Here is a 72,089-nt window from a genome sequence, read left to right on the forward strand (position 1 = left end):
CTATCAAGTTCCATTTGTGTGCTTTGATCCAAAGTTAAGACCAATGATAAACCTATCCAATATACTGGTTACTAAAGCAGACTTCTATATCCCAAAACATCTCAATATTAGGTGATAAAATTGCCAATTATCATTTGTGAGACTAATATTTGCATTCCAAATGTCAAATTACAGCCCTATAGTGACAATGTTGTCCGTTAAGAACATGCAACATAGGCAGCAGATCAACACAGAGGACTCTATACCTTAGTAGTTCAGCATGCACCTGCCCCAAATAGAGCATTCCTTGTTTTTCTTGCACTCCCTGTGGGATCAAGGAGCAGTGGCACCCCTTGCAAGTTTGAAGAGCAGAAGCTCTTGCAAGTTCAAAGAGTAGTGCCTCACACTCCCTATACTCTTGCAAAGCAGAGTTGAATGGCAGTACCTCCATGGGGTTCAAGGCAGCACTCCAGAAGGGAAAAGAGTCAAGAGGCAAAAGAGGCATTGCATTCAGCTTTATCAGTGGCATTTCTACTTTGCATGACATCCACCTCGAATGCCAACACCATGTCCGGATGGTGCAAACTGTCATGGCCTCAACTCAGACCACTACCCTAAATGTGGTTCTGACTTTTTTATTACCACCGGAAGATGCATTGTTTCAGCTTCCAGTGATGTCTATTAGGTCTCTACTCCACTCAGTTAGTAATATTCAATATTAATGTATTATATGTATGAAGAAGACAGATTTGTACAGTTTTACATCTCTTCTCAGAGATTTGCCCAGTTGTACAGAACATTCATACGGATAAAATTCCAGTTCTGTTGTTATCACCAATTTTATTCTTTAGGTATGTATGAATGGTCCCATTGTTCATTTCTTGCACTCTGATTGCTATCTATTCATAACAGCATGGATTAGCTTCTGCTTATAACACATCAATTCACAGATTAAACGGTTTAATCTTCAAATGACTTTTAGATTCTAAATGAATATTGCACCAAACCATATTAGGTTAATATACTGCTGACATAAAAAAAACTACATTAGAATTCCACCAAAACCACAGTAAGTTGATAAGTGTGGGACCATCTATCAGGCACTAAGAAAGCAACTTTTATCTTCACCTTATTAAAAGTAAAAGCATTTCAAGAGAGGTTTCCACTGTATGAGAGTTCAATACAGAGCTAAGTTAGTGCACATAGTAGAACCCAAAGATGAGTTATCTCCTTTTTACTACTGATCTTTGCCCAGCATATGATCACTGATACTAAGAAATTGGCCACAAAATATGAAGCCAGCAAATTAGATTAATTTCAATCAAAGATGTCATTAATTGACCCTAGAAAATTCATTATCTCAATTTCTTAATCAACAGTAATCATTACATTGATAAAAAAAGTTGGCACTGGAAACAAGAGTAAGTTCCAACAGTCATTACCAGTATCTTAATTAAAAATATGCCTAGCGTGCACATTTTCAAATGCGTGTCTATACCATTTTTGGAATAGAACTTGAAGTTGCTCTTTCAAATTTATCCTGTATATTCTTTCACAGTAATGTAATTGAAATATATGAATATCCAGCACTCGCCACAGCCACAAGTACATTCCACTACCTCTGAAATTACTCCTCCGTAATGCAACCTGCATATTTTAGTCCCCAGAGTCTTATAAAGCCACAACTTTGACATTCTTTTCCTTTCTCTTCTTCAACTTTTTCTTGTTACTAGACTAAAAGTATCTCTTTAGTGCTGTTAGATGATTGGTATTCATTGATTTCAGATACTCGGAGAATGTTATTTCCTCTTAGCAGAGTTTGATTGAATATTTGAACTTTTGTTCGGGACTAACCCCAAAGCAACACGTATATGACATTTGCCTTCAAGTGCATCCTCTTGGAGCCCTTGTTACCCTTTTTTTTGTGTCATCTTGATACTTTTCAGTCTTCACTGTGAATAATGGGAACTATCTCTCTTAGTTACTCCAAATTCAAATCTAGGAAACTGTCATAAATTGCTCAAAACTGCTTACAAAGCCCCTGCAATGCTCCAAAACCTCAGAATGTGTCCCCTATCCATATTGTTGAGCTACAGAAACTCGACTAATAGGTCAACCATCTGTCTCAAGCTCATCAGGCTCGGGGTCAAAATGCTAACTCACATTTATGAGGATGTGTTAGTGGAAAACTCAGCCGTCAACAGATAGTTAAAAAGGGCCTATACACCACTTGCTCAAGGAAAGGAAACCCAATTATCTAATGACTACACCATATCAGAGGAGGAATTAACCCAGGCATGCAAACAGTAAAAGCTCAACAGGATCTCCCAGCCTCCTCTCCACAAAGTGGGCGCTGACTTCATCTTGCATAGTTCTTGATAGAGAAAACAATATTGTTTCCATGTCAAACAATATTTCCTATGATGACTGGCCACAAATGTGGAACAAGAACCTTTTTCTATAAAAAAATTCTCAGGAACTCTCTTAATAGTTAATATATATTTGCGGAACCTTGAATTCTCTTCAGCTATTTCCTCTTGTCAGAATGCAAGTTGTCTAGCCTAACAACTATTCACTACTGCTCCTTACAACAAAGTAATGATTGTCCACTTGCACGCTAGTTTTCTGACTTGATCTTTTTAAGATGAATCACTCTAAACCTGCCTAAAATTTACGCTTCCTTCTTTGCCTGAAGCATCCACTAAATCAATTAATCAAATATGAAGGGTTTCAGAAGGCATCCATTCCCTAATCTATCTAAAAGCATGTCAATTAACCCATTCTGAAAGTTCAAGTTCGGTATAAACTGGCAGGCAAATATCGTAGTCAGATTTAGGGCCGTTTAAGAAACTATATCATATTTCATAAATCAAAATCTTACAATAACATTTCTCAAGTTTTCTAAAAAAGTTACAAACCACCCCATCTGAACGAGCCACCGAGGGTTTTTTAATACATCAAAGATAGTGTTGTACCGTCAAACTGGATCTTACGGAAAGCAGAGGTGATACCATAATTTGGAAAAAAATTCCTTGCACACAAAATGTTTGAGAGAGATATTTTCAGGTTACAAGTCAATCAGTGCACAAATCACATAAGTTAGATAATTGACAGAAAAAATACCTGCAAACTTGCTTAAAATTAATTGTGCCTTCCTCTTTACGAATGGATGAACAACCCCACATCTAAGAATAAAACCTCAAATAATGTCAATAATCTCGTCTTGTGTTAAAAAACAAATAAGTCGAGGGGAAACATTGGAAACATCGTTAGAGTGCGATCCTATGGAGGGAGCTTCCTAAAAGGGCGCTGCTGAGATCTCTTAGAATTTTTTATAGTGAGAGTGGCCTATGAATTTTGAATTTTGTAGAGGGTTCAAATCTAAAAGTTTAAGTTTTGCAGTCTTATGATTTTGCAAGTATACAAATATAAAATGATAAAATAATTAAATTTAATTATTTTGTATATTTAAAGTGAGAGTGGCCTATGAATTTTGAATTTTGTAGAGGGTTCAAGTCTTAAAGTTTAAGTTTTGCGGTCTTATGATTTTTTTTGATTTTGCAAGTATACAAATATAAAATGATAAATATTTAATTTAATAGAGTATTTAAATATTAAATGATAAAAAGTTAAATAAGAAGAATTTAAAAAATTCAAATAATAAGTGGTAAAAATATTTACTTTAGAGAAAGAAATTCCTCCCTTAAAATTACAAACTAAAAAATAGAGATTTATATTTATTAGTAAATGATTCTAATTAATCTTGTAGCATTTTTCTCTTCTCATAAGACTTTTTGCTCCACAAAAATAGTTCTTAAAACCTCTCTATAAGACCACACCCTAGTATATGTTGGTTAGCCCCATCTCATCTCTCTTGATGTTGAACTTTTTTTAGAAGGTGGTCATGTTCTTCTATGTTTTACTTGTCTATGCACTTTCTTCGTTGATGATGATGAAAATATGTAATTGATGTCGGAGTAGGTGTTCAAGGATGTGGGTATTGTGATGAGAAAGAAATTGACTATAAAGATGGAGAGAAGAGAAGTAGAGTGGTAAGAAGTATTAGGCAAATAAGTGTGAGGTATATTATGTGTTGATTATAAAGATGGAGAGAAGGAAGCAAAGTGGTAAGAAGTATTGGCAAGTGTGGGGTATATGTGTTGATAGTTTTATTAATTTATGTTATGAAAGAAGAAATTTTAAATTATTTTTTAAATAAAATTTCTTTAGTATATTTTGTTGGTGTTTAAATTAATTTGGAAGAGACAAAACAAATCTAATAAATTGAAAGAAGAATCAAAACATAGGCGTAATTATTCTTTCTACTACGTCACTAGTTAATTAGCATTCAAAGCTTCAATAATGAAGGTCTTTAAAAGGTTTCCCATAATTAAAGTGTTCTTCTCTTTATAACATTTAATATCTTAATTGTCCTATTTGTACATCTTTTTGTTCAATTTAATTTTTAACAAACATACAAATATATGATTTAAATGATATAATTGACTTTTAGTAAATTGCTTCATAATGGGCTTACACATTTTCTCAATTCTTCACTAATCGGAAACTAAAATTGTCAGCTATAAAAGTGACAATATTGTGTAAAGTTCTTGTTGCTTTCTATATAAGCTAGAGCTTATTTTGTTGAAAATGTGGAGGATACAATTGGTAGAATTGTCTAATCATGTCATACATTTGTACTTGGAAATAAGGTGTCAAGTTTGTTTGGGTTGTAATCCTTGAGAGAAGACACCATAACAAATAATTGGTGAGGTGGTAGGCAAGCACTCCTTCATGTACTTGACAATGAAGTATTTTTTGCTTTGAGATCTATGATGTCAACTAAATGGTAGAAGGCTAAACTATGAGGTACGCAATTTCGTCGTTTAACCATTACCTGTTAGAATCACACCATGTCTTCCTTTGTTGATTGCTTTTCCAAGGGCCAAATTGTCCAAATCCCCATTGTTAAATGACCCATGCATGCCTTTTAATCCACTCAAATAAACGAACACTTGACGTCAATCCACATCATAAAGGAACTTATACAACTATGCATCACAGTCTGAATCATAAAAGAACTTATACAATTGTAATATGCATGTACAATTGTATAAGTTTCTTGATAACATAGATCACAAAGTATCATCATAAATGTCAAATTTGAAGGAAAAAACTAATATATTTTTTTACTAAAAGTTCATATAGAATAAATTATGAAAATTTAATATATCTAAAAGCAATTTTGTATTGATACTTTAATAGAACTTTTATCAATTATCAATGAATAAGAATGCGAATGAATCCCAATAATTTAATATAGCCATGCCTTTCCTTCCTTCCTCTTACATAGAAGCATTAGAAACTTCAAGTCTTATTCAGAGAACAAGCACTAGAAAGCAATAAGAAATTTCAAAATTTTATTCACACAATATAAGCTTCAAAAGAGAACTAATCACTCAAAAAGAGTTTGTGCATAAAATCTTCTTTATCTAACTTTACACAAAAGTTTGTGTGAATATTATAGTGATAGGAAGTAGCCTTTTCAATTACAAGATCTGATATCCATGTTAAGTATACTTTGATGGGCATCCATACCCTCTTCCCAAGAATCGATTTGAGCATAGGCAAGTGCCATGTTTGTTTTCTTTTTAGACTCTTTGTGGGAGCGGTCAAGTGGGCTTTACCTTTCTTTTGTTGTACATGACTTAACAAGAAATATTTTGAATGCAGCCTCAAAGCATTTCCCTATTACTGTGATCTTTAATCAGATCTAACAAACCCCATCAAAGCCTCAGAAGCACAAATCTTCTATTTCAGCATAAGTCTCCATAAAGAAAGTATTTCTTCAGACAGAAGAAATTCATAACAATTAAATAAATATGGATTCAGATTACAGCTACGAAAGATAAGCACATGAAGAATAATTTGAAGATAAATTTTTAAGGAATGTAGTGAAATCATAAAGAGGATCACAGAAGCTCACACAATCCACCTACTGAAACAAAAATAAAATTAACGATTCAAAGCTGCAAAACAGAAGCCATTATTGACATAAATTTCAATTGTAGATTACTTTTGCGCAATATTGGAAAACACTTCCTTGGACTTAAACCAGAGATGCATCTGCCATCAAATATTTCCTCCGATTTAGCCATTGGGGAAATACACAGTTTCAAATGTTGTGGAAATTCTCCTCCTCTTCAAGCATTAACAAGTACCTTAAAGAAGAATATGGGATCAAAACTTATGGAGACTGTGCTGAAACAGAAGGCTTGCGCTTCTGAAGCTTTCATGGGGTTGTTAGATATGATTAATACCAGAATATTAGGAAATTCTTAAGGCTGCATTCAAAATGTTTCTTTGTTACAGATGTGCAGCGTAGTAAACACTACAGATAAGTCCACTTTCCCGCTCTTACCTATGGGCTAAATTCCATGGCTGTCTGGACTAGCATTTTTGCCCTAATAAAATTGTATCCCATGAAATGAGAGGGAAGTTTTTTGGCAGACTCAAATGTTCTGAAGTATTTTGGTTAGAAGTTAGGAAGGCCTATCGTGATCTCTACTTTAATTGGGGTATAGCTCCATGGCTAAACTCAGCTATTATTGTTCCAACAACGCAAAATGTTAATGGGGCAGACATTTTTTTAGTTTAGATAGATATTCTTTCTTTTCAAAGATGGCATACCTTAGGATTCAAATGACTAGTTTGAGTCATAACTTTGATAAAATTTTTATTAATCTTCAAATTTAACTCCATAAACTCCTATTCAATAAGTACAAAACATTGGATATTGTAGTTTATAGATTTTTCAAAGTTTTGATAAATGAGATATAAGTATTTTAAAATCTTTTGGAATTTATTTTTATCAAATTTCTTTTTATGGTTATAATTGTATAATTAAAGCTTTTGAAAATGTTTTAAGCAAATTTTAAATTCATACAAGGAAATTTTTTATTTTATTTTTGAAAAAGTTTAGGAACAATCTCAAACATTACAACTATTCCCTAAACATCAAATATGAGTATGCTGCATCCTAAACACCAAATATGAGTATACTTCATCCAAGAACTACTTGCATAGCCATATCTAAATGAGATAGAAGTCGCATGTAGTTCTTCTCACAATAATCTCTTAAGAAACATACATATGAATTCCTATACCTATAGTTTCATAACAAAAATTACTAATACTACTAGAATCAAATCCATACATGGAAATTATGCATAACATTCAAGATATATTCCCAAGGCAATAACTATGTAAAGCCTCAATATGGCTACAAGTGATATCATGCCATCATAAAATTCAATGATATCAAGTATTGCAATCATATTATGCTATAAAATATCTTTCAAATAATAATACTTGTCAATCTATAGGGAGACTTGAGTAGTCTATAATTTAGATTTGTAATGCTTTCATGACAAATCCTTAAGACCAAACACATCAGTAAACTCATAACAAGTCAATGAGATTATGAATACTTCATGTCAAACAACAAATTCAACCACAACTAGATACAATGGTTCTAAGTATTCATAATAATAAATATACAAGAATTAATAAATCGCATACATAATAATTGTCATTCAAAAAATTCAAATAACATTTTTCACAATAATATATTAGAAAAGCTATAGTTGATCCATCAACAACTAACTATCCACTAATACCATGCATTCTTATGAAGGTAGTGATCTAAGAGCTTTCATATAGTCAAAATGTGGGTACATCATACCATTGCTAACATTGGGCTTTATTCAGGTTTAGAACATCAAATCTTATAATCTAAAAGGTACAAATTACATACAAATCGATAACGATGAATAATCTCATAGTAAGGACAAGTCAATTGAAAAAACTTAAGCAAGGCCTAAACTATAAATATAAACACATTCTCAAATTCTCGTAAAGCATTAAATTCAATGTAACTTAGGCAGAAGATTCAATAATCCAAAATAAAACATGAAAAAATCATCTAGTTGTCCAATAAGGTGTTGAAAACTCTATTGTATTTACTATTACTACTCTTAGCTCATCATAATTAACAATGTTACAACCATTGATTGTAACCCTGTGGGGTCCCTTCCATTGATCTCTCTTTTGATGGACCTAATGATAGCATCGCCTGGACTATTGATGCTCGCAAGTGAAAGGGGAAGTCTTCTCCCCTACCCCAAACCCCCCCTCGTTGGGGTTTGGGTGTCTCTCCCTACCCTTGATTGGGGTCTTCTTTGTTCTCTGGTTGGATAGGATTCCTTTGCCCGTTTAACTGTGTTTGTTTCTATCTGCCTTTGGGTTGTTGTTCTTGTTGAAAACATCATTTTCTTGATGTTGCTTGTTTTATGTTGATAGTTTTTTAGTATGTTAAGGGTCAACGCCCTAGTTCAACGCTGCTTTACTAATAAAAAATAATGTTACAAGAGAATTCAACATTGATGACATTATGATAGTCTATTATAATAGGTGCAATAGTATGGTTTTCAACAACCTTGTCAAGCGAGAGAACCATTACCATATTTCCACCAAGAACTATTATGTTTGGAAAAATTATATTCTATTTAATCATTAAAAGCCCTTATATTAATAGGACACTAAGGTTTAGTTTCCCAAACATATTCTAGACTAGTTTATAGCAATCCTAGTAAAGACATTACTTGAATATATTCCAATCTTTATTTATTATTATATCATAGTTGTGGTAAAATTATATCAATTATGCAATTGAACTAACACTTTAGAAGAACAATCACATATACTTAGAAATTAAACTCCAACTTGGTATGTACACACCATGTATATGGATAAAACAAGACTCTACATGTGAGAAATAGAAGGTAATTTTATAACCTTGCTTGAATAGAAATTTTTGAAATCCCTTAAAAATTATACCTTATTTATAACTTTTGTGATGACAAGTGCACACATTGATAATAAGGTCTAACATGTAGGTTATTAGTTTTATTTTCCATCATACTCCATGTGTAATAGATGCTTAAATCTCAAACATAGACATTATAGAATGTAGGCATATAAGTATACCTAGAAAAAGTAAAAGCAAACTATAAAGTGAAAAATTGGACCCTAGTGACTCCCCACTTAGGAGAAAAAGAAAGTCACTAGGATGATTTTCACTTGGAGGAACTTTACATTCAAAAGAGGGGCTTGAATCCACTAGATCCAAATCCAAGGGAAACAAGGATGTGAATTCCAAGTGGATTGCAGGGGTTGAAGTGTGATTTACCCTCTTTTGTAAATGAGAAAGTTGACTTGTTGACTATGTGGAACAAAGAGAGAGATTGAGTGAAATGATGAGCTACCAATTCAGGATCGCATGTAACTTTGGATATGAGCTAACTAGACTGATACGGATCTGCCCTGCAAATTTGGAGAAAAGTCGTTGGGACCATGGCGACAATGTATATGATCCTCCACAAAATCCTCGAAATGAAAAGGGTTCTTTTGTCTTTGCAAATGAAGCCCAAATCTGCAATTACAGTTGCACACCTGCAACCTACACACATAAAAGAGAGGGAGAATAGTTGTGGATAGGGGTTTGCCTCAGTCAAACCCCGGTTGCCCCGATTGAGGAATCAACCTTGAAAGAAAGTATTTGCAAATGCTTGAATGTAAACAATGGAAATGTATACCTTGTAGATCTGCAACTTGTTGATGATGATTGCTTTGCTTCTTGAATGTAATCAGAAGTGTTGCATGAAATGAAATGTAACATGACAAAACCTTAACACACACACATGCTTGCAAATGAACGTTGTAATATTGCTCCCATGGATGAATGAAGAAGACTTGAATGCTTGAATGCTTGATGATGTATATTTCCACCTATACTTTCTTATCATCCCTTCGCTTGAAATTTGCCTCCCACAAATGAGAAAACCAACTCCCTTTTATACATGCCTTTGAAGATTAATTCATCTCACCAAAGGCCGACTCGATCACGAACTCCATAATCGCTATATACGAGCATCCGCCCCGAGGAACTTATCGGGGAGATTTGGGATCTCGAAGTGTAGATAGGGTCGGGGGGACCTATCTTGGGGCCACCCTAAGAAGGTGGGACAGGGGCACCACGCCCCTTTCCTGCCCTATCTTGGGGCCTGAACAAGGTCCTGAGGCTATCTCAGGGCTCAAACAGGAAGGGGTCAATAGGGTGAACATGCAGAAAGAGGTCCTGGTAAAAAAGGAGGGTGTCTTCGCCAAAGTGAGGACTTCAAATGTGGTTAAAATTGTAGAAGGCACAATTTTATGACACTACATTTAGCCCCTACGCCATTACTACCGGTAAAGTAGAAGAAATAGAGATGAAGATGAGATATGTGGAGAAATACCACAAGGAGTATAAGACGTCACTAATCTTGAGGAAAAAAAGCCCCCAATCCTAGGATCTTAACTCACTCAAACATATGCAAGAGCACACAAAATAAATAGGAACAAGACAAACAAAACAAAAACAAAGTGCAAAAGACACACAACAGACACAAGACACAAGACGACAAACCAACTAACCGAAGAGACCTCGATACTCAGATGTCTAAACAACTAATCAGGACATAAAGACCAATTCCATCACATAAACACTAGCGATCACATAAAAGAGCAAAGCTGACATCATCCATGAACCATCAATAGTAAAACTATGAGTTCATGAGAGGAAGAAGAGAGAGAACATGAATACACACTTTGGTGATCCATGAGAAGAAAGGCAAACAAGAGAGAAACCATGGACATCTCGCCCCTAAAACTAGGTGATCCATGGAGAGAAGGACATGGAATTATAGCCCCCAGAGCCTGTCTGGGTGATCCATGTAAGGGAGGAGAGTGGGAACACCGTTAGTTCAACCCAATCGCAAGCACGTGTGTGCAAGTGAGGTTTGAAACGTCTCATAGGAGTATATGCCCGAGTACGCTACAACCTGTATAGAATGTATAGTACAAGTGTCAAGAAAGGCGTGATATCTCGCTCTAAGAGTCTATGCTCTGGTTCCGAGAATAATCACCCTGCATAGGAGAAAATGTGACATCATCTCGCTCTAAGAGTTTGTGCTCTGGTTCCAAGAATGACCCACTGCACAAGAGAAAAGTGACAACATCTTTCTCTAAGAGGCTTCCCTCTGGTTCCAAGAATGTCTCACTGTACAAAAAAGTGATGACACCTTCCTCTAAGAGTCTGCCCTCTGGTTCCAAGAATGTCCCATTGTAGAACACATGAGAGAAGTATAATATAAAGGAGTGGTGTGGGTGACCCCCCCCTTAAGATGTCAACATAGGTTGATGTTGATATCTTAAGGAAACTAGAACAAGGATACCTACCTTCATCACAAAGAAGATAACCGCTATGCAACATGCCATAAATCCAAGTAAGAGAGTGAATACTTTTCAAACCGAGATGAGATAATTGAAAAGAGATAACTTGTTGTAAGTGTAAAGGTGATCCTTGGAGGCGAAGATATCTTTTTTCAAAAGACATCTATCCCCAAGAGGAGTTGTCTTAGACAAATATAACATCTTCTAGAACAAAGAAAAGGAGAGAACAAGAATGCAATCCTTCCTCCTATTCCTAGGTGAAAGGGATTCTTGATGAGGTATGACTCACTTTTAGCCCCCAGAGGAATGGGTGAATTTATCATAGATGTACATTACCAAGTGCAAAAGAGGTCATAGTCAAGGACTAACACTTCTTGTATAAGAGAGAATCCTTGAGCCAATAACCAACAACTGTGCACAAGGAATGACATCAAGTAATATAACTCACACCATCCACTTAATAGGGCAAAGTGGATCCCTAGAGAAAGAGAGAGAGAGGGAGCATTGCCCCCCAAGCTAAGGGACAATGAGAAGAGCTTACACAATCTTCCAGATAGAGATTAAACATAAGCAAATGTACAATGAACCTACATGAACACATGCAAGAAAAGACATTAGTAAATGTAAAATACATGTCTCAAGCAGTGGTAATCTTCAAAAGGAAGAGAGAAAAAACATCATGTATATTCCCCAAGGGGGATTAATCATAAAAGAATACCATTGTAAGAAATGATAATCACATATGAAAAATGCAGCCCCTAAAGGAAATAATGATAAATGAGAAACAAAGAAAGCGAACGAAGTGAAAATCCTTGCCCCCCAAGTGAGGAGAACAAGGAGAAACATTGCACATTTTTTGATGGTAATTAGTTTTAAGTGATATGTCGTCCTAGTGGAACAAATACTTTCAAGGAAGGGATATATACTTCTCAAGAGGTCATTCCCTGCTAAGGGGTATATCATACTTGCAAATAATTGAAACCATAGAAGAGGTAAGATTTCCAAGAGAATGAAGGAAAGAGAAGAAGTGCAGTACTCATTAAAGATGCCCCTCTCCAAGCAAAGAGGGAAACCAAAGAACAATTATATGCTCACATAAGAATAACCCTATGCAAGAAAAGAGATCTAATAATGAATAATGCACAAAGATAGAGATCAATGTATAGAAAAAGAAGAAAAATGAACTTCATGTTGCTGCCCCAAAGTATGTTAAAGTGAAACAATACCACCACTAATGATAAAGAGCCCCCGTTAAATTAGGTAATTATGACATAGGGTGAAGAGAAACATGAAGGGAAAAGAACTGCTAAGGCACTATATTTTTACCAAGAAATATAGCTAGATCTGTCGTGAGACAAATTTGTGCAAGATCATATTGCAATTGAACAAACTTCTTAAATGCATAACATTTTCCAAGAGAATGTGAATATGAATCATGAAAAATGCAATATTCAATACCTTTCACTTTCTTAAGATTTTTGTTTTTATTTTGAGGAGGAAAGGAAATGATCTTCTCATATTTCAATCTCCAATAGATTCTTGCAGCTAATCTGTTAGGATGGTAAATATCGTCTTGACATAAATGAGAGGGTTTGTTAGGAGAGGAAGGTTGATTACCCATAATCCTAATTTTGCCACTGTATATGCCATCTTGAATAGATTTTTGAAAGTCAGGGCAATCGTCAGCATTATGGTCATGGGTTTGATGAAATGAACAAAAATGACGTTTTGAAGAAGAAGCATTATTGCGGTCTCTCTTGATTTGTTGTCTTTGAAGGTAATCTTTAAAGTTTTGAAGCCTAAGGAATTCGTCCATAGAAAGAGGGGTACTACTTCCTAGGCATCTTTTAGTAGTTTGTGTAGGAGGATTTATAGGGACATGAATTCCATGCTCAAATTTCCCAATTCCTTGTCCTTTAAAACCTTGTTTTGTAATTATATGAAAGCCATGACTATAAGAATGTTTCAATTGACTTGATGGAGGAATAGGATCATGAATTTCTGTAAAATTTGATGTGTAAGGAGGAAGAAAAGAATGTGTAGCTAAAGAAGGAGTATCATATGAATTGACAATCTCCTTTCCTTTATCAAGCTTATCCTTTTTGGAAGATTGGAAAGAAACATCTTCATCATCTAAAAGCCCATTTTTAGTAATTTCTATGTGAGGGGAAAGGTCATGAATAAAATGCATGACATCATCCTCCCTACATATATTTTGATGTTGAAGAGAGGTCTTAGGAGAATAAGGAGGATCTAAATATGTAAGAATGTTGACGTGTTGATTTTGCCCCCCTTGGCCAAGGGTATGTGTATGTGAAGAAGATGGATTCATGTTACTTTCCAATGCTTGTTGGTTAAAGCATTAGGTCTCATCTCATCCACACAAGATACCCTAGGAGAGGTACAAAGGTTAGGATCTCTAGGTTTAGTATCTACAAAAGCTTTAAGGTGATTAACATAGGAAATGCACTTTGTTAACAACATCACCATAATGCAACATAAATTATACATGAAAGCTTTGAGATCTAATTGAAAAGGAAATAATTTGGAAATCATGACAACACAATATGACCAAGTGCTATGAATAAAGAGAAGCAACATGAAATGAAAGAAACTCTTATCCGACACATGATTGTAGTAAATATATGCAAAAAGCAATGTAATCATATGCTAAAGAGCAAGTAAATCCAATTTATTAATTGCCATTGAAAATCGCTTAATTAAAATCTCAATTTGTCAGAAAAGCAGATCTAAAATTAGGACCAGTTTATGAAAATTAATTTTAAGATTTGAATTTGATGAACTTTGAATTTGTGTTTGACCTTAGAGAGTGTTAAAATTGATAAAGTGCACTGATTTTTTGGATCTAAGCAGAAAAGTACAATCAATTCCATCTCCTGAAATTTCAGGAAAAAAGCCGAGGACCGTGGCGAAAGTGCACATGGTCTGACCAACTTTTTTTGAAATTTTCAAGGATGATAGAATTATGATTTTAATGAGTAATCCAAAAAAATAGTCGATTTGGAGATGTCTAGATCGATCAAACTTGCAGTCAAAGGTCAAAAATAGAAGAATCTTAAAAATTAGGGTTTTAGGATTTAACCACTGAATTTTCAGAGTAAAGAGACAGATGTGAACTACAATTTTAAAATAGAAATCAGATTTGAAACAAGTAATTAAAATTTTGCACTTCACAAGCTTAATTTTCTCAAAATGAAAAATTAGGGTTTTTATGCCATTAACCTTTAAAATTTGCAAATAGATCAAACTTGGAAATGAAAATTGCAATTAATCAGATCTAATAATGAGAAATCAGAATTAATGTGTAAGACGTCGGGTTCACCAAAATGTAAAGTGGAAAATTGGACCCTAGTGACTCCCCACCTAGGAGAGAGAAAGGAAGTCACTGGGATGATTTCACTTGGAGGAACTTTACATTCAAAAGAGGGGCTTGAATCCACTAGATCCAAATCCAAGGGAAACAAGGATGCGAATTCCAAGTGGATTGCAAGGGTTGAAGTGTGATTTACCCTCTTTTGTAAATGAGAAAGTTGACTTGTTGACTATGTGGAACAAAGAGAGAGATTGAGTGAAATGATGAGCTACTAGTTCGGGATCGCACTGTAACTTCAGATCTGAGCTAACTAGACTGATACGGATTTGCCCTGCAAATTTGGAGAAAAATCATCGGGACCATGGCGACAATGTACATGGTCCTCCACAAAATCCGCGAAATGAAAAGGGTTCTTCCGTCTCTGCAAATGAAGCCCAAACCTGCAATTACAGCTACACACCTACAACCTACACACAAAAAAGAGAGGGAGAATGGTTGTGGATAGGGGTTTGCCTCAATAAAACCTCGGTTGAGGAATCAACCTTGAAAGAAAGTAATTGCAAATGCTTGAATGTAAAAAATGGAAATGTATACCTTGTAGATCTGCAACTTGTTGATGATGATTGCTTTTCTTCTTGAATGCAATCACAAGTGTTGCATGAAATGGCTTGTAGCATGGCAAAACCCTAACACACAGATGCTTGCAAATGAATGTTGTAATATTGCTCCCATGGATGAATGAAGAAGACGTGAATGCTTGATGATGTGTATTTCCACCTATGCTTGCTTATCATCCCTTTGCTTGAAATTTGCCTCCCACAAATGAGAAAACCAACTCCCTTTTATACATTCCTCTGAAGATTAATTCATCTCACCAAAGGCCGACATCGGGGAGATTTTGGAACCTGAAGTGCATATAGGGCCGAGGGGACCTATCTTGGGACCACCCTAAGAGGGTGGGACAGGGGTGCCATGCCCTATCCTGCCCTATCTTGGGGCCCAGACAGGGTCCTGAGGCTATCTCAGGGCTCAAACAGGAAGGGGTCAATGGGGTGAACATGCAGAAAGAGGTCCTAGTAAAAAAGGAGGGTGTCATCGCCAAAGTGAGGACTTCGAATGTGGTTAAAATTGCAGGAGGCACAATTTAATGACACTACACAAACGTTGAAAACAACAGGTGAAAAGGATAACACACTTTCTTAAGAATCCAAAATCATGTGCTAATCTCTAAAGTAATTAATGATGCCTTGGTAACTTACTTGTCCTTTTCTACAATGAAGTATTTTTGGCCAAAACTATGTTAGATTTCTATATTAATGTTTTGGATCACACTTTGCGATACATTATTGAGAAGAGGATAAATCTTTGTTCCTAGTCAAAGATTATCCTTTTTCTTGACAATAAATCATAGAATGTGATATGAAATTATCCATTTAAAAGAACTAACATATTTTTGCTAGAATCTCTAAGTGTATACACAATAGATTGGGGAAATTCAATGTCTCTAAATGTATTTTTGTATTCAGATTTCAATAATTTTTTTATCACCGTCCAATGAACATGAATATGAATGGATCTTAATAAGTTAGTAAAGCCACACCTCCTCCTAACATGAAGCATTGAGAAGCTACATGGAACTTCAAATCTTATTCACACAATACAAGCTTCAAAGAGAATTAAACACAATTTGAAATCACTCAAGAGAGAGTTTATACATAAATTCTTCGTTAGTGAATTTTGCACAAAAATTCATGTGAAGACTATGGTGATGGGAAGTGGCCTTTATAATTACAAAATTTAGTAGAAATACATTTTCAAGTATTCTTTGATGGGAATCCATACCATCTTCCCAAGCTCCAATTTGAGCATAGGAGAGCATAATGTTTGCTTGCATTTAATTAAAAATTTCTAAGGCCTTTCCAACAAACCCCTTTTGAACATATCCTACCACCATGTCATTTCCTAAGGTCACATTTCTTTGAGGCATTTTGCCAAACAACTCACATGCTTGGGCACCCATATTTTACATGCATGCTTACCATGTGTGAGTGTGAGTTTGGAGAGAGAGAGAGAGAGAGAGAGAGAGAGAGAGAGAGAGAGAGAGAGAGAGAGAGAGAGAGAGAGAGAGAGAGAGAGAGAGAGAGAGAGAGAGAGAGATTATGAGAACATTCACCCAATATTTGTATTACCTGGAATATAAAACTGATAAATGTTGGGGATGAGGTTGAAAGTCTAAACATTTTTTTTATAATTTTCATTAGCCATCTTAGGTGTACATATCTTTCCTAAATTAGAAACATGGAATGTCCTATAACTATAGAAAAATGTAAACAATATAAATACCATTTCCTTATGAGTAATATTAGGAGAATCAAATTTCACCTATTTAGAGAGTTGATCCTTCTCTTAGAGTGGGTTATAGGCAAGCTCAGAGGACCAGGTACAAGCAACTTTTGTGGAAGCTTATCAGATGGGTCAATGGCACCCTCCTCCTCAAGGGGTTTTGAAGATAAATACTGATGGTTCTTCTAGGGGGAACCCTAATCATGTTGGTATTAGTAGTGTAGGGCGTGATAACTTTGATCTTGCCAACTTTATCTTCTCAATTTATATATGTTTGTACACAAATAATTACATGGAGGTTCTAAAATTTTGTATGCCATGGAGAGGGGTTGTGTTCTTGACTGGAAAAGGATTATTTGTGAATTGGATTCACAAGTGACACTTAGCCCTAGTGATTAGACAAATTTTAAGGTTGTATAGTTATTTGGATTCTATTACTTAAATACTCACAATCCTATAGAGTGGAATGGAGTAGCGAACTACCTAACCAAATAGGCTTTTGATTGAATGGAAGGCTGGAATATTGTGGATAGGGGACAATTATCTTTGGAATTGCCTCACATGTTGGAGGAGTTACTTGACAAAGATAGAGTTGTTTAATGCTTTGTTCTTTGTTGGGCTTTTGACCCTTCTTGCTCTACAATTCTCCTTATGTTAAATAAATTTTTTACCCCTTTTTTAATTTAATATATGTTAACAAAAAAATAGTTTCAAATGATAAGCTCCCTCAATCATCCTTTCTCCCTTAAAAAGTTGTCCTCTCTTAGATATTATGTATATATAATAAATCACAATAACTAATCATAATTGTACAAATCATTATTATTACAATTCATACGTAATTAATAATGACACCCATATAAATGATAAGGAAATGTACCATCTCAACTCTTGAACAGCTGTCATTATTCAAAATGGCAACCATAGAACATCTATTTACCAAAATAATATTTGTAGTGTAAATTTGAAATGTGCTAGAAACATCTGAGAAGCCCTAGTTTAACATTTATGATTATAATTTTTTTTTTTCTTTTTTAAAGTTTCAAAAGATTTTGAAATACTTATATACCCATTTGCCAAAGCCTCGAGAAATCTATTAACTAAAATATTTAGTAATGCTTTGTATTTGTCGAGTGGGAGTTATCAGAGCTAAATTTAAAGGTTAATGATTTTCAGGCAAGAAATTTTTTCATGAAAGTTATGATTCAAAGTTGTCATTCAAATCTGAATAAACATCTATCTGAACTGAAAATACTTCAAAATATTTGAATCTACCTGGAAATTTATACACTTTTAGGCCAAAATTGCATAAATATGTCCATACAGCTATGGAATCAGCCGGTCTAATCAGATCTAAAAACCCTATCAAAGCGTCAGAAGCACAAAGCTTCTGTTTCAGCATAGTCCATAAGTTCTGATCCAATATTCTTCCGAAGCTATTGTTAATGCCCGAATAGGAGCAGCATTTGGGGCAGCATTTCTCCACAACTGTACTTCTAAACAAAGGAAAACTCGGGAATTTGAACACCAATTGCTAAATCAGAGGAAATGTCCGAAGACAACTGCATCTCCGATTGAAGTCCGAGGAAGTGATTTCCATTATTTCATGAATGCTATTTTCAAAGTTCAAAAAACAATTTGTAGCAAAAGGGAAACGTCTAGAGCTTCCTGTAAGAGGATCGAAATCATTATTCAGACATCAGAGTTGCAGAATTTATAGTGCTAGTATGTTATCTTCTTTAATTGGTGCAGGGCAAACAACTGGATTTTGGTAACACTGTTGAAATGGAATGGGGCGAAATGATTTGGAGGTGGAAAGAAGAGGAGGTAAAATGATTATTACAGATGTGAGCATGGCTGTAGGGACATATTTATCCCACATGTAAGCAAGCGAAGAGAAGGGGAAGAGAGGGCGGAAAGAAATAGGTAAGAGAAGGAAATTAAAATTCATACCTTTCTCGGCCTTTTGGCTAAGATCAAGTGTAGTATCTGTTCTTATCAGTTTAATATCTGATACGTGGTTCAATGAACCACACGATATTAAATTAATTTCTTCAGGGGTAAAGTCCAAAAGATAGCTTGCTATCAGGTATCAGGGCCTTTGCGCGTCGCTTCTGTCTTGCACTACTGCAGAAGCCTGGCGCACCCCACACCCAAAGCAATTGACAAATTTAATTAATTCTTTGATAAGCAAAATTGATCTGTAATTGAAATTTATGTCGTTTATTGACAAAATATGTATATTAAATCTTCAGCTTTAGCTTTTAAATTGATTATGTCGCTTCTGTAAGTAGATTATTGAAGTGCTTATTTTTCGTCCGATTCCATATAATTGTTATGAATTTCTTCAGACAGAGATTCCGAAGAAAGATATTCTTATGGAGACTGCTGAAACAGAAGATTTGTGATTTAAGACCACAATATTAGAGAAATGCTTCGATGCTGCATTCAAAAATGTTTATTCGTTAAAATATATACAACGAAAGAAATATTACAGGTAAGCCCACTTAGCCGCTCCCAGGTAGGGTCTAAATTCCATGGCTGTATGGATGTATTTAAGCATTCTTAGCCTAAAAGTGTACCTGATGAAAAGGGAAATTATCAGGCAGACTATATTTTGAGGTATTTTCAGTTTAGTAGGTGTTTATTTAAACATCTCATGCCTTACGATTTGAATGACAGCTTTAAATATACTTCTACCCAAAAGAGGTCCTCTCATGGGATACATTTTTAGGGAAAATATTTCAGAGTATTTGAATCTCCCTGAAAATTTTCCTTCCATTTCATGTGATACAGTTGCAAATATGCATAAATATGTCCATAAGAGCGGGGAACCGGGCTTATTTGTAGTCTTTACTATGCAGCTTATTTCATCTGATACCCAGTAAGGAGCAAAGTCACTGAGACTGTGAATGTCCATGCCAATATCAACCTTTTGAGTGATATGAGATCGAATGGCATGGAGGATGCTACTAAAAGGAAGCGTAGTAATCAGAATTGGAAACCGCCTCCTTTAGGTTGGGTCAAATTCAAAAGCGAAGGGGCAGCTAAGGGCAATCTTCAATCCTGGAAGAGCAGGGTTGTAGAGATCATGAGGGGAAGGTGTTGTTTTGGGAAACAGGTGGTAGCTAATCTGGTTCTAAAAATGTCATGATGATTTTCACCAGGGATTTCGGTTGTGCTCAGATGATTTTCACCAGGGAGGCTTTATCAATCAAATCTGTGTTATAAATCACCAGAGACTAATGTTTGTTCTTATCAATCACCTAGACTGGTTTAATATCTAGAACATTGAGAAGCCATACCTCAAACAAGACATAACATTGGAATCACACATTCCTTTTGATACACAAATGCCACTACTAAACTCCTAAGATGGGTATATCATGACATTTATTTCGTAGATGCTAATGGATAATTCATGTCTAACCTTTGAAATTGGGATGCTATTGGTGAAAGCTAAATTATGATTTGGTTGAAATATGCTTTTGGTAGAGAATTCTTCTTGATTTTGGTCATGATAAGCAATGCAAACTTATTTATGACTGGGTCATAAATTCTACAATTTCAGTTATTATTTCTCTTTCTTAGGGCTAATTATAATGTCAAATAAGTAAAAACCATGTATAAATCCTAGTTAAAAATATAAATCTTAGTTAAATTTTTAACATTTATAAGGTAGAAGAGCATTGCTGCAATATGTATTATCTTTATTTTAAAGGGTTTACACCTTAGACTTGTCAATCTAGTTATATTATACATAAAGTTATTCATGAGTGTATACACACTATTCTTTCTTAATTTATTTATTTTAATTAAACATATATACATAAAGAAGCACGTACTCATAAAGTAAGGAATCTTAAAACCATCCACTTTATTCACATGCTCATAATTTAATAAGAAAAGTAACTCAAAAAAGGAAAGTGGAGCACTACAATAGTCAAAATATTGTGGCTATCGATTTGTATTATTGATATAACTAGGAAGACTATATGGTTTTAATTCATGCCTCGATAGATCATTCGAGCTATTTCAAACCTTGCGTTATCATATATTCACATTAAAGACAAACCACAATGATAATGACTAAAATTTTATCTAAGATTCGAGTAGATCTAGGAATCCAAACATAGTAAACCTTAGAGTACATATAAGCTTGATGATTGTGGAATTCCTTTTATTGACTCAAACTTATATAATATGAACATATTCAATTAGAAAATTGGGTTGACAACCGTTTGATACAAATTTCATCCTCAAGTTGAAGCATACTGAAGAGGGATGGCTCGTCATGTTTAGGAACAAACCCAAGCATTAGAGCTATTGCCTAAACACATCACATGGACATCCTTTCCGCAAGAACTATCTACATAGCCACATTCAAATGAGAAAAAATTCACATGTAATTCTTCTCACAATAATGTCATAAGGACATACATATAGGTTCCTATACCTAGAGTTTCATACTAACAATACTAATATTGCTAGAACCAAATCAATACATAACATTATAATAACTATAAAATAAATCTAATCATTTCAAATCATAGAGAAACAAAATTCAAAACATCTTCACAAGGCAATAATTATGTAAAGGCACATATGCCTCCAAGTCACGTTTACTATACTACGATTCAATGATATCAAGTATTATAATCATATTATGTTACAAAATATCCTTCAAATAAAAATACTTGTCAATAAGTAGGTAGACCCAACTAATTTAATTATTTAGAATTGTAATGCTTTCTTGATGAATCCCTAAGACCAAACATATCAATAAATTCATAACAAGTCAATGAGAATATAAATAACCAATGTCAAACAAAAAATTCAACCAGAACTATACATAATAGTTCCAAGCATTCATAATAATAAGTATACAAGAATTAATATATCTTGTAAACCCATTCAAAGAAGTCAAACAATATTTCCTCACAATAATATGTTATAATAGCTATACCTAACCCATCAACAAATAACCATCCACTAATTCTATGCATTCTTATGAAGGTAATGATATAATGGCTTTCATACAATCAAGATGTGGGTAAATCATATCATTGCTAGCATAGTGATTTAATTACGCTAAGATGTGGGTAAATCATATCATTGCTAGCATAGTGATTTATTTACGCTAAGAACACACAACTGTAAATTTAAAAGGTACAAATTACACACAAAGTAATAACAATGAATAATCTCAAAGTATTAACAAGCCATTTGATGGGATTTTACTCAAGGCCTAGATTATAAATATAAACATGTTCTCAAATCTGTGAATTAGGTAGAAGACTCAACAATCAAAAAAACATGAACAATTCATGTTATAGTTCAATAAGGTGTCAAACTCTATCATATCTATTAATACTACTCTTAATTCAACATAATTAACAACATTACAAGAGAATCAAATCTTGATGGCATTATGATAGGCTATGATAATAGGTGCAATACTATGGGCTCTCAATAGTTGTGCTAAACTAGAGAACTATCACAATATTTCCATGAAGAACTACGATATTGAAAAAAGTTCTATTTCATTTGATCATTATATGTCCTTCTATTAATAGGATACTAATGTTTAGTTTCTCAAGCATATTTGAAAAAAATTCTATTTCATCTGATCATTATATGTCCTTCTATTAATAGGATACTAATGTTTAGTTTCCAAAGCATATTCTAGACTAGTTTGTAACAATCCTAGTAAAGGCATAGCCTGAGTATATTCCATTCTTTGTTTATACTCTATCATAATTGAGATGGAGTTATTTATATTGAACCAACACTTTAGAAGAACAATCACATAGACCCACACATTCAACTCAAAATTTGTACACACCATAGTTGCTTAAAAAAGGATTCTAGTGTTGTAAATAGGTGGTGATATTTTAAGCCTTGCTTGAATAGCAAATTTTGACATTCCTTAGAAATTATGTGCCTTGTTTAGAATTTGGGATGACAATTGCATGCATTGATAATAGGATCTAACACATGGGTTATTATTTTTCCTTTCCATCATCTCCATGGATAATAGATGCTTAAATCTCAAGCATGTATCAAACATGGACATGGCAAGATGGCATATAAGTATACTTAGAAAAAGTTAAACGATATTCTAAAAACAACAATTCAACAATTGAAAAGGTGAGCTTGCCTTCTTGAGAATCTAGCATCGCGTGTTAAGAAGTAATTAATGTTGTCATAATAACTTACATGTACTTTTGTACAATGAAGTAATTTGGCAAAAACTATGTTACTGTTTTGAATCAACGTTTCAAATTATACTTTCTGATTGTTCATCGTGAAGAGGATTAATCTTTGTTCTTTGTCAAAGATTATTCCTTTTCTTCACAACATAAATCAAACTGTCATCAAAAGTGTCAAATTATGAAAAAGATAAAATAAAAAATAAAATAAAAATTGCTAAAAGTCTATATAAAACAAATTATGAAAATTTAATGTCTCTAAAAATATTTTTATATTGATATTTTAAGAGAAGTTTTATCAATGGTCAATGAATATGAATGTGAATCGATTGTAATAAGTTAGTAGAGTCACAAATTATGAAAATTTAATGTCTCTAAAAATATTTTTATATTGATATTTTAAGAGAAGTTTTATCAATGGTCAATGAATATGAATGTGAATCGATTGTAATAAGTTAGTAGAGTCATACCTTCCTCCTTACATGAAGCAGCAGAAACTATAAGGAACTTCAAGTCTTATTCACATGATATAAGCTTCAAAGAGAATTAATCACAATTTGAAATTATCGAGGAGAGAGTTTGGGCATAAATTCTTCTTTTTATCAAATTTTGCACATTTTTTTTTGTGAATATCATAGTGATAGGAAGTGGTCTTTTCAATTACAAGATTTGATATCCATTTTAAGTAAAGGAAAGGGTCTTTTATAGTCCACGATGCCAACCATCTATGTATGGGTCACATATGCGTTACAACAATATGAGACTACCTCGTACTCCTTGAGGGAGGTACCTAACTGCACTACAAACGAGGTGTACATACCTTACCTCCCTGTGAAATTTGAACATGTGACCTCTCTTTCAAGAACACAAATATACTTTGATGGGCATCCATACCCTCTTCCCAAGATTCGATTTGAGTATAGGCAAGTGTGATATTTGTTTACATTTGCATCCTTTATGGGAGCATTGAAGTGGGCTTACCTTTCTTTTGTTGTACATCTTCTTACAAATAAACATTTTGAATGCAGCCTCAAAGCATTCCCTATTATTGTGAACTTTTAATCGGATCTAACAAACCCCATCAAATCCTCAGAAGCACAAACCTTCTATTTCAACATAGTCTCCATGATAATGTATATTTCAGCATAGTCTCCATGATAATGTATTTCCTCAGACAGAAGAAAATCATAACAATTAAATATGGATTCGGATTACAGTTACGAAGATAAGCCATGAAGAATAACTTGAAGATAAATTTAAAGAATTTAGTGAAATCACAATGTAAAGAAGCTCACACCATTCATCTACTTAAGCAAAGATAAAATTGATTATTCAATGCAAAACATAAGCAACATAATTTAATTAGAAGTTTAAGCCATGAATTACATAAATTTCAATTGTAGATTAGTTTTGTGCTTGAAAGCACTTTTAAATTCATTCAATTTGTTGATTTCTTTGGGTGTGGGTTGCATCAGGCTTCTGTTGTAGTGCAATACAGAAGCGATGCTTGAAGGCCCTGATAGCAAGCTACCTTTTGGACCTTCGCCCTAAAGAAATTAATTTAATATTGTGCGGTTCATTAAACCACGTATCAGATATTAAACTGATAAGAACAGATGCTACACTTGATCTTAGCCAAAAGGCCAAGAAAGGTATGAATTCTGATTACCATCTCCTACCTATTTCTTTCAGCCCTCTCTTCCCCATATCCTACCTTGCTTACATGTGGGATAAATATGTCTGTACAGCCATGCTCCACATTTGTAATTATCTAATTCCATATATTTAAAATATGGGTGCACCATATAGTTAATGATCTAATTCCATATAGTTAAAATGTGGGTGCACCATACCATTGCTAGCATCAAGCTTTATTTAGGTTTAGAACATGAAATCATACAACCTAAAAGGTAAAAATTACATACAAATCAATAGTGACAAAAAATTTCATAGTAATAACAAGTCAGTTGGAAAAATCTTAAGCAGGACCTAAATTATAATTATAAACATATTCTCAAATCCTCATAAAACATCAAATTCAATGTAACTTGAGCAAAAGTCCCGACTATCCAAAACAAAACATGAACAATTCATCCAATTGTCCAATAAGATGTTGAAAACTCTATTGTATTTACTATTACTACTCTCAATTCGTCATAATTAACAATATTACAAGAGAATCCAACATTGATGTCATTATGATAGTCTATTATAATGGGTATGATAGTATGGTTTCTCAACAACCCTTGCTAAGTAAGAGAACCATTACCACATTTTCGTTAAGAACTACTATGTTAGGAAAAAGTATATTCCATTTAATCATCACATGCTCTTATATTAATATAATACTAACATATTCTATACTAGTTTATTAAAAACCTAGTAAAGGCATGACTTGAATATTTTCCAATCTCTATTTATATTGTATCATAGTTGTGGTTGAGTTATATCAATTATGCAATTGAACTAGCACTTTAAAAGAACAATCACATATATTCTATTATTAGGTTCCAAATTAGTACACACCATATATGGATAAAAAAGAACTTCATGTGAGAAATAGAAGGTAGTTTTTTAACCTTGCTTGAGTAGCAAATTTTGAAATCTCTTAGAAATTATTTACCTTATCGATGACAATTGCATACATTGATAATAAGGTCTAACATGTGGGTTATTAGTTTTACTTTCCATCATACTCCATGTGTAATAGATGCTTAAATCTCAAACAAGGACATGGTAGGATTAGGCATGTAAGTATACCTAGAAACAACAAGTGAAAATGATAGCACGCTTCCTTAAGAATCCAACATCATGTGCTAATCTAAGTAATTAATGTTGCCTTAGTAACTTACTTGTCCTTTTATTCAATGAAGTTTTTTGGCAAAAATATGTTTGCTTTCTTATATTAATGTTTTGGATCACACTCTATGATCCATCATTGAGAAGAGGATAAATTTTTATTCCTAGTTAAAGATTATTCTTTTTCTTGACAATGGATCATAGAAGGCGACCTAAAATTATCAATTGAAAAAAAATGAACATAATTTTTATTAGAATCTCTAAGTGTATACGTGATAGATTGTGAAAATTTAATGTCTCTAAAGGTATTTTGCATTCACATTTCAATAGAAATTTTTTCAATGTTCAATGAACATGAATATGAACACATCTTAATTAGTAAAGCCACACCATCCTCCTAACATGATGCATTAAGAAGCTACAAGGATCTTCAAATCTTATTCACATAGTACAAACTTGAAAGAGAATCAATCATAATTTGAAATCACTCAAGAGAGAGTTTATACATAAATTCTTCTTTATTGAATTTTGCACAAAGTTCATGTGAAGGCTATGGTGATTCTAGTAGAAATCCAATTTTGAGGTTTGATATTTGCTTGCATTTAATTAAAAGTTTCAAAGGCTTTTTCAACAAACCCTTTTTGAACATATCCTATCACTATGACATTCCCTAATTTCACATTACTTTGAGGTATTTTGTCAAACAACTCACATGCTTAGGTATCCACATTTCACGTGCATGCTTACCGTGTGTGTGTGTAGAGAGAGAGAGAGAGAGTAGGTATCCACATTTCACGTGCATGCTTACCGTGTGTGTGTGTAGAGAGAGAGAGAGAGAGAGAGAGAGAGAGAGAGAGAGAGAGAGAGAGAGAGAGAGAGAGCCCCAATATTTGTACTACTTGCAGAAAACCGGTAAATGTTGGGGGCTTTTTTTTAAATTTCATTAGCCATTTTAGGTGTACATGTTGTCTAATTAGAAACATGAAATGCCTTACAACTACAAATAAATATAAACAATTAGGAGAATTAAATTTCACTTACTTATGTAGTTGAAAAAAATTAGTTTTTGATAGAATAAACAATATATATTAACATTAAAAAAATAGTTTCAAGTGATAAACTCCCTTCATCACCATTCTTCCCTTAAAAGTTGCCCGATCTTAGGTATGACAATATATGGTAAATCACAATAACTAATTATAATTATGTAAACCATTTTGATAAAGAAAATATTTGATTACAATTCGTAGGTAGTCAATTTTGTTTAAGAATGATTCCATATAAATGATAGAAAAATGTACCATCACAATTCTTGACCTGCTGTTTATAATTGAAAATGGCAACCATACAACATCTATTTACCAAAATAATTTTTTCCTTTCCTTGTTTAAGTTTGAAATTTGTTCAAGGCATCTTGAGAAGCCTTAATTTTATATTTATAATTATAAAAAAAATTTAAAAAGATTTTGAAATACTTATATTTCCATTTGGCAACGCCTTAAGAAATCTATCAACTAAATATTTGTTAACTAGGAGTTATTGGAGCTAAATTTGAAGATTAATATTATCAGCCAAGGAAAATTTTCATGAAATTTATGATTCAATCTGAAGGAACATCTATCTGAACAGCTATGGAATTTAGCACAAAAATCTCTCGGAAGATAACTTCACAATTTCCATACAGCTATGCAATTTAGCCGGTCTGAATCAGATCTAACAACCCTGTCAAAGCTTCAGAAGCACAAACCTTTTATTTCAGCCCAGTCCATAATTTTTGATCCAATATTCTTCTGAAGGTACTTGTTAATGCCTGAATAGGAGGAGCATTTGAGGCAGCATTTCTGCACTTCCAAACCAAATTGCTAAATCAGAAGAAATAACTTAAGGCAGCTGCATCTCTTGATTTAAGTCCAAGGAAATGATTTCCGATATCGCATGAATGCCATTTTCAAAGTTGAAAAAGCAATTTGTAGCAAAAGGGAAACGTCTAAAGCTTCTTGTAAGAGGATCGAAATCATTGATCAGACAACAGAGAGTTGCAGAATTTGTATGTTGCCTTCTTTGAATGGTGCAGGGCAAAAAACTACCTTTTAAAGGTAATTGTAACAGTGTTGAAATGGAATGGGACGAAATTATTTGCAGGTGTAAAGAAGTGTGAAGATAAAATGATTACTGCGGATGTGAAGCACGGCTGTTGAGAAATATTTATCCCACATGTAAGCAAGGTAGGATGAGGGAAGAGAGGGCGGAAAGAAATAGGGGAGGGAGGATTTGTTCAAATCATACCTTTCTCGGCCTTTTGGCTAAGATCAAGTGTAGTATCTGTTCTTATCAGTTTAATATCTGATACGTGGTTCAATGAACCACACGATATTAAATTAATTTCTTCAGGGGGAAGCTCCAAAAGGTAGCTTGCTATCAGGGCCTTCGAGCGTCGCTTCTGTTTTGCACTACTGCAGAAGCCTTGCGCACCCCACACCTAAAGCAATCAACAAATTGAATTTACTCATTCTGGCTTCAAAAGTAAAACTGATCTGTAATTGAAATTTATGTTATTTATTGACAAATTATATAGAGAAAATCTTAAGCTTTAGCTTTAAAGTAGATCATGTTGCTTCTATTTTGCATTGAATCATGAATTTTGTTTCTGTTTCGCATTGAATCATCGATTTTATCTTTGATTAAGTGGATGAATGGTACGAGTTTTCTTGTAATCCTCTTTACGAGTTCACTATTTTTCTTTTAATTTATCTTCAAATTATTCTTCATGTGCTTATTTTTCGTCATCGTAATCTGATTCCATACCAAATTATTATTCTGAATTTCTTCAGACAGGTTCTGAAGAAATACATTATTATGGAGGCTATGCTGAAACAGAGGGTTTGTGCTTTTGAGACTTTAATGGGGTTTGTTATAGCTGATTAAGACCACAATATTAGGGAAATGCTTCGAGGTTAAATTAAAAAATGTTTATTTGTTAAAATATGTACAACGAAAGAGATAGTACAGGTAAGCCCACCTTCCCGCTCCCACCTAGGGTCTATATTCCATTGCTGTATGGATGTATTTAAGTATTTTTGGCAGACTCAAATATTTTGAGGTATTTTCAGTTTAGATAGGTGTTTCTTTGAACATCTCATGCCTTACGATTTGAATGACAACTTTGAGTATACTTCTACCTAAAAGAGATCCAGTCATGGGATACATTTATAGGGAAAATACTTCAGAATATTTTCCATTGCTGTATGGATGTATTTAAGTATTTTTGGCAGAATCAAATATTTTGAGGTATTTTCAGTTTAGATAGGTGTTTCTTTGAACATCTCATGCCTTACGATTTGAATGACAACTTTGAGTATACTTCTACCTAAAAGAGATCCACTCATGGGATACATTTATAGGGAAAATACTTCAGAATATTTGAGTCTGCCCGAAAATTTTCTTCCATTTCATGTGATACACTTGCCAAAAAGCATAAAATGTTCATATGAGCGGGGAAGCGGGGGCTTATTTGTAGGGTTTACTATGCTGTACATCTTTAACAAGGAAACGTTTTGAATGCAGCTTATTTCATGTGATACACAGTAAGAAGTAAAGTCACTGAGACTGTCAATGTCCATGCCAATATTAACCTTTTGAGTGATATGAGATCGAATGGCATGGAGGATGCTACTAAAAGGAAGTGTAGTAATCAGAATTCGAAACCGCCTCCTCAAGGTTGGGTTAAATTCAACACCGACAAGTGTCTTGGAAACGCCACTAACTTCGAAGCAGAGGCTTTATCAATCAAATCTGCTTCTCCTTGGGCAGTTAGCCAAATGTATAAACAAGTCATTATTGAAACGGATTCTCAAATCCTGGTTGAAGCTTTGGATTGTTCGAGGAATTGAGTAAATTTTTTTATTAGATTATTTCGATTGATGTTTCGGATCATCAGGAAGAGGATTGATATTTGTTTTTGCTAGAATCTCTTCTGTGAATACAGAATAGATTGTGAGTATTTAATGTATCTTAAATGTATAAAGGGCCTCACATCAATAATTGTATGAAAGTATTTGAGGGCCTCACATCAATAATTGTATGAAAGTATTTGCTATTTGGTATGCGGTACAGTGAGTTTATGTTTTGTTTTGGTAAAGAATTATTTGTGAATCTGATTCACAGGTGCTGGTTTCTTTCTATGTTGAATGAGAGGCAGCTGGATGGGGTTAATTGGTGGCAAGCTCAGGTTCTTGGACAGATTCTCAGTTTGAGTGAATTTTTTTTTTTTTATTAGAGTGGATTTTTTGATTCTCTCTTTTTCCCATATTCTTGAGGAATGGAATGGTGTAGCGGATTGTTTGGCTTAGTGGGCGTCTGCTCATTTGGAGGATAATCCTTTGGCTTCGGATCTTTCTAGTGTGTTAGATCGAATATTAGATAAGAATAGGAAAATTTAATAGTTGGCTTTTACTGACGTTTGCTGCCTTGCTACTTTGTATCTGCTTTTTGTGATTAATAAATTTTTACTCCCTTTTAAAAAAAAGATATTAATTATAATTTTAAATCACTGAAGAAAGAGTTTATACATAACTTCTTCTTTGTTGAATTTTACACAAATTTTTTTATGAAGACTATGCTGATGGAAAGTGGCCTTTATAGTTAAAAGATCTAGTAGAAATCCATTTTCAAGTATGCTTTGATGGGAATCCATACCCTCTTCCCAGGCTCTAATTTGAGCATAGGTAAGCTTGATTTTTTGTTTGCATTTAACTGGATCTAAATTTGAAGGTTAAGGAAAATTTTCATGAAAGTTATGATTCAAAGTTGTCTTTCAAATCTTAAGGCATGAGACGTTTAAAGAAAGTTAATGATGATGGAAGTAATGACCCCTTTAAAAATTGTGATGTTTTTAGGTAACTTATATCTTGAGATCTACTATATCCATTTCAATAAAAGGTCATAATTAGGTAGTAAATTGTCCAACTCAAGCAATACCAAAAGTGCAACAATAAGAGAGAGAGCGCATGAGATTGTAGATAAAATGTGTAATAATAATTAGCACTTGAAAAAGACATAGTATAAGAGACACAATATTTTGTTGTCTTTTTCCCAGTGCCTCTTCATGTTAATTAATATATCATTGAAATATTTGCTACAAGAAATTTATATAGTGTAAATTCTTCATACTTACGTTTTGAAATTGCAATTAACACTAGTAGAACTCCTATCCACTAATGAAATATTTTCCTCTTATCGTTTCCAAATGTGAGGTAAGCTTCTAAAAGAACATGATATTTCATTTCTAGTTGTCACATGAAATCCTTTTTAATATATTTATCATTCCCTACTCAAATGAATCATAGCATACTAGATTAAAAATATTTCATATATATAGTGGGGTCAAAACATAAAAATATGTTCCTCTTGGGCCACAAAAAAACATGGATTAAATTATGCACCCAAGCACAAGGGTCCCTCAAACACACATTTAAACACATAGTGCATGTGTGTTTGTACAAGGGTATGTTGTCACATGGAAACTCCTAGTCACCTATATAAGGCTAATGTTGCTTATTTATGGCACTACTCATTTTTCGTGTTGAAAAATATAATCTTGGTGGTCACATTCAAGGAAATATTTTTATATGTTTTAATATAATAATATAATATGATATCTATATAATACAATGTAAAATATATATTTATAATATAGTGGATATATATAGAGCTCTCATCCAAGGAAAGATGTATAAAAAAGAGTACTACATAATGATTCAAACCACCAATAGACATGATAAAAGATAGTCACGAAAGCACTTAAGACCTAGGGTAGAAAACAATAAACCTACAAAATAAATAAAGAAACAATATCAAAATATTTTTAGAGGATGATAAGTAACACTTTTACAAACATACCATCTACTAAATTTTGATGGCATGCTAGCTTCTAACCTTTCACTTTCACAACTACCACCTACATACTAGAAGAAGGCACAAGTTGGGTAACATCACAATCTATAGAATAATCCAAACCTAGGAAAGAAACCCCATGAATACCTCCAAATACTCCTAGGCATGAACTGCATGGTTTCTATATCAATCAAGTAGCACAAGAGAGATATATACCTCTAACCAATTGATAGAATGAATCATGCCATTAAATTCATTTGAACTAGCTACAAATCTCTGTTGAAAGAGCATAAATCCTACATGCCACAAAATCCTACAACACTTTCAAATATTAAAAACCTCATTCTCAACCATCTTTCATTAGCATAGGAGAAAAATACAACATAATAGAGATAAAGAAACATAATAATAACAATTTTAGCATCCAATCACTCATTTTTGTAGAAGGAACTACATTGTGAGTTTAGGAACACAATTTTGTTGGATGCAAGTTGTGGACCTTCTAGAGATAGATTCTCCAAGTCTTGATGCTCATAACACAAAATTAACCAAGCCCAAAAAAATATCATCAAAGAAATAAAACAGAACCTACATTCTTCTATTAATCATCTTACACCTAATACCCAGGTCCCCAATTTTAGTTGAACATCAATGCACCATGCTTGAAAAAAAGAGTTAAATAAAAAATCCACCCAATCACACTGTAGGTAAGTCCTAGGATCATTATAAATAAATTACTAACCACTCAATTATTAGAATACACACAAAAAAATCTTTTGAAACCATGCCATAAAAAGGTAGCCAAAGGAAGGGAATACATATGTAGATAAATTTTGACATAGGAAGATATCAAGTTCAAGTATGTTGTTGAAATGAAATCCATTAATAATGAGCCACCAATTTGTGCCTTCAATCCCTAGCCATCATGCATATAAGACTAAATAATACTTAACTTAAAAGAAGTTAATTTTGTTAGGGATAACTTTTGAACTCAACAAATAATTAAGGGGAATAAAGTCATATAAATGATTAATCCTTGATTGCAATTCTAAACTATCACCCTTTAGAATAGAAATTAATATTTACTAAAATTTCCAATATTTGAAAGAAAGTATTCCACATTTCATGCAATCATAGACATATGTTTTGATAAGGAACTATAAAATCTAAACATAGGCACACAACCAATGCACAATAATACTAAAAAATGACATAATCTTATGTCATTAAACTTAATTCATTATACCTAATCAACAATCATCATTACATTCTTAGTCTTTATTACAATGGGATTACAACATGGTAAGTCTCAACCACAATTCCAACATTTTGCTTTAGATTTACCTACAAATCTAGACCTATCATTACCCTTAGATTTCTTAACTCCATTATTCTTCTTTCCTTGCATCTTCTTAAACTTGCTTCTCACAACTAGGGCATCAAAGGATGTATCATCCATGGACTTCTTTCTACCTTTCTCACTTAACAAAATGCCTATGATATTTTCTAATATTAGTGTTGATTGACATTATTAAGTTTTCCCATGGATTAAGTGGAGAAAAAATCAATACAATGTAATTATCCTTTTCATCTATCTTGACCCTTGTTGATGCAAATTGACAAAGATTTCATATTTAAAATTTATGTAGGCGATCAATTATTAAATCTCTTGTAGACACCTAAAATTGTCCAGTCTAATTAAATAAATATTTTATTTATTTAATTATCTAAGCCTAATTCTTCTATTAATTAAATAAATCCTTATTTATTTAATTAATTCATTTATCCTCTTCTAGCCTTATTTCTCATTTAAATAAATACATTTATTTATTTAAATTATCCTTTTCCTAAATTAAATAAATATTCTTATTTATTTAATTATCCTATTTCTTCTATTAATTAAATAAATCTTTATTTATTTAATTAATTCATTAGCCTTTTCTACCTATGACACATGTCATTTATCTCTTAATTCATACACTACCTACCCCTTTCATTATTTTATTATTTCTTTTACCTACCCTCTAATCATAGCCGACCTCCTTTTACACCTCTCAATCTTATCCCTCCATTTCATATAGTGTCTTCTATATAAGGAGATGCTTCCTTCATTATCAAACCCTAATGACCTAATGACTTAATGAGCTGATGAGCTAACTACTTGATCAATTGACTACACTACGATCCTACTTGCAACCACATTCCGTTCTTTGTTGAACTCTTGTGCACATAAAATCTTAGAGCAAATATATCAAACAAGATCAATGGAGATAGGAAGAATGGAGATCAAAACCCTATTGGACATGTGATGGTATAATCTTTGTGATTTCATTTGATTTGCATTGTCTTAGGTAATCTTCATATGTTATGGTGGATCTTTGTTGTTGTTAGGCTAGGGTTTTGTGGTTGAATTCATTTAGCCTTTCAATCTTGTTGTTATTGTTATCCATTTTCACCATATACATTTTGGCACGCCCGGTGGGACACTTGTCCCTTTGCATTTAACCTCCTTGTTGCAGATCTTGTGTTTTTGAAGTTGCAGATCGGACATTTTCGGCAACATTTTCGGTATTTTCGTGTCTGCGCACTTTCGGATTGCGTTTTTGATTTTCAGGCGCATCTGCGACAACTGGATCCGCGTCTGTGTTTTGTCAATATTTCATTTTGCAGGTTCCAGGGAGGCGCATCTGTGCCATTTTTACCCGCGTCTGTGTTGGGAAAGAGCGTCTGTGATTTTTGCTCGCGTCTGTGTCTCACAGAACCGCGTTTGTGTCTCAGAGTCGCGTCTGTGTAAGGGGTAATCGTGTCTGTGTATTGCCTGTTCCAAAATTTTAAAATTTTATTGATTCATTTTTCGGATTTTGCATTTAGGGTTTCAGATCTGGTTTATTTTGAGCTAACATTTTCAGATCTAGCTAACAAAATTGGTGCAGCTTGTCTTAAAAGCAAAATCGTTTGGTTGAAGGCCCCTATTTTCACAAAGTCTTTTGGGTTTTAAAATTTACCTAACTTGTGTGCTTGCAGGAAGGGGTGATCATTTGAAACAATCCAAACTACTAATAAATCTTTGTTGCAGGTCCTTAGCAAGGGTTTTTGGATTTTTATTGTGTGCCTTGTTTTCATAGACTAGCAAACACTTCAATTGGTGCACTAAAATTGAATCATTGTCTTTTGTGTCTTGAGCAATAGGCTCTTTTTGTTTAATCTTTAGAGGGCCTGTCTTCCCGTGTGGTCATTAGGACTACTAGTGAGAAGAGGATGACCCAAGTGGTAGCGAGGAAAACCCACCTCATCCGAACCACTATAATCAAATGTATTCATGGTGAAAACTATGAATAACGTGTGCTGATTAGTTCATATCGACACTATGTCTCCCCATAAACCCGTTTGATCAAATTTATTTGATCAGTTGTAGGGCGTAACCCCTACCGGCTGGGAGCCTTCTGTATTTACAGAGCTGAAAGTGCCGCATGTATGGCCACATGAGCGGATGCCCTTACTAGCACCATTTTGTTTTAGAGGCCCAAATCCTTCTAGTTGTTGGGGCAGGAGGTTGGACCTCTAGTAGCGGCCCACACACATACGGTTCTTAGTAGAGATACAAAGTTCGCCATGGGGAGTTTTCATGGGGACTGATGCTTGGCTGACCCGAGAAGTGAGTGCCGAGGGTGGAGCCAGTGAGGTCAAGTATCTAAGTATCCGCTCTGAATAGCGTAGCCTCGGGGGTAAAACCCCATGTGGGATCAACAACTATTGTCTTGGCCAACCATAAGAATTGTGCTTGACTTATGTTAAACATTCAAAACATTCAAGACCAAACAGCAAAACATTGTGTCTTTTGTGTCTTCAAGTGTATGCAAAACATTTTTACATCAAACAACACACTTTTCTTGGAGTCATTTTGAGTCTAAACACTTGCAAACATTGGGTCTTCATCAACACTGTGTCCTCTTGTCACGAAAAACAGTCAAACAATCAGATTGGGTCACAACAAAACAACTTCACAGATTGAAAAAATTGCACAAAATTTGCAGAAACGCGTCTGTGTCGGGCATAATAGCGTCTGTGTTGTCTAGCTGCATCTGTGAAGGACAGAATCGCGTCTATGTTCCAACAGTCAACATTGCATTTGGCAAACAAAAAATCTCAGAAGCGCGTCTTTGTTAAACAGAGCAGCGCCTATGTCGGGAAACCACGTTTGTGAAGTATACAGGCATGTCTGTGTCTAGAATTGAAAAAACTGTTAAAGTCTAGCAAACAAACACAGTCGGTTTCGGAATTCTTGAGCTTCCTAGGTCATTTCTCCAGGGTTTCATTTAGCATTCAACCTGTCTTTGGGTCTCACAAAGTCCATCATTGCTTCACATCTCACTTTACATTCACATTTGTCTAAACTTGAGTCAAAAGGTCACTTGCTTGTCCTCATCATACTTTGTCAGCACACTACATACAACAACACTTTGCTAAGTGGTCCCTCATCAAGGTTTCTTACCTTTTGGTCTCATTTGGTCTTACTTAGAGTCAAGGTCAACTTACCTCATCAAGAGAAACTATCCTCTCTTTGGAAGTCACACCTACTCTACTACATACATACTTGGTCTTACACTTTGGACATTGCAAGTACACTTCAAATTCATTTACATTCCATCCAACTCTTGGTCTTCCATACTCTTTCCATTTTTCATCTAGTCTCACACATCTTGGTCAATACCTAGTTCATGGTTGAAACCCGTCTTCAAAAATCTAGGAGAGAAACTAAAGAGGCTCAAGAGTCCGCAAACATGAGTTCTTATGAGTATGACAATGATATCTTTTTCAATTCTGATCATACTACATTACCTGACATGGATGTCTATAGAAGCATTCCAAATGTTGAGAGCATGGACACTATAAACAACAATGCTACACAAAATGACAATGTGGACAACTTTTCAGTACATTCAGAAGATGTGGAAGAATCCATTATGAATCCCCATTTCAATCGATTGGTTGAGGAAATAATGAGGAGGGATAGACAATACTTCTTACAAATGATGGCACAAAGTGGAGCCAAGATACCTCATGATTTTGACATGTCTCAAATAATGGAACATAGACCTTTGCAACAACCTCACTCCAACATGGATCAAAGGAGACCTAATAGTGGAGGAAATAGAGGACCACACATGGTACTTGAATCACCATCAGCTTTGCTTCAAAAACCAGAGGTCCCACATACACATGGTCAAACATATGATACTCACCTTCGTAGACCATTATGGAAATATTACGGAGAGAAATATGCTCAATCACATATCAATGCTAAGGATCAACCACCAAAGCAATTGGATATTCAAAGGCATGCTCAAAATTTGGACACAAGGAAACCTCATGTCAAATTTGGGGGCAACACAATGGAACATGACATGCCTGTAGAATATGGTATACATGCGCAAAATAGATATGGGGTTCCTCAACATGAATCTATACCAAGTGGTCCTTATACACAGCATCATTATAGACCTCCTCCATATGAACATGTGTATGATCAATATCATCCATATATGCAACATGCACCTCCTCCAATTGGTGCCTCAAACATGGGGTATGGTCCAAGAAGTTGATCTCCACCTAAGAGCAATTTGGAGCAACAAATTAGGGACTTACAAAAGAAAATGGAGGACATAAATACATCTAAGCCAACATACACAATGAGAGACATATGTCCTTACCCATTTGACAAGAGCATTCCAATGCCTCCTTTTCCTACACACTTTGTGACGCCTAAATTTGATAAGTATAGAGGAAAAGGGGATCCTAAGGCACACATAAGACAATTTTTCACAGCTTGCATTGAGGTAGCAACAGAAGAGACATATTTGATGAGATTATTCCCACAAAGCTTAGGTGATCAAGCTATGGAATGGTTCTCCCAACTTCCACCAGGAATTAAGTCATGGGGTGACTTAGCAGAGGCATTTATTCAACATTCCTCCTACAACATAGAGACAGACATATCAGTCACTACTTTGTGCAACACCAAGCAAAAAGAGGGAGAATCTTTTGCATCATTCTTACAAAGATGGAGAAATTTAGCTAGCAGATGCTCTTGTGAAATTCCACAAAAACAAATGGTAGAGATGTTCACCCAGAATGTTAACAAAGACATTGTCTATGATCTAAGGAAAGCTTGTTTGTCCACCTTCAAGGATGTCATTGAAAAAGGCTTAGCGACAGAAAAGGTCCTAATTGAACAAGGAGTCATTAAGATATTCAGGGAAAACAAAGATGACTTTAAAGGAAAAGATAAGCCAAGATTTTGGAATAAAAACAAGAACACAGTCAATGATGGTGTTGTGGATGCCAACACAGTGCGCCCCAAATTCATTTTTTCTGGATCAAGTTCTACCAACAATCAAGTGAATACTCAAACAACTTCCAGATCACGAAGGAAGTACACCCCATTGGGAGAACCACTTGAGTCATTTTTCAAGAAGTTAGTGGCAAACAAAGTGATCACAATTCCAGATTTCCCGCCATATGAACCAAAGGTCAAACCAAATTGGTGGAATGATGATGAATATTGTGAATTTCATAAGAGCAAAGGTCATAAGACAGGAAATTGTCATAGACTGAAGAACATCATACAAGATCTCATTGATAGAGGTGACATTGAGATTGAGGGACATTCGTCTAATCAAGAACATGAGATGTTTAAGGAACCATTCCCAAAACATGACAAGGGAAAAGCTAAAGCCACAGATGACCAAGCCAACTATACTAGAGCACCTTACAACTATGATTCAACCATCAATCACATCTCGATGGACAATTATGTCTCTACCATTATCATCAAGGACAAAGCGTCTGAGAATTCTACCTGGAGACCCAGGATTGTCCCAAAAGGTGTTGGATCTTCTTCCGAGCCTACCTCTGAATGTCATGTTACAACCCGTCGAGGTAAAATTACTTTGCAAGGTGCTCCAGCTAAAAACACAGCTTCTTCATCAACCAAACCTGAGTATGACCTTGTAGAACAGTTAGGGAAGACACCCGCGCTCATTTCAATCCTTGAACTCTTACGCATATCTCCCGCACATAAAGCCATTCTTGATAAAATCTTGAGAGTACTGCTGTTCCTACTGATCTAAACGTGGACCAATTTCAAGCCATGGTGGGATACCTTTCCATTCCACACTCCCTTAAATTCACAGAAGCCAATGATGCCTCCGTAAGTCAGCTACATAATGCACCATTACACATTGAAGCCTTCATACACAAACATCGAATAAAACGAGTCCTGATAGATGGAGGAGCAGGTCTAAACATTTGCACATTAAGCACTATCACACAATTGGGATATTCTGATAAAGCTGTGAATTCTACAAACAAGATCACCATTAAGGCATATGATGATGAAAAGCGTTCATCTAAGGGTACAGTCATTTTGCCTCTCAGAGTTGGGCCAGTTACAAAGGATGTGGTCTGTCAAGTCCTGGATTTAAATCTCACTTATAACATATTGCTAGGATGTCCTTGGATTCATGAAATGAGGGCAGTCCCATCTACATATCACCAATGCATTAAGTTTCCACATAATGGAGTGGAAGTAACAGTTAATGGCGATCCTAATCCATTCATATATTGCAATAACCTGAAATCAAAGACTGAGACCATCATTCCTAGTAATCGGGAGGCTGTTCCTTCGTCGGCATACATTGATCCTGAGTCATTAAAACCTTCGACATCCAAACAAGGTGAGCTTAAAGGCAAGTTTCAGGACAAAGGCATGCGGGAATATACTTTCAATCAGACCATGTACTTAAGACAAGTCATGAGTTCCCCAAAAGAATATGGAAGACCACATCCTAACAAGCAAATCTCCATCATGACGCTCAAATGGGACCCTACTACCTTTCAAAGATGGGGTGAACTAGAAGAGGAAGGTTTATACCAAATGCTTTTCAGAGATAATGAAGAGGAAACACAAGATCATGTCAATCTACCATGTGAGAAATATGGCAAAGGCTTCAAAATTCTACAAAAATTTGGGTATGATGGAAAAAACCCTCTGGGGTTACGAAAGGAAGGCATCATTGAACCTTTATAACCTGAATTGACTTTCAAGAAGGAACGCTTGAAAGGACTTGGTTTCTTAACTTCCAAGGTCCACACCCAAAGGACAGAAGAAGCCTTACAAATCAAAGCTGCCAAAATTCAACAAGAGAATTGCTATTCCACAGATTCCAACGAATGGGAATGGGGTTCTGACAAGTCTGCCAGTGACTACGAGCTCACCGAGACATTCAGAGAGCCAGGTGAACCCACAGAAGAGGAGGAGTTTTATAACAAATTCAGAGTTGGTCAAGAAACAACCCATGAGGAGTCTACACAGTCCTTGTCTCAAGGTTCTAGGTTGAAATCACATAGGATGAGAACACCTGTCCCAGAATGCGCTACTAGTGAGGATAATTTGGATTCGCTCGTGATCGAGACTGATGAGGAGAGTGCCATCGATGACCTCGATAATTACCTTGACATACCTGAATATAACCACATCTTCACTCTTAGTCCCGCTAACTTTGAAGGCACTAACGGCCTTCCCCTTGTTCACCACCAACTCATTGACTGGGATCATGAAGGACCTGCACAGTTGGATACATTTCAAAACGATGAAGCTTTTATTGACTATCTAGGCATACGAGAGGATCTTCCCCCTGGAGACCATAAAGCGGGATACACTATAGAACTCAATAGAGTGGCATATTTTGGTGAGGGTGTCGGACCTTCCAGTCGCAAAAATGTGAAAATCAGAACAAATCAAGGGTCTTATGGTGAAAACCACATTGTGGCGCTATCTGACCCCAAAAAAGTAAAAAGAAAGGACGTATCTGAGGGTGAAAACCTCTCTGAGGAGCCCGAAGATGGAAGGCTCGACATTCTCCCATCATCATATGAGGAAAAATCATCCATGTTGGTAGAGGAGACTATCAAAACAAACATCGGTACAAAAGAGGTTCCACACAACATATTCCTAGCTCAATCATTGACCGAGTCTGAAAGGTCAAACTTCATAAATTTCTTCAATGAGCGACAAATCAACTTCGCCTGGTCATACGCTGATATGCCTGGATTGGATCCGGATTTGGTAATGCATCATCTGACGGTCAAACCGGGGGCAAAACCAGTAAAACAGAAATTAAGAAAAATGCATCCACAAGTGGCATTACTAGTCAAAGCAGAACTTGAGAAATTACTCGATGTCGGATTCATACATCCAATTGATTATCCTGAATGGATCTCTAACTTGGCACCTGTCAGTAAACCAGATCGCAGCATCAGAATTTGCACAGATTTCAGAGACATCAACAAATCTTGTCCAAAGGATGACTTCCCATTACCAAACATTGACTCGATTGTTGATCTCACAGCAGGTCATGAAATGCTATCATTAATGGATGGATTCTCTGGCTATAATCAGATAAGAATTGCACTCGAGGATCAACATAAAATAGCATTTACTTGTCCGTGGGGAACTTTCTGCTGGAATGTCATGCCTTTCGGGCTAAAGAATGCAGGTGCTACATATCAAAGAGCCATGACTACTATCTTTCATGATCTCATGCATGTAAATGTGGAAGATTATGTTGACGATCTCTTGGTCAAATCAATAGATAGAAATACACATTTGGACATACTTTCAGTTGCCTTTGATCGGTTGGAAAAGTACAAAGTAAGATTAAACCCTAAGAAATGTGTCTTTGGAGTAACCTCCGGGAAGCTCCTAGGATTCATTGTATCTAAAAGAGGAATTGAAGCGGATCCAGCAAAAGTCAAAGCTATCTTGGAAATGCAACCACCAAGAAATATCAGTCAACTTCGATCCTTACAAGGCAGACTCCAGTCCATTCGAAGATTCATAGCACAACTGGCAGATAAGTGTAATCCTTTTCAGCACCTACTACATAAAAACATCAAATTCAAATGGGATGACAACTGTCAACAGGATTTCTAGATGCTCAAAGATTATCTTCTAAATCCGCCAGTTCTGATGCCACCAGTTCCAGATCAACCACTGTTACTGTATATATCAGCTACTCCAACAGCACTGGGGGCACTCTTAGCGCAACAAATCGCGGAAGGCAAGGAAAAAGCAGTATACTATATCAGTCGCACATTGGTGGGATACGAGCTAAACTACACACCAATTGAGCGCGCATGTCTTGCTGTGGTCTTTGCTTCACAGAAATTACGACATTACATGCTCACTCATAAGACTAAGTTGGTGGCAAGAATTGATCCATTAAAATACCTTCTCAATAAAGCAACACTTACTGGGCGACTGGCCAAATGGGTAATGATCCTGAGTGAATTCGACATCGAGTATGCGGACAGAAAAGCAATAAAAGGACAAGCCATTGCAGATCAGTTAGCAGATGCCCCCATGATTGATGATGTTCCTTTAAATTCAGAATTTCCAGATGAATCCATTTTAACAGTATCACATGCAAAGCCATGGCAATTGTACTTTGACGGCTCATACACACAGCATGGGGCAGGAGCTGGTATTCTCTTTATAACTCCTCAAGGGGATTCTATACCAAAATCATACCGCTTATCATTTCCTTGCACTAACAATATAGCAGAATATGAGGCATTAACAATAGGATTACGAATTGCAGTTCAGTGGAAGATCCAGGAACTTCATGTTTTTGGGGACTCCCAACTTGTCATCCGTCAAGCAACTGATGATTACCAGACAAAAGATGAAAAATTAATGCCTTACAAACAAATGGTGGATGATCTGAAACAATACTTCACAAGGATAGATTTTGAGCAGATACCAAGAGAGCAGAATCGCGCCGCAGATGCCATGGCTACAATTGCTTCATTGATCGATTTACCTCCAAATGAGACCCGCTATGATTTCTTGGTGGATAACCTTTTGGTTCCTTCATATGAGATCACTCCTACTGAAATGATATGTGTTGTTGGTCCTGAATCCCAGTTATATGGTTCCATCTTCACATACCTTTGCGACAATACTTTACCTCCTGATCTATCAAATAACCAACGCCGCAACTTCATTCGCCAATCCTCTCGATATGTCATTTTAGCTAATATCCTATACCGGCGAGGTCTAGATGGCACTCTTCTTAGATGTCTAGAAAGCGATGAAGCTCAGATTGCGTTACGTGAAGTGCATGAAGGGATATGTGGTCCACATGCTAGTGGTCCTACCTTGGCCAAGAAACTCATTAGGACTGGATATTACTGGCCCAATATGGAAAAAGACTCATATCAGTTTGTCAAGAAATGTAAGCAATGTCAAATTCATGGAGACCTCATACATGCGCCAGCACAAGAACTACAGCCACTTGTGTCTCCTTGGCCCTTTTGTCAATGGGGACTCAATCTCATAGGCAAAATTCACCCTCCTTCTTCCAATGGTCATAAATTCATTATCACTGCCACAGAGTATTTTACAAAATGGATTGAAGCCGTGCCTCTCACACAAGTCACTGGAAAACAGATTGCTACCTTCATCCTTAACTATATCATTTGCCGATATGGTATTCCTATTTCCATTATCACTGATAATGGGCGTCCCTTCAAAAATCAGGATGTTCGCGAACTCTATGACCGCTTCCATATCTCCCATCGTTTCTCCACACCATATTACCCCCAAGGCAATGGCCAAGATGAGGCGTCTAATAAAACAATCCTTAAAATCCTAAAGAAGACAGTTGACGATGCTGGCCTTCATTGGCATATTCAACTTAATCCTGCACTTTGGGCCTATCGCACAAGTGTTCGCACACCTACAGGAGCTACACCCTATTCACTTATCTATGGCGCTGAAGCCATCTTGCCTATTGAGGTCGAGTTACCCTCTTTACGGGTCTCTTTGCAAAACATCATCACTGATGAAGATTATAGAGTCTCTCGCTTACAAGAACTGGAACTGCTAGATGAACGGAGACAAACTACTTTTAATCATCTCAAGGCTTACCAACAACGAATGAGTCGCAGCTACAATCACAAAGTCAAGCCTCGCACATTTGAGGTAGTTGACTTGGTTCTTCGAGAAAACCCCAAGAATCAGTAAGACAGAGAGAAGAAGGGCAAGTTCGAACCAAACTGGCTTGGTCCTTACATTATTACAGCAGCATATGGATCTGGTGCATATCAGCTCTCAACTACAGAAGGTGAACCTTTGGAGGATCCTATCAACAGCATGCACCTTCGCAGGTTCTACACATAGCTCTTCGGAATATCCTAATTCAAAAATACAAAAAAAATCAAAAATTTCAAAAATACAAAAATATTATAAAACAAAAAAATCGTTACTTGGTGAAAACCTGGCAAACAGGTGCCTTGTGACACAAAAAACATTGAAAAATCAAAAAAAGTAAAGAGAAATAATTTCGTCCAATGGTGAAAACCACTTCGGTGGCGCCCTGGGCAAGTACCATGGTGAAAACTGGGTCACCAGCGCCATGCGTAGAGACATTGCTCCTCTCTCCTTAAGGATTCTCTTTCATCATTTCACTTTGCACACACTCACAACCTATTCGTCCATAATAAACTTACCCATTCCCATCATGGCTTGTTATTGATCTCCCTAAGATTGGTTAGCCATTTATAATAAACATTCCTTTTCATCCCTTTCCATCCATAATAAATCAGATCCTATCTGTGGCTAAGGCAAATCCTATGTCTAGTGATGGGTGTGGAACTGAGAACATCACATGTTTTGAGGAGTACAGTTTCTTCCAGCTTCCTTCAGTCTATCCGCGCACAATCCGCAATAAAGCAACATTTGCATCACAGATCCGCAATAAAGTTTCATCTTCTCCGCAATAAAGTATCAGTTTCATGGATTCAGTCAGTTTCAGATGAGACAGCAGCAACAATGGGCTTCAACAAATCAAATCTTTCAACAGACTCAGACGACATATGGTTCAGTGCTATCTATCCTTTTTGTGAAAGTAAACATTGTGACCACAATCAAATAAGACTTATACAAGTGACAAGAGACACTAAACTTGAGGACTACAGTGGATGTTGGTGTCGAGTCTTGGTTTTCTTTTGATTTCATCTTTTTTGGTGACATGTCTTTTAGCTTTTCCGGGATGTCTTTGACTAGAGATTCTATCTCCAGGATGTCTTTGACTAGAAAGGCGAGGATGGGGTATCGTCACCTATTTGTATTTTCTGGCTGTGGATTGTCTCTTAGTAATGCTATGACTTGTCCAAGGATATGAGGACACTGTGAGTCTAGTGTGAACTGGGGCATTCCTTGTTTGTGACTATCTTATCTCCATGCAAACAGGTACAATGACTTTCTAGGTCGAACATATGCCTCGATTGTCATAACCTACTTGCCATAATAAAGCTCAATGATGATAACGCACAAGAAGCTCTTTCACTTTCATATCTTTTGTCTTTCATCCCCCCTTTCTTGATTGACTTCCATCATCCTTCTCGAGTCCGCGTAGCCTGCTATCACATGACTGAGTATAATGACACGCCAAAAATATTTGCATTTCATGTAGTTGCACCTACATTACCACATATAAGAATTTCATACATACATATAGATATCACAACTGCATCACATCCTGCACACAACACCTGTTAGCACAATTTACATTTGCATTATCATATTCATCTGCATTTCATACATTCACATTTGCATCATGCATACACATATAAAACATAAACGAACAAAAATAAAATAAAATATTGCATTGCATCATATACATATTCGCATCCATATCATAAGCATCACATAAGAACATCTCATCACATAGGTACACATGCATATAGCTGCCGCAAAGATGCATCATCTCATATATAATCATAAAGTGTCATAATACAATGATGTCAAAATTATATGGCTACAATCACCCGCAGGTGTATACAATACAAAAATGGTACAAAACTGATACAAAGGGAGCCCTCTAAGGCTATGATGAACTCCCTCCCTCGAAGCCACTTGGACTCGGTGGAATCTGAGCCCTTGAAGGACCCGCCCCAGGATCATCCTGCCTGTCCCCTCTATCTGGTGGTGGTGGAGGACCCATGACCCCACCACTCGATGCCTATCTCCTCCGGCTCCCCCCCGTAGCTGTCGCTGTACGCGACGGTCTATGGAAGCTCCTCGCCCGTTGATCTGCTGTCACTGCACCATAGTAGAGGTCCCTCCAGTAGCCTATCTCCTCTCCTGCCCACAGGACATATGCATATCCTGCCCCTGTGTCCTCTGCTGCCTGCCTCCCAGCCCTCAGTGCTGTCTCAGCCTCTGTGTAGCGCTGGATAGCTTGATCCCGCTCTCGCTCAGTATCCCTGAGCCTGGTCCTGAGCCGATCCCTCTCCCTCTCCAGCTCCTGAATCTCATCTGCCTGTCCCTGGCAGATCTCCCTCAGATCCAGTAACTCAACCTCCACTGGGTCAACCCCCTCTGCCTCTGCCTGTGGCTCCCCCTGTCCCTATACCTGTACCTGTACTGGTCCCTGTCTCTGTCCCTGTCCCTTTGCCTGTACCTGTCTGGGACCCTGTGCTACTGGTACCTGTAGCGGCAATCCACCGTGACCCCTCACCACCCGAGCCGGTCTCTCCTCATCACCCTCCCTCCGAGGTGCAACCCTCCTCTCTCCAACTACTCCCCTCCTCCTCCGTCGGCCTCGACCCCCATCACCTCCACCGTCATCATCATCTCCCCCACCATCTCCCTCCACTGCCTCTCCTGGATCTATCAACCGTGGGAACGGATGCTCTGCCCAATAAGCTGTATACTCGGCATCCATGCCGGCATCCTTGATCTCTGGCCACATGTCCCAGGGTAGAGGTATCATCTCCACCAGCTGTGTCACTGCCTGATCATACGACAACAACAGCCCAAACTGTGCCTGATCTCTCACGGTACGGGCATACATGCCTGAGCCCCACGACATCCTCTGAATCCGGCCAAACTGTCGGCCAATCCTGTCTACCAGCTGCCTCTCTAGCACATAGGGCGTCCGCCCAATCAGGTACATGCAACATAGGCAGCAGATCAACACAGAGGACTCTATACCTTAGTAGTTCAGCATGCACCTGCCCCAAATAGAGCATTCCTTGTTTTTCTTGCACTCCCTGTGGGATCAAGGAGCAGTGGCACCCCTTGCAAGTTTGAAGAGCAGAAGCTCTTGCAAGTTCAAAGAGTAGTGCCTCACACTCCCTATACTCTTGCAAAGCAGAGTTGAATGGCAGTACCTCCATGGGGTTCAAGGCAGCACTCCAGAAGGGAAAAGAGTCAAGAGGCAAAAGAGGCATTGCATTCAGCTTTATCAGTGGCATTTCTACTTTGCATGACATCCACCTCGAATGCCAACACCATGTCCGGATGGTGCAAACTGTCATGGCCTCAACTCAGACCACTACCCTAAATGTGGTTCTGACTTTTTTATTACCACCGGAAGATGCATTGTTTCAGCTTCCAGTGATGTCTATTAGGTCTCTACTCCACTCAGTTAGTAATATTCAATATTAATGTATTATATGTATGAAGAAGACAGATTTGTACAGTTTTACATCTCTTCTCAGAGATTTGCCCAGTTGTACAGAACATTCATACGGATAAAATTCCAGTTCTGTTGTTATCACCAATTTTATTCTTTAGGTATGTATGAATGGTCCCATTGTTCATTTCTTGCACTCTGATTGCTATCTATTCATAACAGCATGGATTAGCTTCTGCTTATAACACATCAATTCACAGATTAAACGGTTTAATCTTCAAATGACTTTTAGATTCTAAATGAATATTGCACCAAACCATATTAGGTTAATATACTGCTGACATAAAAAAAACTACATTAGAATTCCACCAAAACCACAGTAAGTTGATAAGTGTGGGACCATCTATCAGGCACTAAGAAAGCAACTTTTATCTTCACCTTATTAAAAGTAAAAGCATTTCAAGAGAGGTTTCCACTGTATGAGAGTTCAATACAGAGCTAAGTTAGTGCACATAGTAGAACCCAAAGATGAGTTATCTCCTTTTTACTACTGATCTTTGCCCAGCATATGATCACTGATACTAAGAAATTGGCCACAAAATATGAAGCCAGCAAATTAGATTAATTTCAATCAAAGATGTCATTAATTGACCCTAGAAAATTCATTATCTCAATTTCTTAATCAACAGTAATCATTACATTGATAAAAAAAGTTGGCACTGGAAACAAGAGTAAGTTCCAACAGTCATTACCAGTATCTTAATTAAAAATATGCCTAGCGTGCACATTTTCAAATGCGTGTCTATACCATTTTTGGAATAGAACTTGAAGTTGCTCTTTCAAATTTATCCTGTATATTCTTTCACAGTAATGTAATTGAAATATATGAATATCCAGCACTCGCCACAGCCACAAGTACATTCCACTACCTCTGAAATTACTCCTCCGTAATGCAACCTGCATATTTTAGTCCCCAGAGTCTTATAAAGCCACAACTTTGACATTCTTTTCCTTTCTCTTCTTCAACTTTTTCTTGTTACTAGACTAAAAGTATCTCTTTAGTGCTGTTAGATGATTGGTATTCATTGATTTCAGATACTCGGAGAATGTTATTTCCTCTTAGCAGAGTTTGATTGAATATTTGAACTTTTGTTCGGGACTAACCCCAAAGCAACACGTATATGACATTTGCCTTCAAGTGCATCCTCTTGGAGCCCTTGTTACCCTTTTTTTTGTGTCATCTTGATACTTTTCAGTCTTCACTGTGAATAATGGGAACTATCTCTCTTAGTTACTCCAAATTCAAATCTAGGAAACTGTCATAAATTGCTCAAAACTGCTTACAAAGCCCCTGCAATGCTCCAAAACCTCAGAATGTGTCCCCTATCCATATTGTTGAGCTACAGAAACTCGACTAATAGGTCAACCATCTGTCTCAAGCTCATCAGGCTCGGGGTCAAAATGCTAACTCACATTTATGAGGATGTGTTAGTGGAAAACTCAGCCGTCAACAGATAGTTAAAAAGGGCCTATACACCACTTGCTCAAGGAAAGGAAACCCAATTATCTAATGACTACACCATATCAGAGGAGGAATTAACCCAGGCATGCAAACAGTAAAAGCTCAACAGGATCTCCCAGCCTCCTCTCCACAAAGTGGGCGCTGACTTCATCTTGCATAGTTCTTGATAGAGAAAACAATATTGTTTCCATGTCAAACAATATTTCCTATGATGACTGGCCACAAATGTGGAACAAGAACCTTTTTCTATAAAAAAATTCTCAGGAACTCTCTTAATAGTTAATATATATTTGCGGAACCTTGAATTCTCTTCAGCTATTTCCTCTTGTCAGAATGCAAGTTGTCTAGCCTAACAACTATTCACTACTGCTCCTTACAACAAAGTAATGATTGTCCACTTGCACGCTAGTTTTCTGACTTGATCTTTTTAAGATGAATCACTCTAAACCTGCCTAAAATTTACGCTTCCTTCTTTGCCTGAAGCATCCACTAAATCAATTAATCAAATATGAAGGGTTTCAGAAGGCATCCATTCCCTAATCTATCTAAAAGCATGTCAATTAACCCATTCTGAAAGTTCAAGTTCGGTATAAACTGGCAGGCAAATATCGTAGTCAGATTTAGGGCCGTTTAAGAAACTATATCATATTTCATAAATCAAAATCTTACAATAACATTTCTCAAGTTTTCTAAAAAAGTTACAAACCACCCCATCTGAACGAGCCACCGAGGGTTTTTTAATACATCAAAGATAGTGTTGTACCGTCAAACTGGATCTTACGGAAAGCAGAGGTGATACCATAATTTGGAAAAAAATTCCTTGCACACAAAATGTTTGAGAGAGATATTTTCAGGTTACAAGTCAATCAGTGCACAAATCACATAAGTTAGATAATTGACAGAAAAAATACCTGCAAACTTGCTTAAAATTAATTGTGCCTTCCTCTTTACGAATGGATGAACAACCCCACATCTAAGAATAAAACCTCAAATAATGTCAATAATCTCGTCTTGTGTTAAAAAACAAATAAGTCGAGGGGAAACATTGGAAACATCGTTAGAGTGCGATCCTATGGAGGGAGCTTCCTAAAAGGGCGCTGCTGAGATCTCTTAGAATTTTTTATAGTGAGAGTGGCCTATGAATTTTGAATTTTGTAGAGGGTTCAAATCTAAAAGTTTAAGTTTTGCAGTCTTATGATTTTGCAAGTATACAAATATAAAATGATAAAATAATTAAATTTAATTATTTTGTATATTTAAAGTGAGAGTGGCCTATGAATTTTGAATTTTGTAGAGGGTTCAAGTCTTAAAGTTTAAGTTTTGCGGTCTTATGATTTTTTTTGATTTTGCAAGTATACAAATATAAAATGATAAATATTTAATTTAATAGAGTATTTAAATATTAAATGATAAAAAGTTAAATAAGAAGAATTTAAAAAATTCAAATAATAAGTGGTAAAAATATTTACTTTAGAGAAAGAAATTCCTCCCTTAAAATTACAAACTAAAAAATAGAGATTTATATTTATTAGTAAATGATTCTAATTAATCTTGTAGCATTTTTCTCTTCTCATAAGACTTTTTGCTCCACAAAAATAGTTCTTAAAACCTCTCTATAAGACCACACCCTAGTATATGTTGGTTAGCCCCATCTCATCTCTCTTGATGTTGAACTTTTTTTAGAAGGTGGTCATGTTCTTCTATGTTTTACTTGTCTATGCACTTTCTTCGTTGATGATGATGAAAATATGTAATTGATGTCGGAGTAGGTGTTCAAGGATGTGGGTATTGTGATGAGAAAGAAATTGACTATAAAGATGGAGAGAAGAGAAGTAGAGTGGTAAGAAGTATTAGGCAAATAAGTGTGAGGTATATTATGTGTTGATTATAAAGATGGAGAGAAGGAAGCAAAGTGGTAAGAAGTATTGGCAAGTGTGGGGTATATGTGTTGATAGTTTTATTAATTTATGTTATGAAAGAAGAAATTTTAAATTATTTTTTAAATAAAATTTCTTTAGTATATTTTGTTGGTGTTTAAATTAATTTGGAAGAGACAAAACAAATCTAATAAATTGAAAGAAGAATCAAAACATAGGCGTAATTATTCTTTCTACTACGTCACTAGTTAATTAGCATTCAAAGCTTCAATAATGAAGGTCTTTAAAAGGTTTCCCATAATTAAAGTGTTCTTCTCTTTATAACATTTAATATCTTAATTGTCCTATTTGTACATCTTTTTGTTCAATTTAATTTTTAACAAACATACAAATATATGATTTAAATGATATAATTGACTTTTAGTAAATTGCTTCATAATGGGCTTACACATTTTCTCAATTCTTCACTAATCGGAAACTAAAATTGTCAGCTATAAAAGTGACAATATTGTGTAAAGTTCTTGTTGCTTTCTATATAAGCTAGAGCTTATTTTGTTGAAAATGTGGAGGATACAATTGGTAGAATTGTCTAATCATGTCATACATTTGTACTTGGAAATAAGGTGTCAAGTTTGTTTGGGTTGTAATCCTTGAGAGAAGACACCATAACAAATAATTGGTGAGGTGGTAGGCAAGCACTCCTTCATGTACTTGACAATGAAGTATTTTTTGCTTTGAGATCTATGATGTCAACTAAATGGTAGAAGGCTAAACTATGAGGTACGCAATTTCGTCGTTTAACCATTACCTGTTAGAATCACACCATGTCTTCCTTTGTTGATTGCTTTTCCAAGGGCCAAATTGTCCAAATCCCCATTGTTAAATGACCCATGCATGCCTTTTAATCCACTCAAATAAACGAACACTTGACGTCAATCCACATCATAAAGGAACTTATACAACTATGCATCACAGTCTGAATCATAAAAGAACTTATACAATTGTAATATGCATGTACAATTGTATAAGTTTCTTGATAACATAGATCACAAAGTATCATCATAAATGTCAAATTTGAAGGAAAAAACTAATATATTTTTTTACTAAAAGTTCATATAGAATAAATTATGAAAATTTAATATATCTAAAAGCAATTTTGTATTGATACTTTAATAGAACTTTTATCAATTATCAATGAATAAGAATGCGAATGAATCCCAATAATTTAATATAGCCATGCCTTTCCTTCCTTCCTCTTACATAGAAGCATTAGAAACTTCAAGTCTTATTCAGAGAACAAGCACTAGAAAGCAATAAGAAATTTCAAAATTTTATTCACACAATATAAGCTTCAAAAGAGAACTAATCACTCAAAAAGAGTTTGTGCATAAAATCTTCTTTATCTAACTTTACACAAAAGTTTGTGTGAATATTATAGTGATAGGAAGTAGCCTTTTCAATTACAAGATCTGATATCCATGTTAAGTATACTTTGATGGGCATCCATACCCTCTTCCCAAGAATCGATTTGAGCATAGGCAAGTGCCATGTTTGTTTTCTTTTTAGACTCTTTGTGGGAGCGGTCAAGTGGGCTTTACCTTTCTTTTGTTGTACATGACTTAACAAGAAATATTTTGAATGCAGCCTCAAAGCATTTCCCTATTACTGTGATCTTTAATCAGATCTAACAAACCCCATCAAAGCCTCAGAAGCACAAATCTTCTATTTCAGCATAAGTCTCCATAAAGAAAGTATTTCTTCAGACAGAAGAAATTCATAACAATTAAATAAATATGGATTCAGATTACAGCTACGAAAGATAAGCACATGAAGAATAATTTGAAGATAAATTTTTAAGGAATGTAGTGAAATCATAAAGAGGATCACAGAAGCTCACACAATCCACCTACTGAAACAAAAATAAAATTAACGATTCAAAGCTGCAAAACAGAAGCCATTATTGACATAAATTTCAATTGTAGATTACTTTTGCGCAATATTGGAAAACACTTCCTTGGACTTAAACCAGAGATGCATCTGCCATCAAATATTTCCTCCGATTTAGCCATTGGGGAAATACACAGTTTCAAATGTTGTGGAAATTCTCCTCCTCTTCAAGCATTAACAAGTACCTTAAAGAAGAATATGGGATCAAAACTTATGGAGACTGTGCTGAAACAGAAGGCTTGCGCTTCTGAAGCTTTCATGGGGTTGTTAGATATGATTAATACCAGAATATTAGGAAATTCTTAAGGCTGCATTCAAAATGTTTCTTTGTTACAGATGTGCAGCGTAGTAAACACTACAGATAAGTCCACTTTCCCGCTCTTACCTATGGGCTAAATTCCATGGCTGTCTGGACTAGCATTTTTGCCCTAATAAAATTGTATCCCATGAAATGAGAGGGAAGTTTTTTGGCAGACTCAAATGTTCTGAAGTATTTTGGTTAGAAGTTAGGAAGGCCTATCGTGATCTCTACTTTAATTGGGGTAGAGCTCCATGGCTAAACTCAGCTATTATTGTTCCAACAACGCAAAATGTTAATGGGGCAGACATTTTTTTAGTTTAGATAGATATTCTTTCTTTTCAAAGATGGCATACCTTAGGATTCAAATGACTAGTTTGAGTCATAACTTTGATAAAATTTTTATTAATCTTCAAATTTAACTCCATAAACTCCTATTCAATAAGTACAAAACATTGGATATTGTAGTTTATAGATTTTTCAAAGTTTTGATAAATGAGATATAAGTATTTTAAAATCTTTTGGAATTTATTTTTATCAAATTTCTTTTTATGGTTATAATTGTATAATTAAAGCTTTTGAAAATGTTTTAAGCAAATTTTAAATTCATACAAGGAAATTTTTTATTTTATTTTTGAAAAAGTTTAGGAACAATCTCAAACATTACAACTATTCCCTAAACATCAAATATGAGTATGCTGCATCCTAAACACCAAATATGAGTATACTTCATCCAAGAACTACTTGCATAGCCATATCTAAATGAGATAGAAGTCGCATGTAGTTCTTCTCACAATAATCTCTTAAGAAACATACATATGAATTCCTATACCTATAGTTTCATAACAAAAATTACTAATACTACTAGAATCAAATCCATACATGGAAATTATGCATAACATTCAAGATATATTCCCAAGGCAATAACTATGTAAAGCCTCAATATGGCTACAAGTGATATCATGCCATCATAAAATTCAATGATATCAAGTATTGCAATCATATTATGCTATAAAATATCTTTCAAATAATAATACTTGTCAATCTATAGGGAGACTTGAGTAGTCTATAATTTAGATTTGTAATGCTTTCATGACAAATCCTTAAGACCAAACACATCAGTAAACTCATAACAAGTCAATGAGATTATGAATACTTCATGTCAAACAACAAATTCAACCACAACTAGATACAATGGTTCTAAGTATTCATAATAATAAATATACAAGAATTAATAAATCGCATACATAATAATTGTCATTCAAAAAATTCAAATAACATTTTTCACAATAATATATTAGAAAAGCTATAGTTGATCCATCAACAACTAACTATCCACTAATACCATGCATTCTTATGAAGGTAGTGATCTAAGAGCTTTCATATAGTCAAAATGTGGGTACATCATACCATTGCTAACATTGGGCTTTATTCAGGTTTAGAACATCAAATCTTATAATCTAAAAGGTACAAATTACATACAAATCGATAACGATGAATAATCTCATAGTAAGGACAAGTCAATTGAAAAAACTTAAGCAAGGCCTAAACTATAAATATAAACACATTCTCAAATTCTCGTAAAGCATTAAATTCAATGTAACTTAGGCAGAAGATTCAATAATCCAAAATAAAACATGAAAAAATCATCTAGTTGTCCAATAAGGTGTTGAAAACTCTATTGTATTTACTATTACTACTCTTAGCTCATCATAATTAACAATGTTACAACCATTGATTGTAACCCTGTGGGGTCCCTTCCATTGATCTCTCTTTTGATGGACCTAATGATAGCATCGCCTGGACTATTGATGCTCGCAAGTGAAAGGGGAAGTCTTCTCCCCTACCCCAAACCCCCCCTCGTTGGGGTTTGGGTGTCTCTCCCTACCCTTGATTGGGGTCTTCTTTGTTCTCTGGTTGGATAGGATTCCTTTGCCCGTTTAACTGTGTTTGTTTCTATCTGCCTTTGGGTTGTTGTTCTTGTTGAAAACATCATTTTCTTGATGTTGCTTGTTTTATGTTGATAGTTTTTTAGTATGTTAAGGGTCAACGCCCTAGTTCAACGCTGCTTTACTAATAAAAAATAATGTTACAAGAGAATTCAACATTGATGACATTATGATAGTCTATTATAATAGGTGCAATAGTATGGTTTTCAACAACCTTGTCAAGCGAGAGAACCATTACCATATTTCCACCAAGAACTATTATGTTTGGAAAAATTATATTCTATTTAATCATTAAAAGCCCTTATATTAATAGGACACTAAGGTTTAGTTTCCCAAACATATTCTAGACTAGTTTATAGCAATCCTAGTAAAGACATTACTTGAATATATTCCAATCTTTATTTATTATTATATCATAGTTGTGGTAAAATTATATCAATTATGCAATTGAACTAACACTTTAGAAGAACAATCACATATACTTAGAAATTAAACTCCAACTTGGTATGTACACACCATGTATATGGATAAAACAAGACTCTACATGTGAGAAATAGAAGGTAATTTTATAACCTTGCTTGAATAGAAATTTTTGAAATCCCTTAAAAATTATACCTTATTTATAACTTTTGTGATGACAAGTGCACACATTGATAATAAGGTCTAACATGTAGGTTATTAGTTTTATTTTCCATCATACTCCATGTGTAATAGATGCTTAAATCTCAAACATAGACATTATAGAATGTAGGCATATAAGTATACCTAGAAAAAGTAAAAGCAAACTATAAAGTGAAAAATTGGACCCTAGTGACTCCCCACTTAGGAGAAAAAGAAAGTCACTAGGATGATTTTCACTTGGAGGAACTTTACATTCAAAAGAGGGGCTTGAATCCACTAGATCCAAATCCAAGGGAAACAAGGATGTGAATTCCAAGTGGATTGCAGGGGTTGAAGTGTGATTTACCCTCTTTTGTAAATGAGAAAGTTGACTTGTTGACTATGTGGAACAAAGAGAGAGATTGAGTGAAATGATGAGCTACCAATTCAGGATCGCATGTAACTTTGGATATGAGCTAACTAGACTGATACGGATCTGCCCTGCAAATTTGGAGAAAAGTCGTTGGGACCATGGCGACAATGTATATGATCCTCCACAAAATCCTCGAAATGAAAAGGGTTCTTTTGTCTTTGCAAATGAAGCCCAAATCTGCAATTACAGTTGCACACCTGCAACCTACACACATAAAAGAGAGGGAGAATAGTTGTGGATAGGGGTTTGCCTCAGTCAAACCCCGGTTGCCCCGATTGAGGAATCAACCTTGAAAGAAAGTATTTGCAAATGCTTGAATGTAAACAATGGAAATGTATACCTTGTAGATCTGCAACTTGTTGATGATGATTGCTTTGCTTCTTGAATGTAATCAGAAGTGTTGCATGAAATGAAATGTAACATGACAAAACCTTAACACACACACATGCTTGCAAATGAACGTTGTAATATTGCTCCCATGGATGAATGAAGAAGACTTGAATGCTTGAATGCTTGATGATGTATATTTCCACCTATACTTTCTTATCATCCCTTCGCTTGAAATTTGCCTCCCACAAATGAGAAAACCAACTCCCTTTTATACATGCCTTTGAAGATTAATTCATCTCACCAAAGGCCGACTCGATCACGAACTCCATAATCGCTATATACGAGCATCCGCCCCGAGGAACTTATCGGGGAGATTTGGGATCTCGAAGTGTAGATAGGGTCGGGGGGACCTATCTTGGGGCCACCCTAAGAAGGTGGGACAGGGGCACCACGCCCCTTTCCTGCCCTATCTTGGGGCCTGAACAAGGTCCTGAGGCTATCTCAGGGCTCAAACAGGAAGGGGTCAATAGGGTGAACATGCAGAAAGAGGTCCTGGTAAAAAAGGAGGGTGTCTTCGCCAAAGTGAGGACTTCAAATGTGGTTAAAATTGTAGAAGGCACAATTTTATGACACTACATTTAGCCCCTACGCCATTACTACCGGTAAAGTAGAAGAAATAGAGATGAAGATGAGATATGTGGAGAAATACCACAAGGAGTATAAGACGTCACTAATCTTGAGGAAAAAAAGCCCCCAATCCTAGGATCTTAACTCACTCAAACATATGCAAGAGCACACAAAATAAATAGGAACAAGACAAACAAAACAAAAACAAAGTGCAAAAGACACACAACAGACACAAGACACAAGACGACAAACCAACTAACCGAAGAGACCTCGATACTCAGATGTCTAAACAACTAATCAGGACATAAAGACCAATTCCATCACATAAACACTAGCGATCACATAAAAGAGCAAAGCTGACATCATCCATGAACCATCAATAGTAAAACTATGAGTTCATGAGAGGAAGAAGAGAGAGAACATGAATACACACTTTGGTGATCCATGAGAAGAAAGGCAAACAAGAGAGAAACCATGGACATCTCGCCCCTAAAACTAGGTGATCCATGGAGAGAAGGACATGGAATTATAGCCCCCAGAGCCTGTCTGGGTGATCCATGTAAGGGAGGAGAGTGGGAACACCGTTAGTTCAACCCAATCGCAAGCACGTGTGTGCAAGTGAGGTTTGAAACGTCTCATAGGAGTATATGCCCGAGTACGCTACAACCTGTATAGAATGTATAGTACAAGTGTCAAGAAAGGCGTGATATCTCGCTCTAAGAGTCTATGCTCTGGTTCCGAGAATAATCACCCTGCATAGGAGAAAATGTGACATCATCTCGCTCTAAGAGTTTGTGCTCTGGTTCCAAGAATGACCCACTGCACAAGAGAAAAGTGACAACATCTTTCTCTAAGAGGCTTCCCTCTGGTTCCAAGAATGTCTCACTGTACAAAAAAGTGATGACACCTTCCTCTAAGAGTCTGCCCTCTGGTTCCAAGAATGTCCCATTGTAGAACACATGAGAGAAGTATAATATAAAGGAGTGGTGTGGGTGACCCCCCCCTTAAGATGTCAACATAGGTTGATGTTGATATCTTAAGGAAACTAGAACAAGGATACCTACCTTCATCACAAAGAAGATAACCGCTATGCAACATGCCATAAATCCAAGTAAGAGAGTGAATACTTTTCAAACCGAGATGAGATAATTGAAAAGAGATAACTTGTTGTAAGTGTAAAGGTGATCCTTGGAGGCGAAGATATCTTTTTTCAAAAGACATCTATCCCCAAGAGGAGTTGTCTTAGACAAATATAACATCTTCTAGAACAAAGAAAAGGAGAGAACAAGAATGCAATCCTTCCTCCTATTCCTAGGTGAAAGGGATTCTTGATGAGGTATGACTCACTTTTAGCCCCCAGAGGAATGGGTGAATTTATCATAGATGTACATTACCAAGTGCAAAAGAGGTCATAGTCAAGGACTAACACTTCTTGTATAAGAGAGAATCCTTGAGCCAATAACCAACAACTGTGCACAAGGAATGACATCAAGTAATATAACTCACACCATCCACTTAATAGGGCAAAGTGGATCCCTAGAGAAAGAGAGAGAGAGGGAGCATTGCCCCCCAAGCTAAGGGACAATGAGAAGAGCTTACACAATCTTCCAGATAGAGATTAAACATAAGCAAATGTACAATGAACCTACATGAACACATGCAAGAAAAGACATTAGTAAATGTAAAATACATGTCTCAAGCAGTGGTAATCTTCAAAAGGAAGAGAGAAAAAACATCATGTATATTCCCCAAGGGGGATTAATCATAAAAGAATACCATTGTAAGAAATGATAATCACATATGAAAAATGCAGCCCCTAAAGGAAATAATGATAAATGAGAAACAAAGAAAGCGAACGAAGTGAAAATCCTTGCCCCCCAAGTGAGGAGAACAAGGAGAAACATTGCACATTTTTTGATGGTAATTAGTTTTAAGTGATATGTCGTCCTAGTGGAACAAATACTTTCAAGGAAGGGATATATACTTCTCAAGAGGTCATTCCCTGCTAAGGGGTATATCATACTTGCAAATAATTGAAACCATAGAAGAGGTAAGATTTCCAAGAGAATGAAGGAAAGAGAAGAAGTGCAGTACTCATTAAAGATGCCCCTCTCCAAGCAAAGAGGGAAACCAAAGAACAATTATATGCTCACATAAGAATAACCCTATGCAAGAAAAGAGATCTAATAATGAATAATGCACAAAGATAGAGATCAATGTATAGAAAAAGAAGAAAAATGAACTTCATGTTGCTGCCCCAAAGTATGTTAAAGTGAAACAATACCACCACTAATGATAAAGAGCCCCCGTTAAATTAGGTAATTATGACATAGGGTGAAGAGAAACATGAAGGGAAAAGAACTGCTAAGGCACTATATTTTTACCAAGAAATATAGCTAGATCTGTCGTGAGACAAATTTGTGCAAGATCATATTGCAATTGAACAAACTTCTTAAATGCATAACATTTTCCAAGAGAATGTGAATATGAATCATGAAAAATGCAATATTCAATACCTTTCACTTTCTTAAGATTTTTGTTTTTATTTTGAGGAGGAAAGGAAATGATCTTCTCATATTTCAATCTCCAATAGATTCTTGCAGCTAATCTGTTAGGATGGTAAATATCGTCTTGACATAAATGAGAGGGTTTGTTAGGAGAGGAAGGTTGATTACCCATAATCCTAATTTTGCCACTGTATATGCCATCTTGAATAGATTTTTGAAAGTCAGGGCAATCGTCAGCATTATGGTCATGGGTTTGATGAAATGAACAAAAATGACGTTTTGAAGAAGAAGCATTATTGCGGTCTCTCTTGATTTGTTGTCTTTGAAGGTAATCTTTAAAGTTTTGAAGCCTAAGGAATTCGTCCATAGAAAGAGGGGTACTACTTCCTAGGCATCTTTTAGTAGTTTGTGTAGGAGGATTTATAGGGACATGAATTCCATGCTCAAATTTCCCAATTCCTTGTCCTTTAAAACCTTGTTTTGTAATTATATGAAAGCCATGACTATAAGAATGTTTCAATTGACTTGATGGAGGAATAGGATCATGAATTTCTGTAAAATTTGATGTGTAAGGAGGAAGAAAAGAATGTGTAGCTAAAGAAGGAGTATCATATGAATTGACAATCTCCTTTCCTTTATCAAGCTTATCCTTTTTGGAAGATTGGAAAGAAACATCTTCATCATCTAAAAGCCCATTTTTAGTAATTTCTATGTGAGGGGAAAGGTCATGAATAAAATGCATGACATCATCCTCCCTACATATATTTTGATGTTGAAGAGAGGTCTTAGGAGAATAAGGAGGATCTAAATATGTAAGAATGTTGACGTGTTGATTTTGCCCCCCTTGGCCAAGGGTATGTGTATGTGAAGAAGATGGATTCATGTTACTTTCCAATGCTTGTTGGTTAAAGCATTAGGTCTCATCTCATCCACACAAGATACCCTAGGAGAGGTACAAAGGTTAGGATCTCTAGGTTTAGTATCTACAAAAGCTTTAAGGTGATTAACATAGGAAATGCACTTTGTTAACAACATCACCATAATGCAACATAAATTATACATGAAAGCTTTGAGATCTAATTGAAAAGGAAATAATTTGGAAATCATGACAACACAATATGACCAAGTGCTATGAATAAAGAGAAGCAACATGAAATGAAAGAAACTCTTATCCGACACATGATTGTAGTAAATATATGCAAAAAGCAATGTAATCATATGCTAAAGAGCAAGTAAATCCAATTTATTAATTGCCATTGAAAATCGCTTAATTAAAATCTCAATTTGTCAGAAAAGCAGATCTAAAATTAGGACCAGTTTATGAAAATTAATTTTAAGATTTGAATTTGATGAACTTTGAATTTGTGTTTGACCTTAGAGAGTGTTAAAATTGATAAAGTGCACTGATTTTTTGGATCTAAGCAGAAAAGTACAATCAATTCCATCTCCTGAAATTTCAGGAAAAAAGCCGAGGACCGTGGCGAAAGTGCACATGGTCTGACCAACTTTTTTTGAAATTTTCAAGGATGATAGAATTATGATTTTAATGAGTAATCCAAAAAAATAGTCGATTTGGAGATGTCTAGATCGATCAAACTTGCAGTCAAAGGTCAAAAATAGAAGAATCTTAAAAATTAGGGTTTTAGGATTTAACCACTGAATTTTCAGAGTAAAGAGACAGATGTGAACTACAATTTTAAAATAGAAATCAGATTTGAAACAAGTAATTAAAATTTTGCACTTCACAAGCTTAATTTTCTCAAAATGAAAAATTAGGGTTTTTATGCCATTAACCTTTAAAATTTGCAAATAGATCAAACTTGGAAATGAAAATTGCAATTAATCAGATCTAATAATGAGAAATCAGAATTAATGTGTAAGACGTCGGGTTCACCAAAATGTAAAGTGGAAAATTGGACCCTAGTGACTCCCCACCTAGGAGAGAGAAAGGAAGTCACTGGGATGATTTCACTTGGAGGAACTTTACATTCAAAAGAGGGGCTTGAATCCACTAGATCCAAATCCAAGGGAAACAAGGATGCGAATTCCAAGTGGATTGCAAGGGTTGAAGTGTGATTTACCCTCTTTTGTAAATGAGAAAGTTGACTTGTTGACTATGTGGAACAAAGAGAGAGATTGAGTGAAATGATGAGCTACTAGTTCGGGATCGCACTGTAACTTCAGATCTGAGCTAACTAGACTGATACGGATTTGCCCTGCAAATTTGGAGAAAAATCATCGGGACCATGGCGACAATGTACATGGTCCTCCACAAAATCCGCGAAATGAAAAGGGTTCTTCCGTCTCTGCAAATGAAGCCCAAACCTGCAATTACAGCTACACACCTACAACCTACACACAAAAAAGAGAGGGAGAATGGTTGTGGATAGGGGTTTGCCTCAATAAAACCTCGGTTGAGGAATCAACCTTGAAAGAAAGTAATTGCAAATGCTTGAATGTAAAAAATGGAAATGTATACCTTGTAGATCTGCAACTTGTTGATGATGATTGCTTTTCTTCTTGAATGCAATCACAAGTGTTGCATGAAATGGCTTGTAGCATGGCAAAACCCTAACACACAGATGCTTGCAAATGAATGTTGTAATATTGCTCCCATGGATGAATGAAGAAGACGTGAATGCTTGATGATGTGTATTTCCACCTATGCTTGCTTATCATCCCTTTGCTTGAAATTTGCCTCCCACAAATGAGAAAACCAACTCCCTTTTATACATTCCTCTGAAGATTAATTCATCTCACCAAAGGCCGACATCGGGGAGATTTTGGAACCTGAAGTGCATATAGGGCCGAGGGGACCTATCTTGGGACCACCCTAAGAGGGTGGGACAGGGGTGCCATGCCCTATCCTGCCCTATCTTGGGGCCCAGACAGGGTCCTGAGGCTATCTCAGGGCTCAAACAGGAAGGGGTCAATGGGGTGAACATGCAGAAAGAGGTCCTAGTAAAAAAGGAGGGTGTCATCGCCAAAGTGAGGACTTCGAATGTGGTTAAAATTGCAGGAGGCACAATTTAATGACACTACACAAACGTTGAAAACAACAGGTGAAAAGGATAACACACTTTCTTAAGAATCCAAAATCATGTGCTAATCTCTAAAGTAATTAATGATGCCTTGGTAACTTACTTGTCCTTTTCTACAATGAAGTATTTTTGGCCAAAACTATGTTAGATTTCTATATTAATGTTTTGGATCACACTTTGCGATACATTATTGAGAAGAGGATAAATCTTTGTTCCTAGTCAAAGATTATCCTTTTTCTTGACAATAAATCATAGAATGTGATATGAAATTATCCATTTAAAAGAACTAACATATTTTTGCTAGAATCTCTAAGTGTATACACAATAGATTGGGGAAATTCAATGTCTCTAAATGTATTTTTGTATTCAGATTTCAATAATTTTTTTATCACCGTCCAATGAACATGAATATGAATGGATCTTAATAAGTTAGTAAAGCCACACCTCCTCCTAACATGAAGCATTGAGAAGCTACATGGAACTTCAAATCTTATTCACACAATACAAGCTTCAAAGAGAATTAAACACAATTTGAAATCACTCAAGAGAGAGTTTATACATAAATTCTTCGTTAGTGAATTTTGCACAAAAATTCATGTGAAGACTATGGTGATGGGAAGTGGCCTTTATAATTACAAAATTTAGTAGAAATACATTTTCAAGTATTCTTTGATGGGAATCCATACCATCTTCCCAAGCTCCAATTTGAGCATAGGAGAGCATAATGTTTGCTTGCATTTAATTAAAAATTTCTAAGGCCTTTCCAACAAACCCCTTTTGAACATATCCTACCACCATGTCATTTCCTAAGGTCACATTTCTTTGAGGCATTTTGCCAAACAACTCACATGCTTGGGCACCCATATTTTACATGCATGCTTACCATGTGTGAGTGTGAGTTTGGAGAGAGAGAGAGAGAGAGAGAGAGAGAGAGAGAGAGAGAGAGAGAGAGAGAGAGAGAGAGAGAGAGAGAGAGAGAGAGAGAGAGAGAGAGAGAGAGATTATGAGAACATTCACCCAATATTTGTATTACCTGGAATATAAAACTGATAAATGTTGGGGATGAGGTTGAAAGTCTAAACATTTTTTTTATAATTTTCATTAGCCATCTTAGGTGTACATATCTTTCCTAAATTAGAAACATGGAATGTCCTATAACTATAGAAAAATGTAAACAATATAAATACCATTTCCTTATGAGTAATATTAGGAGAATCAAATTTCACCTATTTAGAGAGTTGATCCTTCTCTTAGAGTGGGTTATAGGCAAGCTCAGAGGACCAGGTACAAGCAACTTTTGTGGAAGCTTATCAGATGGGTCAATGGCACCCTCCTCCTCAAGGGGTTTTGAAGATAAATACTGATGGTTCTTCTAGGGGGAACCCTAATCATGTTGGTATTAGTAGTGTAGGGCGTGATAACTTTGATCTTGCCAACTTTATCTTCTCAATTTATATATGTTTGTACACAAATAATTACATGGAGGTTCTAAAATTTTGTATGCCATGGAGAGGGGTTGTGTTCTTGACTGGAAAAGGATTATTTGTGAATTGGATTCACAAGTGACACTTAGCCCTAGTGATTAGACAAATTTTAAGGTTGTATAGTTATTTGGATTCTATTACTTAAATACTCACAATCCTATAGAGTGGAATGGAGTAGCGAACTACCTAACCAAATAGGCTTTTGATTGAATGGAAGGCTGGAATATTGTGGATAGGGGACAATTATCTTTGGAATTGCCTCACATGTTGGAGGAGTTACTTGACAAAGATAGAGTTGTTTAATGCTTTGTTCTTTGTTGGGCTTTTGACCCTTCTTGCTCTACAATTCTCCTTATGTTAAATAAATTTTTTACCCCTTTTTTAATTTAATATATGTTAACAAAAAAATAGTTTCAAATGATAAGCTCCCTCAATCATCCTTTCTCCCTTAAAAAGTTGTCCTCTCTTAGATATTATGTATATATAATAAATCACAATAACTAATCATAATTGTACAAATCATTATTATTACAATTCATACGTAATTAATAATGACACCCATATAAATGATAAGGAAATGTACCATCTCAACTCTTGAACAGCTGTCATTATTCAAAATGGCAACCATAGAACATCTATTTACCAAAATAATATTTGTAGTGTAAATTTGAAATGTGCTAGAAACATCTGAGAAGCCCTAGTTTAACATTTATGATTATAATTTTTTTTTTTCTTTTTTAAAGTTTCAAAAGATTTTGAAATACTTATATACCCATTTGCCAAAGCCTCGAGAAATCTATTAACTAAAATATTTAGTAATGCTTTGTATTTGTCGAGTGGGAGTTATCAGAGCTAAATTTAAAGGTTAATGATTTTCAGGCAAGAAATTTTTTCATGAAAGTTATGATTCAAAGTTGTCATTCAAATCTGAATAAACATCTATCTGAACTGAAAATACTTCAAAATATTTGAATCTACCTGGAAATTTATACACTTTTAGGCCAAAATTGCATAAATATGTCCATACAGCTATGGAATCAGCCGGTCTAATCAGATCTAAAAACCCTATCAAAGCGTCAGAAGCACAAAGCTTCTGTTTCAGCATAGTCCATAAGTTCTGATCCAATATTCTTCCGAAGCTATTGTTAATGCCCGAATAGGAGCAGCATTTGGGGCAGCATTTCTCCACAACTGTACTTCTAAACAAAGGAAAACTCGGGAATTTGAACACCAATTGCTAAATCAGAGGAAATGTCCGAAGACAACTGCATCTCCGATTGAAGTCCGAGGAAGTGATTTCCATTATTTCATGAATGCTATTTTCAAAGTTCAAAAAACAATTTGTAGCAAAAGGGAAACGTCTAGAGCTTCCTGTAAGAGGATCGAAATCATTATTCAGACATCAGAGTTGCAGAATTTATAGTGCTAGTATGTTATCTTCTTTAATTGGTGCAGGGCAAACAACTGGATTTTGGTAACACTGTTGAAATGGAATGGGGCGAAATGATTTGGAGGTGGAAAGAAGAGGAGGTAAAATGATTATTACAGATGTGAGCATGGCTGTAGGGACATATTTATCCCACATGTAAGCAAGCGAAGAGAAGGGGAAGAGAGGGCGGAAAGAAATAGGTAAGAGAAGGAAATTAAAATTCATACCTTTCTCGGCCTTTTGGCTAAGATCAAGTGTAGTATCTGTTCTTATCAGTTTAATATCTGATACGTGGTTCAATGAACCACACGATATTAAATTAATTTCTTCAGGGGTAAAGTCCAAAAGATAGCTTGCTATCAGGTATCAGGGCCTTTGCGCGTCGCTTCTGTCTTGCACTACTGCAGAAGCCTGGCGCACCCCACACCCAAAGCAATTGACAAATTTAATTAATTCTTTGATAAGCAAAATTGATCTGTAATTGAAATTTATGTCGTTTATTGACAAAATATGTATATTAAATCTTCAGCTTTAGCTTTTAAATTGATTATGTCGCTTCTGTAAGTAGATTATTGAAGTGCTTATTTTTCGTCCGATTCCATATAATTGTTATGAATTTCTTCAGACAGAGATTCCGAAGAAAGATATTCTTATGGAGACTGCTGAAACAGAAGATTTGTGATTTAAGACCACAATATTAGAGAAATGCTTCGATGCTGCATTCAAAAATGTTTATTCGTTAAAATATATACAACGAAAGAAATATTACAGGTAAGCCCACTTAGCCGCTCCCAGGTAGGGTCTAAATTCCATGGCTGTATGGATGTATTTAAGCATTCTTAGCCTAAAAGTGTACCTGATGAAAAGGGAAATTATCAGGCAGACTATATTTTGAGGTATTTTCAGTTTAGTAGGTGTTTATTTAAACATCTCATGCCTTACGATTTGAATGACAGCTTTAAATATACTTCTACCCAAAAGAGGTCCTCTCATGGGATACATTTTTAGGGAAAATATTTCAGAGTATTTGAATCTCCCTGAAAATTTTCCTTCCATTTCATGTGATACAGTTGCAAATATGCATAAATATGTCCATAAGAGCGGGGAACCGGGCTTATTTGTAGTCTTTACTATGCAGCTTATTTCATCTGATACCCAGTAAGGAGCAAAGTCACTGAGACTGTGAATGTCCATGCCAATATCAACCTTTTGAGTGATATGAGATCGAATGGCATGGAGGATGCTACTAAAAGGAAGCGTAGTAATCAGAATTGGAAACCGCCTCCTTTAGGTTGGGTCAAATTCAAAAGCGAAGGGGCAGCTAAGGGCAATCTTCAATCCTGGAAGAGCAGGGTTGTAGAGATCATGAGGGGAAGGTGTTGTTTTGGGAAACAGGTGGTAGCTAATCTGGTTCTAAAAATGTCATGATGATTTTCACCAGGGATTTCGGTTGTGCTCAGATGATTTTCACCAGGGAGGCTTTATCAATCAAATCTGTGTTATAAATCACCAGAGACTAATGTTTGTTCTTATCAATCACCTAGACTGGTTTAATATCTAGAACATTGAGAAGCCATACCTCAAACAAGACATAACATTGGAATCACACATTCCTTTTGATACACAAATGCCACTACTAAACTCCTAAGATGGGTATATCATGACATTTATTTCGTAGATGCTAATGGATAATTCATGTCTAACCTTTGAAATTGGGATGCTATTGGTGAAAGCTAAATTATGATTTGGTTGAAATATGCTTTTGGTAGAGAATTCTTCTTGATTTTGGTCATGATAAGCAATGCAAACTTATTTATGACTGGGTCATAAATTCTACAATTTCAGTTATTATTTCTCTTTCTTAGGGCTAATTATAATGTCAAATAAGTAAAAACCATGTATAAATCCTAGTTAAAAATATAAATCTTAGTTAAATTTTTAACATTTATAAGGTAGAAGAGCATTGCTGCAATATGTATTATCTTTATTTTAAAGGGTTTACACCTTAGACTTGTCAATCTAGTTATATTATACATAAAGTTATTCATGAGTGTATACACACTATTCTTTCTTAATTTATTTATTTTAATTAAACATATATACATAAAGAAGCACGTACTCATAAAGTAAGGAATCTTAAAACCATCCACTTTATTCACATGCTCATAATTTAATAAGAAAAGTAACTCAAAAAAGGAAAGTGGAGCACTACAATAGTCAAAATATTGTGGCTATCGATTTGTATTATTGATATAACTAGGAAGACTATATGGTTTTAATTCATGCCTCGATAGATCATTCGAGCTATTTCAAACCTTGCGTTATCATATATTCACATTAAAGACAAACCACAATGATAATGACTAAAATTTTATCTAAGATTCGAGTAGATCTAGGAATCCAAACATAGTAAACCTTAGAGTACATATAAGCTTGATGATTGTGGAATTCCTTTTATTGACTCAAACTTATATAATATGAACATATTCAATTAGAAAATTGGGTTGACAACCGTTTGATACAAATTTCATCCTCAAGTTGAAGCATACTGAAGAGGGATGGCTCGTCATGTTTAGGAACAAACCCAAGCATTAGAGCTATTGCCTAAACACATCACATGGACATCCTTTCCGCAAGAACTATCTACATAGCCACATTCAAATGAGAAAAAATTCACATGTAATTCTTCTCACAATAATGTCATAAGGACATACATATAGGTTCCTATACCTAGAGTTTCATACTAACAATACTAATATTGCTAGAACCAAATCAATACATAACATTATAATAACTATAAAATAAATCTAATCATTTCAAATCATAGAGAAACAAAATTCAAAACATCTTCACAAGGCAATAATTATGTAAAGGCACATATGCCTCCAAGTCACGTTTACTATACTACGATTCAATGATATCAAGTATTATAATCATATTATGTTACAAAATATCCTTCAAATAAAAATACTTGTCAATAAGTAGGTAGACCCAACTAATTTAATTATTTAGAATTGTAATGCTTTCTTGATGAATCCCTAAGACCAAACATATCAATAAATTCATAACAAGTCAATGAGAATATAAATAACCAATGTCAAACAAAAAATTCAACCAGAACTATACATAATAGTTCCAAGCATTCATAATAATAAGTATACAAGAATTAATATATCTTGTAAACCCATTCAAAGAAGTCAAACAATATTTCCTCACAATAATATGTTATAATAGCTATACCTAACCCATCAACAAATAACCATCCACTAATTCTATGCATTCTTATGAAGGTAATGATATAATGGCTTTCATACAATCAAGATGTGGGTAAATCATATCATTGCTAGCATAGTGATTTAATTACGCTAAGATGTGGGTAAATCATATCATTGCTAGCATAGTGATTTATTTACGCTAAGAACACACAACTGTAAATTTAAAAGGTACAAATTACACACAAAGTAATAACAATGAATAATCTCAAAGTATTAACAAGCCATTTGATGGGATTTTACTCAAGGCCTAGATTATAAATATAAACATGTTCTCAAATCTGTGAATTAGGTAGAAGACTCAACAATCAAAAAAACATGAACAATTCATGTTATAGTTCAATAAGGTGTCAAACTCTATCATATCTATTAATACTACTCTTAATTCAACATAATTAACAACATTACAAGAGAATCAAATCTTGATGGCATTATGATAGGCTATGATAATAGGTGCAATACTATGGGCTCTCAATAGTTGTGCTAAACTAGAGAACTATCACAATATTTCCATGAAGAACTACGATATTGAAAAAAGTTCTATTTCATTTGATCATTATATGTCCTTCTATTAATAGGATACTAATGTTTAGTTTCTCAAGCATATTTGAAAAAAATTCTATTTCATCTGATCATTATATGTCCTTCTATTAATAGGATACTAATGTTTAGTTTCCAAAGCATATTCTAGACTAGTTTGTAACAATCCTAGTAAAGGCATAGCCTGAGTATATTCCATTCTTTGTTTATACTCTATCATAATTGAGATGGAGTTATTTATATTGAACCAACACTTTAGAAGAACAATCACATAGACCCACACATTCAACTCAAAATTTGTACACACCATAGTTGCTTAAAAAAGGATTCTAGTGTTGTAAATAGGTGGTGATATTTTAAGCCTTGCTTGAATAGCAAATTTTGACATTCCTTAGAAATTATGTGCCTTGTTTAGAATTTGGGATGACAATTGCATGCATTGATAATAGGATCTAACACATGGGTTATTATTTTTCCTTTCCATCATCTCCATGGATAATAGATGCTTAAATCTCAAGCATGTATCAAACATGGACATGGCAAGATGGCATATAAGTATACTTAGAAAAAGTTAAACGATATTCTAAAAACAACAATTCAACAATTGAAAAGGTGAGCTTGCCTTCTTGAGAATCTAGCATCGCGTGTTAAGAAGTAATTAATGTTGTCATAATAACTTACATGTACTTTTGTACAATGAAGTAATTTGGCAAAAACTATGTTACTGTTTTGAATCAACGTTTCAAATTATACTTTCTGATTGTTCATCGTGAAGAGGATTAATCTTTGTTCTTTGTCAAAGATTATTCCTTTTCTTCACAACATAAATCAAACTGTCATCAAAAGTGTCAAATTATGAAAAAGATAAAATAAAAAATAAAATAAAAATTGCTAAAAGTCTATATAAAACAAATTATGAAAATTTAATGTCTCTAAAAATATTTTTATATTGATATTTTAAGAGAAGTTTTATCAATGGTCAATGAATATGAATGTGAATCGATTGTAATAAGTTAGTAGAGTCACAAATTATGAAAATTTAATGTCTCTAAAAATATTTTTATATTGATATTTTAAGAGAAGTTTTATCAATGGTCAATGAATATGAATGTGAATCGATTGTAATAAGTTAGTAGAGTCATACCTTCCTCCTTACATGAAGCAGCAGAAACTATAAGGAACTTCAAGTCTTATTCACATGATATAAGCTTCAAAGAGAATTAATCACAATTTGAAATTATCGAGGAGAGAGTTTGGGCATAAATTCTTCTTTTTATCAAATTTTGCACATTTTTTTTTGTGAATATCATAGTGATAGGAAGTGGTCTTTTCAATTACAAGATTTGATATCCATTTTAAGTAAAGGAAAGGGTCTTTTATAGTCCACGATGCCAACCATCTATGTATGGGTCACATATGCGTTACAACAATATGAGACTACCTCGTACTCCTTGAGGGAGGTACCTAACTGCACTACAAACGAGGTGTACATACCTTACCTCCCTGTGAAATTTGAACATGTGACCTCTCTTTCAAGAACACAAATATACTTTGATGGGCATCCATACCCTCTTCCCAAGATTCGATTTGAGTATAGGCAAGTGTGATATTTGTTTACATTTGCATCCTTTATGGGAGCATTGAAGTGGGCTTACCTTTCTTTTGTTGTACATCTTCTTACAAATAAACATTTTGAATGCAGCCTCAAAGCATTCCCTATTATTGTGAACTTTTAATCGGATCTAACAAACCCCATCAAATCCTCAGAAGCACAAACCTTCTATTTCAACATAGTCTCCATGATAATGTATATTTCAGCATAGTCTCCATGATAATGTATTTCCTCAGACAGAAGAAAATCATAACAATTAAATATGGATTCGGATTACAGTTACGAAGATAAGCCATGAAGAATAACTTGAAGATAAATTTAAAGAATTTAGTGAAATCACAATGTAAAGAAGCTCACACCATTCATCTACTTAAGCAAAGATAAAATTGATTATTCAATGCAAAACATAAGCAACATAATTTAATTAGAAGTTTAAGCCATGAATTACATAAATTTCAATTGTAGATTAGTTTTGTGCTTGAAAGCACTTTTAAATTCATTCAATTTGTTGATTTCTTTGGGTGTGGGTTGCATCAGGCTTCTGTTGTAGTGCAATACAGAAGCGATGCTTGAAGGCCCTGATAGCAAGCTACCTTTTGGACCTTCGCCCTAAAGAAATTAATTTAATATTGTGCGGTTCATTAAACCACGTATCAGATATTAAACTGATAAGAACAGATGCTACACTTGATCTTAGCCAAAAGGCCAAGAAAGGTATGAATTCTGATTACCATCTCCTACCTATTTCTTTCAGCCCTCTCTTCCCCATATCCTACCTTGCTTACATGTGGGATAAATATGTCTGTACAGCCATGCTCCACATTTGTAATTATCTAATTCCATATATTTAAAATATGGGTGCACCATATAGTTAATGATCTAATTCCATATAGTTAAAATGTGGGTGCACCATACCATTGCTAGCATCAAGCTTTATTTAGGTTTAGAACATGAAATCATACAACCTAAAAGGTAAAAATTACATACAAATCAATAGTGACAAAAAATTTCATAGTAATAACAAGTCAGTTGGAAAAATCTTAAGCAGGACCTAAATTATAATTATAAACATATTCTCAAATCCTCATAAAACATCAAATTCAATGTAACTTGAGCAAAAGTCCCGACTATCCAAAACAAAACATGAACAATTCATCCAATTGTCCAATAAGATGTTGAAAACTCTATTGTATTTACTATTACTACTCTCAATTCGTCATAATTAACAATATTACAAGAGAATCCA

The 72,089-nt window shown here is 35.2% G+C and overlaps 1 protein-coding gene, 1 long non-coding RNA gene and 5 other non-coding genes across 7 annotated transcripts in view; 3 read left to right on the plus strand and 4 right to left on the minus strand.

The window, feature by feature from the left end:
• Positions 1–3,312, minus strand: part of LOC131045554 (urease accessory protein F) — a 5,404-nt gene extending 2,092 nt beyond the window's left edge. Inside the window, exon 1 of the mRNA XM_057979147.2 lies at positions 3,103–3,312. The gene's annotated coding sequence lies outside the window, so the exon portion shown is untranslated. The remainder of the gene's footprint in view (positions 1–3,102) is intronic.
• Positions 3,313–18,936: 15,624 nt separating this feature from the next.
• Positions 18,937–19,138, plus strand: LOC131045590 (U2 spliceosomal RNA). The gene has a single exon (XR_009359300.1). It is a non-coding gene; the product is annotated as a U2 spliceosomal RNA (small nuclear RNA).
• Positions 19,139–24,660: 5,522 nt separating this feature from the next.
• Positions 24,661–24,855, minus strand: LOC131055721 (U2 spliceosomal RNA). Its single transcript, XR_009108478.2, has one exon. It is a non-coding gene; the product is annotated as a U2 spliceosomal RNA (small nuclear RNA).
• A 3,425-nt stretch (positions 24,856–28,280) lies between these two features.
• LOC131045585 (U2 spliceosomal RNA) lies at positions 28,281–28,475 on the plus strand. Its single transcript, XR_009105834.1, has one exon. It is a non-coding gene; the product is annotated as a U2 spliceosomal RNA (small nuclear RNA).
• A 19,568-nt stretch (positions 28,476–48,043) lies between these two features.
• Positions 48,044–50,046, minus strand: LOC131859628 (uncharacterized). The gene is made up of 2 exons (XR_009359257.1): positions 49,809–50,046; positions 48,044–49,716 (listed from the first exon to the last, which is right to left on the minus strand). It is a non-coding gene; the product is annotated as an uncharacterized LOC131859628 (long non-coding RNA).
• Positions 50,047–65,642: 15,596 nt separating this feature from the next.
• Positions 65,643–65,844, plus strand: LOC131045588 (U2 spliceosomal RNA). Its single transcript, XR_009105837.1, has one exon. It is a non-coding gene; the product is annotated as a U2 spliceosomal RNA (small nuclear RNA).
• A 5,522-nt stretch (positions 65,845–71,366) lies between these two features.
• LOC131859684 (U2 spliceosomal RNA) lies at positions 71,367–71,561 on the minus strand. The gene has a single exon (XR_009359296.1). It is a non-coding gene; the product is annotated as a U2 spliceosomal RNA (small nuclear RNA).
• Positions 71,562–72,089: the final 528 nt, after the last annotated feature.

The sequence above is a fragment of the Cryptomeria japonica genome, chromosome 10, assembly GCF_030272615.1.
Source record: "Cryptomeria japonica chromosome 10, Sugi_1.0, whole genome shotgun sequence".
Classification (NCBI taxonomy): domain Eukaryota; kingdom Viridiplantae; phylum Streptophyta; class Pinopsida; order Cupressales; family Cupressaceae; genus Cryptomeria; species Cryptomeria japonica.